At 37.9% G+C, this 60,948-nt stretch overlaps 1 protein-coding gene and 2 long non-coding RNA genes across 7 annotated transcripts; 1 reads left to right on the forward strand and 2 right to left on the reverse strand.

The window, feature by feature from the left end:
* Positions 1-31,838: 31,838 nt before the first annotated feature.
* LOC127453016 (POU domain, class 2, transcription factor 2-like) lies at positions 31,839-48,744 on the forward strand. Of its 4 annotated transcripts, XM_051718999.1 has the most exons (17): positions 31,839-31,976; positions 36,005-36,070; positions 36,189-36,223; positions 36,318-36,377; positions 39,082-39,192; positions 39,557-39,787; positions 41,316-41,421; positions 42,168-42,259; positions 42,366-42,503; positions 42,587-42,728; positions 43,024-43,172; positions 43,590-43,781; positions 44,377-44,425; positions 44,560-44,698; positions 44,847-44,909; positions 45,382-45,455; positions 46,709-48,744. In XM_051718999.1, exons 1-17 carry the CDS (start codon positions 31,922-31,924, stop codon positions 47,014-47,016), a joined length of 2,010 nt encoding a protein of 669 aa, XP_051574959.1. In that variant the 5' UTR covers positions 31,839-31,921; the 3' UTR covers positions 47,017-48,744. The 4 variants fall into 4 exon arrangements, with proteins under 4 accessions (XP_051574959.1, XP_051574961.1, XP_051574962.1 ...); XM_051719001.1 differs by lacking the exon at positions 39,557-39,787; XM_051719002.1 differs by lacking the exon at positions 45,382-45,455 and having other exon boundaries at positions 46,709-46,846.
* On the reverse strand, positions 42,315-46,836 carry LOC127453018 (uncharacterized). Its single transcript, XR_007899353.1, has 4 exons — positions 46,691-46,836; positions 44,359-44,474; positions 43,604-43,669; positions 42,315-42,466 (listed from the first exon to the last, which is right to left on the reverse strand). It is a non-coding gene; the product is annotated as an uncharacterized LOC127453018 (long non-coding RNA).
* LOC127453019 (uncharacterized) lies at positions 47,230-55,417 on the reverse strand. Of its 2 annotated transcripts, none has more exons than XR_007899355.1 (2): positions 55,128-55,417; positions 47,230-53,940 (listed from the first exon to the last, which is right to left on the reverse strand). It is a non-coding gene; the product is annotated as an uncharacterized LOC127453019 (long non-coding RNA). The 2 variants fall into 2 exon arrangements; XR_007899354.1 differs by lacking the exon at positions 55,128-55,417 and adding an exon at positions 54,415-54,720.
* Positions 55,418-60,948: the final 5,531 nt, after the last annotated feature.

Genomic DNA, 60,948 nt, shown 5'->3' on the forward strand with positions numbered 1-60,948 from the left:
TTGCCAACTCCTGGGCAGGGAGGAGAATTTATAGTAATAAATGACTAAAATATTGTTCTGTTTCTCACCCACACCTATCATATCGCTTCTGATGACATGGATTAAACCACTAGAGTTAAATGGATTACTTTAATGCTGCCTTTATGTGATTTTTGGAGCTTCACAGTTCTGACCACCATTCACCTGCATTGAGTGGATCGACAGAGCTAGGATTTTCTTCTAAAAATCTTCGTTTGTGTTCAACAGAAGAATGGCATGAGGGTGAGAAAATGATGAGAGAATTTTAATTTTTTCCTTTAAAGGAATTTCAGATGTGTACACAAACGAGCACTGATTGACTTCCTAGTGAGAGAGCACCTCTCTTTTTGTCATATATATGAAAACCAGGATGTGCTTTGTATTAGTCTCCTGCGGTTTACCGTAACGAGAAGGGAGAGAGAGAAAGAGAAAGGGGGAGAGAGAGAGAGAGAGAGGAGGGGGTAATGTGAGGGTTGTAGCGGCTCCGCTCGTGCTTCAATGTTGCGGGCAGCGCGGAATCAGAGCGCGCGAGCGTATGGGAGGAGAGCGTGCACGAATGAGCTATTGGGGTTCCCAAATAACGGGAACAGGCAGACAGACCTAAACACGCAGGCGGATGGACGAAAAGATAGGCAAGTGATCTTAAAACCAGCGACGTAATGACCTCTTTTCTCCCTGATGTTTTCGTGCTTTATTTATGTGTTTTCCTTATTTAGTTGTGTATCGATTGATTGCGTTTTAATTACTGGCGTGTGACAAGGTGCGTGGGAGGAGGGGCGAATCCGGCGAACCCGTTGAGTTGCCTTATTTTTGTATAGATTTTTCATTTAAATACCAAATCAATGCCATTTAATGCAGCCGATTTTAACAACGTTTAGTGACTTTGTGTGAATGAACGTGTAGCCTGTAGCTGCTAGAACAAGGAAGAGAGCTAAACCAAATAAATCCACCAAAAATGCACCACATATCCAAGTAAAAACACAATATCCGCTGTCTTTTATACGTTATACAGTCAGGGTGTGAAATATTTTCTCTTTATAAGAACAAATGCAGAAGCGCCAGTTGATTTCACAAGAGATAACCAGAGTTAAAGCGACCGCGACCAAGGGGTGAAGCAGGCCAGCTGAAGATATCGTCAGTCTCGATAGGATCAGAAAACTACAGTTCACATCGGAAACAGTAAATCTATGCCTTTGAGTGTCAGACACAGATATGCTCTGCAAACAGAACGTACAATAATTCCAAGTACTGCAGCTTAATACCAAAACAGTTAGGCAAATGTAAAAAGTAATTGTGAAATGAAATAACGCACGTTTGTCTTGTTTCAGTCCGTCTATCCGCCTGTGTGTGTGTGTGCGCGCACCGGGTAAATACAGTCAGGTTAAGCGCGACTGGGTAGCTATCTATGCATGTCGACTAAAAGTAAAACTAAAATGTTAAATGTAACTGTAAAGCATATATAAACGACATAGCGCGTAACTCTTATGACTAAGTAAGTTTTATGCCAGAATTCCACCAAAGCTTTACCTGGAACACAACGGAACCAAGTAAATTAAGTGTGAAAAAGCCTCTCTTGCCACTTCTGCAAAGAAAAAACAACATCAAAAAGAACATCTGATAAGAACCAGACCAGAAGGATCATGTTTGTGCCTCTGCCGGTGCCGTTTGTCTTGCCGAGAACTGCTGACCTGCACGCCTGGCGCCTCAAGTCCCCGCTGGCTCTCCGCTCTCACTCCGGTAAGGCTCTTCCATAACAACCATCCCTTCTTCCTTTCCCATAAAACCGAATCTGTGAGCTCGGTTAACTCTCCACACTTCATCCCAACCGGTGGCCTAATCCTCATATCCACCGTGTGAATGAAACATCCTCCGTTTCTTTTCGCGCCTTTTAATGTTTTTCTGTCGCGCGCTTACCGCCTTTTCCAGCAACAAAATGCAGTAAAATAAAAAATAAAAAGTCACAACAGTCTTCATCAAAACAACACGGTCGCGCCTCAAAATGCAGCTCAGGTAGGTTTTGTTTCGTTAAGGTTTTTCTCGTTTTTCTGGGCTTAGCTTTTCCAAGCCTCCGTATCCGTCCGTCTCCTCTGCCTCTGCCTCCGTCTCCCCCGAACTAAACTCGCGGTGAGCTGGGAATATTCATGCCAACTTATTGATCCTGCGGAGATCGATTCCGGGGCCGGCGGATCGAGGGGAGAGAGGAGAGAATCAGAGCAGCTAAAACAACAGAGAAGGTCTCCTGAACAGAGAAAGCAGCATTTAAAGCCTACTTTGTTCACTTGTTTTCAGCTAGCAAATCTGAATGTACAGTGTGATGGCCTGGTAGACAGTAGTACACGTGTGATCAACTAACTGCGTTTTTGCTTTCAAGATCACACATAGTGTGATTGTGCCTGTCCGTTGCAACTGGAGACGAACAAACGGACCTCACCTTCAGTTATTTCATTGCGGGAAACTACCGGTTGTACGGGATCGTCCCGTATTTAAAGATAAAATGATACGGGACGCAATTTGTCCCGTATTTAAGATGGTCAGATGGCGTCACGGTGAAATCGTCCCAGATTGCCAATTTAACATTGATATAAATTGGAAAATTATATCAATGTAAGGGACCGTCTGAAAAGTCCACACATTGTCCTAAAACGTGCTAATACTGTGGAGGGTGTGGTAAGGGACCGTCTAAAAAGTCCACAAATGGTGGTAAATCTGTGGAGTTTTTTCTATATAAATGTTCAATAAGATCAAACAATGTATGAATACAATCCTAAAGACAAGTACAGGTGAAGGGAAAAAATAAACAAATAAAATAAATAAAAATTATACAAAAATTAAAAAATATGTATAAACCATCCAAAATGTATACATAAATAAGATAAAGAAGAAAATAATCGAAAAAATAAAAATAAAAATATTTTTAACATACAAATTATGTATTTTTATTTTTATAAGTCATGGGTCAGGAAAGTTCTCATTTTAGCATATAAGAAAGGATATACAATTTTTATTAATAACGCATATTAACTCAATGCATTTATTGCTAAAACTGTGGAGGATGTGGTTAGGGGCCGTGATTTACCCCCCATTTAAGTGTCCCTTATTTTAAAACTTCAAAAGTGGCAACCCTATATGGTGGCCAGAAAGAGAGATGAAAATATAGAAGGAATAACGGGGAAGGTGGAGGGAGGGGGTGGTGGAGGAGGAGAAGGTGGGTGTAGTCTGGATTTCGCATTCGTTGAAGAACAACTGCATAAGCAAGCTGCTCTTAAATGTTTACTGTTGATGCAACACTCTGAGCAGGGGCATAGCAATCATTTCTAAAGTGAGGGGGACAGAATGTTTAGTGCAAGACGAAAATAAATATATAAGATATATATTTTTTAGGGCTGTCAATTGATTAAACTGGGGGGGGGGGGTTAATGTTGAGACATTACTTTCTTCATTTTAATACATTTAGGTTATATGCAATGGATAAAGTATTTTCAAAGTCATGCCTCATTTTTATTCAGGCTTTCTTTTCAACCTTTCCATGGTTAATTGAATTACACTATTCTATGTATGATTTCTCCATCTTGATTTGCATACCTCAGGGTCTTGCAGGTTTTAATAGGCTTTAGTTGGGACAGAAGAATGATACAAGATGGTTAAGGGGAAGAACTAATGAGCCTCTTCCCCTCAGAGATTAACAGTGACAAAGGAGAGGAGGAAGAGTCTCATGCCCCTCTCACTGAAAAATAGCGAGTGTCAAAAGAAGATAAAAAATAGTGGGTAGAAAAAAGAAAAAGTGGTGGACTACTAAAGTAAAGTAGGCGCAGATGACAGTGAAAAATGAGAACAAGTATGGAAAACCGAGTTTGAGCGGGAAAGGTGATCTTGAGCTCTAGATTCAGCGTGTATGGATGCAGTTGTCTTCCTCATTAGTGATGATGGGTGATAATTAAGGCTGTAAATTGTGTATTTTTTATTGTTAAAGTCAGGGGCGGACTGGCCATGGGGAGCTCCGGGTGTTTTCCCAGTGGGCCGCTGGGTAATTTGGGCCGGCCCACTGCTGCACAAGTACCGGCCCGTCTTACAGGCGATATAGGCAGCTGCCCTGGGCTCCAACATGCCCATGCGGACCTCATAAGGAAGCGAAAATTTTGTAAACTCTACAAGTAAACTCTACAAGCCAATACAATGGTTTTATTTTGAAATAATGTAATGGTTGCATTTTATTTTGAAATCACTTACACATAGGAGCGCACATACGTATGTATGAACAGTGTTGCCAACTAGTTTCAATGGAAAGTAGCTAAAGCCTGCTCGAAAAGTCACTAAATTCGCTAGATGACATCATATGTTAATTAGCATATTCGTGACGTCATCACATCTCATTTTAATTTTGCATTATTTTGAATTACATGTGTTTGCTTCTCTGTGCTTACCGTACATACTGTAATACCCTATTAATTCCCTATATCTATCAAACACTCAGAGAGAAAGTTAGAAGCGACAGAAACTTATCTTTTCTCTCACACAGCGCTCAGCCATAACAAACCACTATGTGCATATTTACAAAAAAAAAAACTATGTGCATGTTTATAAAAAAAATACAGATTCGTGATTTGTCCTTGACAATCGCCTGCTCACCTCTCTCTGTCAGTCTCACTGAACAGAGTAGATGCAGAGAGAGGTGCGCCTCCGAGTCCGGGGAGAAAAGCAAGACCACGCGCTCACGGGGCAGTACTGGCGACTTTCTTCTACGGAAGGTAGCTAAGTTTTGTCCAAAAAGTCACTAGATTTGTCGCTAGGCGTTTTTTTGAATAAATGTCACTAAAGAGGTCTGAGAAGTCATTAAATTTACAGACAAAGTCGCTAAGTTGGCAACACTGTATGAATCAACCCCGTATGGACCTCATTATTTGACATACAAATCACAGTAATGGAGACAACCAAAAACAACATATTAAGTATAAGATGAGCTCTGAATAATCACTAAATGATAAATAACCGCAAGTTACAACAAATACAATAACAGTAGCGTAAATAAAATTGGAAAACAGTAAAGCTATGAGCAGTACATAGTCATTTACATAATTTATTCATACCGCAAAGCATTTCTGGGAGCTGAAGCGCGGCTTGCTGAACAATGCTCACCCCATAAACATGCAGAAAATAAGCCATAAAAAATATTACTTTGTGGCTGTTTGAGACTTTGAGGCTTACTTTGTTTAAAGGACAGCAGAAACAACGCTTGTCAAAGCATTGGGCTTTTCATTTTTTTAAAGAATAATCTGGGGAAGGAATTAAAACGCTGCAGGTGTAAAGATGCAACAGATTCACATAGAGTGAAAATATAAGCAATTAATCTGCAAAATATCTGCAAAGATCTATACTTAAAGAGGTATGTTTATTTTATTTTTATACATATATTTATATTTGTTTATATATTCTGGCCAAATGTGTTCATTTATTTATTTATTTTTTACTAAAAATTTACACATAGTTATGTGGGTAACTGACATGAAATTTTAAGCATTGTTATCAGTGTCCTGCTGTGTGACACTTACTTCAACTATTTTAAACCACATTTTATGATCTTGTATAACTATAAATACATATATAATATATTATTATAATACTTGCTGTTTCCAGAACCTCATATTAACTAAGACAATAGTTTATTTGCACTTCTAGAAAAAAGTTGAAAGGTGATTAAGATCTTTAAACAATTTGAAGAAACGCTGACTTGTCACAGCACCTAAAATACATACTTTCCCTTGTACGTTCATGTACATTTTAACCTAACATTTGTATGTTGGTAAAAAAGTTTTCGGACATGTTATTTGTCTGATCTATAAAGTACTTATTTTTAGTCCTTTCTCTAAAAAAATCCACTCATCACATTTACAGTGGTTTTATATGTTAAAAAAATTATGAAAATTTTTGCACTGGTGGGGCCCATAGTCATGACTAGCAGTCAATAGACATGTCTTTTTTTCAACACAAAAATTTGAAATTGAGCCAGAAAATGAAATCAATGAGCCTTGTGTTATGGTGTGGTGTGTTGCAGGTTTGGTGGGCCGCTCTGGGCCAGAAGGTCCAGGGCCACTTTTTAGTCCCAGTCTGCCCCTGGTTTAAGTCATACATACCTTACATACTTATTTCATGTAGAACCGAGTGACTACGGAAAAGGAAAGGGACTTGCGTGGAATAAATATTAATAAATAAATACTATTTTTAATAAATAAATAGTTCCGGCTCAACTGGGCCTTTCTGTCCCCTTGTTCACTTGGGTTTCCTCTGGGTGCAATGGTTTCCCCCACAGTCCAAAAAGACATGCAGGTTAAGTTAACTGGAGACCCTAAATTGCCCATAGGTGTGAGTGAGAGTGTGAATGTGTATGTCGATGTCAGCTGCCCTGTGATGGACTGGCCACCTGTTTAGGGCGTTTCCCTGCCTTTGGCCCGAGACAGCTGGGATAGGCTCCAGCACTATCCATGACCCTGCATAGGACAAGCGGATATAGATGGATGGAAGAAATGTAAATATTCCACAAAAAATTTAACAGTTCTGCTGTGTTTTTGCATTAGACAAACGTTTGCTCAATCAAAGACACTCTATGGGTAATATGTGGATTCTCCTTCACAGTCTACTAAACATCAGAAAAGTCTGAGACACAAGTTCATCCCAGAGGGAGGTCTTAAAGACTGATCTGAGACCAGCAGACCTTGTTTCCTTCATTTCATGCTGTCATATTGTTTTAACCAAGAGAAATACTGTATGCAAGCCATCAATGGTTCTAAATTATCATTCAAATCAGAGAGTGAAAAACTGATTATAACCTGATCATTATAAAGATACTAGTGTATACAACTGTTACACCCTTTCCCATTAGATTGCGAATATAGACATGGACAGAGGCAAAGACAGAGAGATGAAATAATTAAGAGTAGCCTATTATTGTAATAGGCTGTTGTGTTGGGAATTAATGCCATTAAAGGAAAATTCCAGGTTCAATACAAGTTAAGCTCAAACGACAGCATTTGTGGCATAATGTTGATTACCACAAAAAAATTATTTAAACTCGTCCCTCCCTTTCTTTAAAAAAAAGCAATGAGGCAGTGAGGCACTGCAACCCAGTTTTTGTTTTTTTTATAAAGGAAAAAAACAAGTCAATTTCTTTTGTGGTCAAGTCAAGTCATATTTATTTGAACAGTGCTTTTCACAACACACATTGTTTCAAAGCAGCCCTACAGAACATTATGCTGTAAAAAAAATAAATAAAAATCATGTTATTAAAGTCCTCATTGTGTGATTAATGAATAACAGTAATAAAAATCATGCCTTAAAAATGAATCAATATTATGCCAAAAATGCTGTCAACTGAGCTTAACTTGTACTGAACTTGTATTCCTTTAACAGCTCCTTTAAAGTTTTATGTGTGTTACAGTAATAGACAGGTCCTGCAGAATCAGAGGATATTGACATAAAGAGAAATCAGGAAAGAGCACTAATGTACGGTTCTGATTAGTGGTTGATCAATATATCGGCAAGGCTGATAAATCTGCCGATATTTGGACTTTTTTTAAATTATCGGCATTGGCTGATAAATTTTCCTGTTTGGCCGATATTTTTCTTGAGGGTGCCGAAAATTGCCTATTACATGTGAAGCGACTGAGACATGTAAACAACCAGTCACGGTTCGTATTGTTTTTTAATGTGTCATTGTGTTACTACAATAAATAAAAGCGCAGTGTAGTTCTAGCGGGAAGACTAGCAGCTGTACATCATCACACCATTAGCTAGGTAACTCCTTTATAAGTCTGCTCACAATCTATCACATCGCTGTTTCAGTGTGCTAACACGGCAACCTCCACCACCCCACCACCACCAGTTGAGTCCCGTCCTGCATGTGGGTAGGCTCCTTCTTCAGACTGCCAGACGGGGCTTACGCCAAAGAGAGACATTACATTTCTGTTTTATATTCATCAAATAAATGTCATCTTAAATTTCACTCAAGTCTGCAAGTCTTTGTGATAAAATAGACTGGTGTGCAACAGTGTCATTTAAACTGTCCACATATCATAGCCACGGCAGACGCGTTTGAGCTCATAATATTAATGTGCTCGCCTGTTTAATTCTCCCTCTCTCTCCTCAACAGTTCCCTGTAACTTTTAACCATCTTGTCTAATGATAAAAAGGCAAATATCAATAAAACGAATATTATATACTGTCTGCAAATATGCGCATATCACACTTAAACAGATGTAATAAACCAACCTCACACAACTTCAGCAGATCCAGCGTCCTGTGGAGTGCTCATATATCTTCCTCTGAAGCACATATTCTAACAGTCTGTCCTCAACAGTTCCGTGTAACTTTTTTAATGATAAAAGGCAAATATCAATAAAACTTCTATTATATACCATCTGCAAATTTGCAGATATCTAATTAAAAAAGATGTAATTCACAAACCTTGCGAAAATCCAGCATTTTCTTCCTGTGGAGCTTTCATCTAATATCTTTCTCTGAAGCCAGAATCAAAACTTCAGGATCAGGATCAAAAGTTCCTCTGATTCACAAATCATGACGACAATCCAAGGGAGGCTATTTCCAGTCATAACAGTGCAGCTCCTATCTACTTGAATGAAGAAAGACCGAAATCTCCAAAACGGTTGGTCAAGATTACGATCAAAGCACATATTTCAAATCAGCAGTAAAATCTGACAACACTGGTATCAAAAATGATGCTTCTTTACCTCAGATTACGTTAATTTTCTCATCTTTTATAGCTAATGCACATGCATGTTCTCAAATTGATTGACAGGCGATGTCTGTATCTAAAAGGTGATTGGCTCTTTTACCTGTAAGGTGGGACTTCCTATCTACATCCCTTGACCGTTGGGAGCTAGAGCCTCTTGGAACATGTCTTAACTGTTCTTACTGATTTTTGTAAAGATAGAACAGAAAAGTGCTGAAAATTAATTGTCTCATTGTCATAATGATTAAACACCAACAAATGACTGGTGACAGTTGCCAGAATTTAAATTAATATTGTGTTTGTTTATATGCACCGATCAGTCACTAGATTAAAACCACCTGTCTAATATTGTGTAGGCCCCCCTCGTGCTGCCAAAACAGCACCAACCCGCATCTCAGAATAGCATTCTGAGATGCTATTCTTCTCACCACAATTGTACAGAGCGGTTCTCTGAGTTACCGTAGATTTTGTCAGTTCGAACCAGATTGGCCATTCTCTGTTGACCTCTCTCATCAACAAGGCATTTCCATCCACAGAACTGCCACTCACTTGATGTTTTTTGTTTTTAGCACCATTCGGAATAAATTCTAGAGACTGTTGTGTGTGAAAATCCCAGGAGATCAGCAGTTACAGAAATACTCAAACCAACCCATCTGGCACCGACAATCATCCATGTGATTATCTAATCAGCCAATTGTGTGGCAGCAGTGCAGTGCATAAAATCTTGCAGATACGGGTCAGGAGCTTCAGTTAATGTTCACATCAACCATCAGAATGGGGAAAAAAATGTGATCTCAGTGATTTTGACCGTGGCATGATTGTTGGTGCCGGGCAGGCTGGTTTGAGTATTTCTGTAACTGCTGATCTCCTGGGATTTTCACAATTTCACAAGTCTCCACAATTTGCTCTGAATGGTACCAAAAACAAAAATCATCCAGTGAGTGGCAGTTCTGTGGATGGAAATGCCTTGTTGATGAGAGAGGTAAACAGAGAATGGCCAGACTGGTTTGAACTGACAACTCTATTGTAACTCAGATAACTGATCTGTACAATTGTGGTGAGAAGAGTAGCATCGCAGGTGGCACGAGGGGGACCTACACAACATATGGTTTTAATTGGCTGATCGGTGTGTATATATGTATATATACTGTTTATATATTATATATATATATATATATATATATATATATATATATATATATATATATACACACACACACACACACACACACACACACACACACTGTACATAGCAGAAACAAATCAAATGCTTTTATTTAAGATATACATCCTCTTAAGGATCTCTGTTTTGGTTGCTAAACCATGCGTTTGTGTGAGTGACAGTGAAAGTGTGTGTGAGAGAGTTTGTGTGTTTAAAGATCGGGGGAATCCCGGTGTTAAGATGATTGCCAATGACAAAATGTCAGTTTGGGTTTGTTAGTAACATAATGGGGAATCAATAGATATAAGGAATGTCAGTACAGAATCTTCTACTGCATTTTGCTAGATTTCTGTTTCCAACACCCTGGCTTGTTCTGATTGATTTGCTATGTCATCATAATGTTTATTTAGTGACAGTACTCCCACAGGTCTTTTAGCTGTACTGTCAGTTTCAGCAGAGAAGAAATGTGTTTGCATTTGTGTGGGTTGACCTTTTATAGTATATTAACACTGCCGATACTCTTCCGCTCATTAGCACTGCTGGGCGAAGGCGCTTTTCACTCAGATAGGAATTCCCAAGTTAACCTTCTCACCCCTCGGTGACCATAACAAGCACACACAGACTTGTATAATTGTATGTCTGTATACTGTAGTGTGTATATACAACCAGAGAGACATCAAACATCTTGTGTTTGGTCTAAAAACTGCTGATCTTTAGACTTTAGACCAGACTCTGTCATATTTAAAGTTTAATTGTATTCAGGTCTTATTTGTGTTATTAATCACTCTTTCTGCCTTGTTTTTTCTCTCTGTCTCATACAAAAACACACTTTGGAGGTGTTGGTGGCTACATAATGGCGAAAGAGTAGGAGAAGTGTTCAGGCAGGCCCTTAATCAACACATCTTTGAGAGAGCACCTGGTCAATACACCCCCTACCAGCACATCAGCACTCTAAAACTGCTCACTCGGATTCTGTACTGCTGTATTAATTTAGTGTGATTATGTGGGTACACGTTTATTTGTGTGTGCATGTGCACGTCTCGGAGAGGGAGAAAGAGATTGTTATATTCCCCTCAGACAGAAAGGACTTTTGCTTGTAGATGGATGGATGAATGGTGAAAATGTAGAGGTTGGACTGAAAGATAATGATAATTAAACAAGAATAAATGGATTCATATTTGAAATGGCAAGTACATAGAGACTTTACTGGCTGAGGTTTACCAAACTGATCTGCTGAGAAACATTCAGACTGCCAGGAAAGACATTTGCAATAAACATATGTATAGACTGATGCACTAATATAAACTCTTTAGATTAAGCCCGCCCTCTGAAGCTGTAAGCTGAAAATGGGCATGAACCAGTGTCATTTGTCCTTTCGGCAGCTGCTTTGTGTGTGTGTACACATCTAGATGAAAGAGAAAGTATAATAAAAGCTTGCTCTTTGATTATGTCCTTCACTCCTTACTAAGATACAGAGACCTAAATCTGTTCTCCTTCTCCACTTCATTTAAGATTTATGATGGTCAAGGCCTCCCGGCTCCCATTCATATGTAGGGCTTATTGACTGTCTTTCAGGGCATATGTGATATTAGTTTCACACCTCTGATTTTCCTTTCTTTTCATGGTCATTTTTCATGGGCGGTATGGTGTCATGGGTTTATTCTTATTTTTTAATGCCTATTCCCTAAAGTTTCTAACCTAATGCAAATCGTAATGAGATGATCTGATAGAGATTACTTAAATTAGGTGATCTGATCTGAAGTTGATTTGAAGTACATTACTGGCCCAGATGTTACAGTGGAAACTGATGTCTAAAAATATACAGTGCATATGTACTGTGGATATTTCTGATATTTCTGACTGGATGCTTTAAAAAGTCAGCTTTCTTATAGTTGAAAAGAAACATCAGTGAAAGAGCTGTTAAGAGTGCGAGAGGTGACTAGACGACCTATTCCGTCTTTCTTCTTCTTCTTCTTCTTTTTTAACATTTTGTAGCATTTACTGTATATCTGTTCTATTCTCCTTTCAGGCCCTTTTTTTAATTATATTTTTGCTCAGAACAGACACAATTTTTCAGTACCCTACTTCTTCAGGTTCCCCTGAGTACATTTAGTTAAAATTTTTATGCTTGTGAAAGAGCATGGGTTTTAGTAAAAATTAGGAAAGTTTCACCCCCCCAAAAAAGGAGCGCTTACAAATACATGGAATTTTTAACTGACACAAGCTGAAAGCTCCAGCCACCTACCCATTCAAATCTTGTAATTGGCCACATGCTGCCTTGAGTGACAAGTATGATCATCAATCAAATTAAGAGGAGAGAGGGGAGGGACAGACTCTGACTCCCCAGACAGGGATGCTGTTAACAGGGTTTCCTTCAATCCGGGCTTATCGATCAATATGTGGCTTGCCAATTTGTACTCTGCACCTGAGTACATAAAATGCCCATTGCATCAATTATTCTATCCATTATGCAGTATTTTCACTTTTATGTAAAGAGCAAATTGTTTCCATTCAATTTTTAAAGTATTAAAACAGAACCAGAACCAAAATAAACAGTATAGCCCTACATTTCTTTCAATTTGGCAGCCTTACACTGAAAACCCTATTGCACTCATTTGATTGAGTGAACTTGTTCCCTCATTTCCATTGAATGATGGGGTTTCCCAAAACTTTAGTATTTAGGTTAAATTAACTTGGTGTTCATAAAGAATGAACTTAACTATATAAGTTGAGTTAACTAAATGCAAGTAGACTTAACTCAGATTTGTTATTTAAATATTGTTTTTCCAACTGTTGTTAATAATTTTAATTGACTCGATAAAATTTTATATCAATCAATAGCACAGCTCAAATAAAGATAATAACTAATTCTAGATCAGTTATTAAATAATTCTCCACAGAAATGCATATACTGTATACCTGTACTTCAGTTGCACTTTCAGAACAGTGATAATGTTAACAGGGTCCAACTTGACCAAACTGGACATTGATCAACCTTATGGTGACATCACACGAAAACAACTATTTGTAACAAAACAATATAAATAATACAAACAAAGAGTGAAATTTAGATGAATTCTAAACAACACCCATTTAAATGCCCCATAAGTTCCCTTTGACCAAGGAAACATAATTAATTCACGTGCAAGAGAATATGGGTATTCCCCATAGCCTCAATTTTGTACTTAAAATCTTAAGTCTATGGATTTTTAAGATAAATTATTTCAATGAATTTAAAGTTCATTGAGTTATGAGCCCAAAAACTTGACATTTCAAGTGATACTTAATTAAGACAACATGATATTTCAAGTAATGACAACTTTAGGGTTTACAGTGCACTATTCCAAGAGACTTTACTCCATGACAGAGCAATTTGTCCTTTGTATTACTTCTACTATTACTTTGTACTTATTCTATCTTGAGTTTACATTACCAGTGCATATAAGCTCTGCTGATGTCCAGCATCTGATGATGTAGTTGGACATTAAAACAGGAATGCCTGAAGGATCACAGCTAATAACTGCATTTTCATCTTCTTCGGAACGTGTAGACAACTTCTGAGGAAGTGTAGGCAACATGGCAGAAATTATTATAGTCGTAAAAATACACTGAATTGTGGATTTTATGAGGAGTTATATGTTCATGTCAAACAATAATTTGATTTCTAAATCATTTCCCTCACAAATGAAAGTGTTCCCATGTATCCACTTAAGTCTGACCTGTTTGTCTAGGATTTTTTATTGGTATGGTGTGTCGTGGTATGGGATGTTTAATGGGGTTTCTTATGAAAGTTTATTAAGGCTTATCCTGTACCCTTTCATGTCCCCTAATCTCGTTCCCTGTCCTCCTGTCCTAGTGTGGCATGATGGAGGGATTTTTAAGGAGATTTTTTTCTGTGTTCATTGGCTGTTGATGAGCTCCTCTGTCTGTCGCTGCTGGCCTGTCATAGCCTCAACACTGCTTATAGCAAAATCAATCGGTCTCAGTCACGGAGGGTGAAAGAGAGGAGAGCGTCAGCCACTCACACATGCACACACAAACTTTAAAGCCAACAAACACACACTTGGTTTAACTCTTGCTTTCCCTCACATCTTGGAGAAGAGAAGATGAGATGAAGGGATGTAGGGAAAACGGATGAGAAGAACGGAAGAGAGGGAAGTAGAGCGAGGGACAGATAGTAGCATTAAAATTCATGGCTTTTTTTACTCTCTGTGCTGAAAAATCAATAGTGTTTACTATGAATGAGAAGAGCGCTGGACAGCAGAGCTGGGGGCAGACAGAAAGAGAGGGGAGGAGGGAGAGGGAATGGGGATGGGGGGGTTGACTTCATTATTGGAGGCAGAGGCACGAAAGGTCAAGGTTAAAGACTCAACCTAGCAGGGTAGAAGATGGGGGTAGTCTACCATTTACTCCCAATGTTGCAATAGTATTGTGGAGTCAGATATAACACTCCTATCTGTATGAATGAGAACATACCCGTTCAAGATCTCTGCTTTCTCTATCTCATGCACCCACCACATACACTCACACCCGTGTGGATAAGCATCTGTAAATTCACATTTGGATGGTTCTGGAACTAGTTGGCTGTTTTTTACCCAGCTGTGTTGCAGCTGATAGCAGAATATGTCATTTTGAGTAAGTTTTAATGAACCTTAAATCCTCATCCATTGTGAAATGCTACAAATGTTAGGGGAAGAAGGAATTCTACAATTAAAGCCACACATACTGTACCCTCTATTAAACAGTCCTGAAAATGTTAGTTCTTCATCGGCCTTTGTTTGGATGTTAATCTATTTAAGTTAGACTGATTTTTTCGATGTTGAAATTCTCTCTTATCCAACCCAATCTCATGTCAATTTGTAATAATAGTAAGAGAGGGTGAAATCATAAGAAACTGTACGAGTTGGCTCGTACTAAAACTTTTACTCCAAAAGAGAAAAATAAACAAACCAACGAACAATGTTGTGAAGATTTTTGGTAACACTTTACAATAAGGTTCCATTTGTTAACATTAGTTAATGCATTAGGTGTCATGAACAAACAATGAACAATATATTTTTACAGCATTTATTAATCTTTGTTAATGTTAGTTAATAAAAATACAGTTGTTCACTGTTAGTTCATGTTAGTTCATAGTGCATTAACCAATATGAACTAATACAACTTTTGATTTAAAAAAATGCATTACTGTATGTTGAAATGAACATTAACTAAGATTAATAAAATATGTAAAAGTAATATTCATTGTTAGTTCATGTTAACTAATGTTTTTAACGAATGGTAACAAATTGAACCTTATTGTATAGTGTTACCAGATTTATTTATTATTATTTTTATTTTTTTGCAAAGTTAACCCCTAACTCAAACTTAAACCTTAAAGTCTGACCATTTACCCAAACCCTAAAAATATGATTTTAATAGGGAAATCACTGTTGTGTATCACAGAAGAAAGAAGACAGAGAAACATGGGGGTATGAAACAAGACGAGGGAAGCATGTTAGGTTTTTGACAATACATCAGTCATTTGTATTGCATAAATAAGGATGGAATGAGTAACCAATTTTGTTCACTTAAATTTTCTTTTCTTTTCTTTCTTTTTTTTTTTTAAACAAAATGTTGGATAGAAGCCTAGGTAAAATTTGATGCCTATATTGTATAGATTTGAAATTCTGCTTGTTGATTGGTTGGTCTCTATGGGAATAAAAGCTGTACGATATCTTGCAATGTCTCCATCTCGTATGAATTATAATGAGTTGTCATGAGACTATGTTGCTCATATTCCTGCTTAATATACACAGACAATTATAAGTAAGCCATGCATTTATAGGTTGATTTTACCTAAAATTGCAAAACTGTGGCTCTGTTTGTGCAACCAGTGGAAGACTGTGGGAGTTTTCTGGATTATTTTGAAAAAATTCAGTTTGTTTGATGACGATAGTGGCGCAGAAATGACTCACTTCAGCTTTAAACCTCTGATTTGGGATGAAGACCTACTAGCCCAAGTTAAGTTTCACTTTATGTTGGATTATTTGCTGGATTGGAGGTGAGATGGCTACTTTGGTCAGCTCTTAATGGCCTCTAAAGTTTCTCTCTGCCCCCATATTTATCTCTTTTGGTGGACTTCTCAGCATGGTGATGTAAACAGTGCTCGAGCAGTTTGATATTCAAGGAGGCTCATGAATGATGTAACAGGAGATGCTTGTCTCAGGCCCAGGTGGATGTGGCTGCAGGAGTGTATGGAATACAAATGGAAATGTGAACTTTTACATCAGCATAAATTTACATTAAAGCCATATGATTGGAGGGCATAATTTCCTATCTGATGGCTGGCAAATGAAATATTTTTTTGGATTTGAGATATTAATCAGCTTTCATATTAGTTAGATAGTGGTCTAGTCTTACAGATATTGATATTAATACAAAATATATAACAAAGACCCCAGACTCATTTCTTTCATTCTTTTGTATTAGTAAGTAGGAAGGTGGAAGATGGATGTGTTCCATTTCTCTGTGAAGAATAGGTGAATAGGCACACAGACATAAACACAGCTCTCTGCAGGCCTTGACTAGTGCCACTGCTGCCTTCTTAAGTAATGTAATAATATCATATTTAGAAGGTTTCAATGAGATGTCAAAATGTCTTATTTAGTTATAATATCTTGTCATGACACACTAAATTTGCTATGCTTTTTAATCAGACTTACACATTGCTGTTCATAATGTCAATACGGTACAATATTGTTTTCTGGTCTCATCCCCTCTTACTCTCTCTTTTGGTACTTACCTCCTTTCTCCCCTTTCCTTTGCTCAGCAGCACAGGATGCTTTCTTATTCTCTTTTATTTCTTTCTGTCTTTTTCACCTTCCCTCTCTTTCTCTCTATCCCTCTCTCTCATTCTTTCTTAGTCGTCTGTTCCCTTAGCGACAGTTTCCAAGGCACCCACTCCCAAGGGCTGGGGGAGGGGAACTGTGATGTCATGCATGCATAACTGTACACCTGAATTCTCTTGTCCTTTTCAAATCTTTCTGCAGACCTCTATTCATTATTAAGTCTTTCTCTGTTTCCCACAAAGCTTTAGTATTTTAGGAACATATGGCTCTTGATAGTCATACTTAAGCATTCTGTAATTGCACAAGGGAGCACAGGTCAATTCTGTGTTATTTAAACTGAGTACTATTTATGCAGATGTGAAATGCCATTTATATTACCTGTGTATGATAATGTTGCTTATTGGACTGTGTATGTACAGTATGTATGTAGTACAGTATAGGCCTATGTAATGAAGTAGCTATTTACACTGGTACATTGCAACGCATGCAGACTCCGTGTCCTTGCCGTATCCGTTGAGATCTGATTCATATTAAACAGGCTTTTTATCAGTAAACCTTTGTGTGTGTGTGTGTGTGTGAGTGTGTTATTTGCTCCCTTGCTTAACCTTGCCTCACCTTAAGCTGTAAGGTTTGTCCCCATGATGCAATCTGATGTAGTAATTTTTCGACTGAAGACATCTAAGGAACTTTTACAAATATTTAGAAATTACTTCTATTAATTACTATAAACTAATTTAGTTATATCATGAATATATGAACACCCCTGTGACAATTCCTCTAAAATCTCTCCATCCACAATCTCACCCTCTACCTTTATTTTCTATTATTTCTATTTCTATTTTTTATTAACTTATATTAACTCATATTAATGTGTTAAATCCAGAGGGGGGAATCATAGAGCTCAAGTTGTGTAGTGCTTCAGTCCCTCCATTTTGGACAGCAGACCAAAGTTGTTTACAAGTATTATATGAACTGGTGAAACTAGGATAGTGTGTGTTAATGTGTCACATTCTGACATATTCATATAATCAGTGGTAAAATGTTTCCTGCATGTTGCTTGATCCACAAAAATATATATTAAACTGAAAAAAATTAAATTACCGTAACTGATTTGATTCAAGTCAAAAATATGATTTAACATTAACATTAGGTAAACAGAACTTATTTTAAGGGTTAGATCAGGCAGAAATAGCTCCTTAAAGTGTGTTTATATTTTTTCAATGGCTTTAACTGAAAAAGCTCACATTGCTTAAAACTTTTTTTTTTAATCTCCAACTAAAGTCCACTAATACATGCTTCTTATACATTGTTACATTACTAAGCAACAACAGAATCAGAGGGTTTAATTAATGTTTTGTTGTTACTGGTGTTAGCTAATGAGGGTGATGGTTACTAAGCAATGGGCAGTGTAGTCTGTAGATATGCATTCGGCTCCTAAGGGGAGCGGAAAAGGGGAGTGTGTGTGTGTTGGGGGGTCAAGTTTGTCTGAAAGGGGATTAATATTTTGAGAATGGGTCTGTCTACACTGCTTGTGTCTACACAGTTCACTTGTTGTTACACCTCTTTGAAGCTTTTGTTGTGGTGTTTTATGCGTTTCCAAGGAATAGAGGTGGTGTCTGCCCCATGAAGTTCCCAACATATATTCAGAAACAACTGCCTCACACTCACACAGAGACACTTTCAGTATTTAAACAGAACTGACTGCACGCATAGTTAACCCCCCCCACCACCGCCAAAAAAAAAACTCTCTCCATTATATTGTTCAGAAACTGGTATGACTTTCTTTCTTCCGTGAAACACAAAAGGAAATGCTGGACAGAATGTTAGCCTCAGTCACCATTCTCTTTCATTGCATCTTTTTTCCACACCATAAAAGAGAATGGTGTCTGAGGCTGCCAGTCCCTGACATTCTACCTAACATCTCTTTTTGTGTTCCACAGAAGAAAGTCATATGATATGAGGGCAGTAAATGATGACAGAATTTGTGTTTTTTGTTTAATTTGTGGATGACCTGACTCTTTAATAATAATTATGATATCATTATCTGGATTTGTAAACACGATTGTACATATTTCTGATTAGTGAAAGCGTCAGTCGGCAGCCAGCTAAGAACTTCTTATTTCATGCACTCTCATTTTTATAATTTCCTCTCACTTGTTTTCTTTTTCACACTTGATTTCTGTCCCTATCTTGTTCCCACCCTATTGACCTTCTTTCCCCAAACAATTCTCTCTCTCTCTCTTTCTTTCTCTATTGATCGACACATTGTGAGCTCTGTTCTTCACTGTTCTGCCTCACTTTAATCAATACAGATAATTGTCTGCTCTCTCTCCCTCTTTGCCAAATACTCTCTCTCTCTCCCTCTCTGTCAATGAACCCCTTAACCACCCTAAGTCTGGGATTCCCCCTGTCTTAATCACCAAAGGTAACTGGTTCTCTCTGTCATTCTCCCTCTCTCCCATCGATTGGCGTGGGAGCGATTGATTCACACGTGTAAACATGGTGCACAATTGTGCTGCGTTGAAGTCTCTTCAACTATTCCCATGTGGCTGGTATAAAGAGTGAATTCTTCAGCATTTCGAAACTGTCAGGTTTAAAAACTCTTAATCAGATTCATATTAACATATTGCCAGGTCACACCAGTTTCAGAAGTTGTTTCAGGAGCTTTTGTTTGACCTTTATGGGGGCATTTTTAGGGCTTATTTCTTTCTAACCATAATTAATATGACGTCACTGTTTAATCTTCAGTTTAATCCATCCGTTAAAATGCTCAATATGAATAAAGATAAGCTGCTACCTATAAATTTAAATGAACATCAAACAATTTACTGTGATAATTTGTATACTAGGCCTAGAATAGAATATTAAGAAATATATCCAATGTTACAAATAAGAATTCATTAGGGGGGGCATTTTTTGCCCCCACATTTTCAAATTGCTGGGTCTTTCAGTTGCATTTTTGCAGTGAGCCCTTGTTAATTTCTGACCCTGGATCATAAATACTCTATGACTAGAAAGGCCAGCCCTATTCTGATTTTACAGACAAATATTAATACATACTGAGTTTCAAATTTGAACGTCAAACTTGAGCAGATAATGCCACTGTAGAATTTTTTTTATAATATATATATATATATATATATATACACATATATACTGATATATATATATATATATATATATATATATATATATTATTTTTATTTTTTATTTTATTTTTTTTATGGGGGGGGGCTTTATGCCACTTTGTATTCATAGTGAAGAAGGCACAGAAAATGATTCGGGAGATTAAAAATAGGAATGGGATCGAGACATGTTGCAGGCTAGATTCGAATCTGCATTTCCCACATGAGCACCAAGGCTCAATTTGTCTGCCCTATAAAAAATGTTACCCTAATAATGTACTTCATGTAGTGATATCTAAGTTAACTGGTTATGATTCAAGCCAATAATATTATTTATCATCTCTGAATCAACCTGAATACATTAAGTTACAACAACAAAATACATTTTAAGGGTTGGATCAAGTAGAAATACAGGTGCATCTCAATAAATTAGAATGTCGTGGAAAAGTTCATTTATTTCAGTAATTCAACTCAAATTGTGAAACTCGTGTATTAAATAAATTCAATGCACACCACTGAAGTAGTTTAAGTGTTTGGTTCTTTTAATTGTGATGATTTTGGCTCACATTTAACAAAAACCCACCAATTCACTATCTCAAAAAATTAGAATACATCATAAAACCAATAAAAAAATGTTTTAGTGAATTGTTGGCCTTCTGGAAATTATGTTCATTTACTGTATATGTACTCAATACTTCGTAGGGGCTCCTTTTTGCTTTAATTACTGCCTCAATTCGGCGTGGCATGGAGGTGATCAGTTTGTGGCACTGCTGAGGTGGTATGGAAGCCCAGGTTTCTTTGACAGTGGCCTTCAGCTCATCTGCATTTTTTGGTCTCTTGTTTCTCATTTTCCTCTTGACAATGCCCCATAGATTCTCTATGGGGTTCAGGTCTGGTGAGTTTGCTGGCCAGTCAAGCACACCAACACCATGGTCATTTAACCAACTTTTGGTGCTTTTGGCAGTGTGGGCAGGTGCCAAATCCTGCTGGAAAATGAAATCAGCATCTTTAAAAAGCTGGTCAGCAGAAGGAAGCATGAAGTGCTCCAAAATTTCTTGGTAAACGGGTGCAGTGACTTTGGTTTTCAAAAAACACAATGGACCAACACCAGCAGATGACATTGCACCCCAAATCATCACAGACTGTGGAAACTTAACACTGGACTTCAAGCAACTTGGGCTATGAGCTTCTCCACCCTTCCTCCAGACTCTAGGACCTTGGTTTCCAAATGAAATACAAAACTTGCTCTTATCTGAAAAGAGGACTTTGGACCACTGGGCAACAGTCTAGTTCTTCTTCTCCTTAGCCCAGGTAAGACGCCTCTGACGTTGTCTGTGGTTCAGGAGTGGCTTAACAAGAGGAATACGACAACTGTAGCCAAATTCCTTGACATGTCTGTGTGTGGTGGCTCTTGATGCCTTGACCCCAGCCTCAGTCCATTCCTTGTGAAGTTCACCCAAATTCTTGAATCGATTTTGCTTGACAATTCTCATAATGCTGTGGTTCTCTCGGTTGGTTGTGCATCTTTTTCTTCCACACTTTTTCCTTCCACAATGAATGTTTGTGGCTTACCCTCCTTGTGAAGGGTGTCAATGATTGTCTTCTGGACAACTGTCAGATCAGCAGTCTTCCCCATGATTGTGTAGCCTAGTGAACCAAACTGAGAGACCATTTTGAAGGCTCAGGAAACCTTTGCAGGTGTTTTGAGTTGATTAGCTGAAACCATATTCTAATTTTTTGAGATAGTGAATTGGTGGGTTTTTGTTAAATGTGAGCCAAAATCATCACAATTAAAAGAACCAAAGACTTAAACTACTTCAGTCTATGTGCACTGAATTTATTTAATACACGAGTTTCACAATTTGAGTTGAATTACTGAAATAAATGAACTTTTCCATGACATTCTAATTTATTGAGATGCACCTGTAGCTCCTTAACAATTGCAATTTATCAGTTTTTACAGTGTGGATTGGTTCCAATGGTTCAGACCATTGTAACTTTGAACACATGGGTGCAGAGGAGGTGTGCAAGGTCAAAGTTCATTCTCTGCAGGACAGGCCTTTTCAGCAATATAATAGAGAATTCATATATTTATAGCATACTATGTTTGACTTTCACATAGTCTGATGTCAGGGAGGCACCAAAAAGTGGTTTCTTGAAGATGACAGTGTGGTTCTGTTTGATAGAGGTGTGAAAGAGCAGGCAAGAAGGATTGAATGGTAAATTGAGGCTCTTGTCTTGCCAAACTTTGATTTAAATCAGGAATTCTGTGAAGAGGGAGATTATAGGTGATAGGACTCATTCCAGAGTGTGACAAAGCAAAAGTATCCCACTGGGGTTTGAACACAGATCCACAGGTGCTATGGCATCAGTTTGCTGTTACACACAATTCACAAGAACAGTGTTCATTTCACACTATTTGTATGTGCATCTTTGTTTTCACATGTATTTGAATTTCAGAAGAACAGACAGACTGTGCATTTGTTAATATATAGCCACATAATATACAATTCGCACATTACATTTTCTCTACCAAAAAAAAAAAAAAAAAAAAAAGGGTAATAATGGTCCAAAAGTGAGTTGAAAGAATAAGAGAAATGCAGCACTTCGTATTCTTTTCGTAGGCTATTGAAATAATGATATATGTTTTTTTATTTGCTTTTTGTCTCTGTTGGCTGTTTTATTTATTTATTTTTTTATTTTTTTATCAGATTATATCTCCTTTCTCTTTTTCTCCCTCTTTCTCAGTCAAGCCTCAAGGATAGAAACCTTGAATTTTAATTTCAGAGGCAAAGAAAGAGAGAGAGAGGGGGTAGGGTGGGGTTGTGCTCTTAGGGAGCGATTGTTGAGAAAGTGCCTCTAATGGGCGTCTGTACACTCCCTCCCTGCCTAGGGCCCCGATCGATACCGACTTAGAGCAATAAAGCTTTCCCCTGTCATCTCCACAGAATACAAAGCAGTGGGGACAGAGAGAGAGAAAAAGGGAGAAAGAGTGAGAGAGATAGGTGAAAAGCTGCCCCCCCCACCATCAAACAGCAGAAGAGCCCCTACCCCCTCTATCCCTCTCTCCTTCCCTCTCTTCATCTCATAGTCCTCCTCTCCTTTACCCAAATGTAGTATGGGTCCCCTGTGCTGGCTCCGAGTAGGTTTTGATATCTCCCTGTGCTCAGGAGGAGTGAAAGAAATAATGGCAAAAGAAACTCTTATTTTAGTTATTATCACAAACAGCGAGACAAGGACGGATAGAAAGAGACGGCCAAGTGGGGCATAAAAGGAAAGGAAATTAAACAATAAAGGAGTGAACAGGCAGAGGGAAATGGATGGGTAGACAAAGAGAGAAAGAGAGAGTGAGAGAGAGAGAGAGAGAGAGATGTAGTTTAGGCAGCAAAATGGGAGGAGAAGTGAAGAAGGAGGGAATGGAAAGAGAAGGAGAGGGGGAGACTGGGATTATGGAAGAGAGAAAGATGGATGTTGTGATAAAGATGGAGGGTGAGTGAGAATATTGATAAGTGAGAATGACAGACAGGAGGCAGCGTGAAGGAGAAAACAGAGGGCACACTGGACAGACAGAGGAGGTTAAGGGTGACAGGAAGGTTAAAGGTCAAATTATTCCTAAAACTGTAAACCAATCCCTTTTAATCTAGACTGGACTTCTACTGACCCCCACAACACTGATACTAGCAGAAAAGATTGAAACAGATATCAATTTTATTTCAATTCAATTAAATTTTTTGTACAGCGCTCTTCACAATATAGGTTGCTTCAAAACAGTAAGGTGCTATCGAACGTTTTTTATTAAAGTCAACGTGAAATGTTATTTACAACCATTTTACTTCTTTAATGTGACATATTTGCAAATGAAACAGGATATTCAATGCACAAAATGTAGGGCGGGACTTTATTTTATCCATTGGGAATTGATTGGATTGTGAGAAGTGGCCTTTACAAACCAGAACAGAGCCATACCTGAATGCAAGTTTGCTAAATCATTCTAAATCTGCCTGAATATCTAAAAATATTTGACTATTGGTTACAATTATCCAATAGCTCCACATGAAATGAGCCGAAAAGTTAAGTCATTTCAGAAGAAGTACAAGTTATTTAATTTTGATTTAAGACTTTTTCTTTGGAATAACATGTCCAAATGAATCAATCACAATAAGCTCAGGAACATACATTAAAGAAATGTGTCGGGTTCAATACAAGTTAAGCTTAGGCACTAGTAAATCCCTGATTTTGTTGAATAATGTTTATGTCTTGTGGCTATACTTGTGAAAGAGTGTATATTTTATGTAATGTTTATGTTTTTTGTTTTTTTTTAATTTTTAATAAACAAGGGACAAGTCTAAATATTTTTTTATTTTTTTTTTGTGGTAATCATCATTATGAAACAAATTCTCTCCAGTGAGCTTAAAGGAATACCCAAACAAATTTCACCCAAAAAAAGAAAATTCTCTCATCATTTACTCAGCCCCACGCCATTCCAGATGTGTATGACTTTCTTTCTTCTACTGAACACATGAAGAATTTTCAGAAGAATATTTCAGCTCTGTAGATCCATACAATGCAAGTGAATGGGTACCAAAATTTTGAAGCTCCAAAAAGCACATAAAGGCAGCGTTAAAGTAATCTATTCCACTACAGTGGCTAAATCCATGTCTTCAGAAGTGATATGATAGATGCGGGTGAGAAACAGATCAATATTTAAGTCCTTTTTTTACTATTAATCTCCACTTTCACATTCTCCTTTTGTTTTTGGTGATTCACATTCTTCGTGCATATCACAACCTACTGGACAGGGAGGAGAATTTATAGTAAAAATGTACTTAAATATTTATCTGTTTCTCACCTATCATATCGCTTCTGAAGATATGGATTAAACCACTGGGGTCTTATGGATTACACTGACTATGCTGACTTTATGTGCTTTTTGGAGCTTCAAAATTTTGTTACCCATTCATTTGGATAGTCAGGACCTACAGAGCTAAAATATTATGAATAATAATACTTCTAAAAATCTTCATTTGTGTTAAGCAGAGGAAAGTCATACACATCTAGGATGCAAGAGGTTGAGTAAATAATGATTTTTTCATTTTTGGGTGAACTATCCTGTTAACTTGTATTTAACCTGGAACATTCCTTTAAGAATTTAAAAAGGGTCCATTTGATTTCACGTTACTTTGACAGCGTAAGTGTGAACGTGTTTGCGTTTCTCCTCCACTGTACACTTCTTGTCTGTGTGACAGCTCAAGAGTCACTCTGTCATTATGCTGCTGTCAACCTAACAACATCTCTTCCTCATCCTTCTAAAACAACACTTTCTGTGTGTATGTGTGTGTCTCTCTTATCTCCTTTGTTGTACCCTCTCAAGGGGCGGGTTTCCGATTTCTGAGGCCCCAAGCAACCGACCAACCCGGGGCCTCATTTAGAAAATGTTTGCTTAAAAAAATTACATAAAATGTATTTTAAATCATAATTTAAATTCATCCAATCAACCGTTGTAGCCAAGTATATTAAAAAAAATTTATGAAATAAAAATCTAGTTAAAGATAATTAATGCATGTTTTCCAGTTTTTCCACAAAACAGTGATAAAAAAGCAATATTCACCTACATATATTTAAAAAAAAAAAAACACACACTTTTTTGTGTGTGTGTGTGTGTGTGTGTGTGTGTGTGTGTGAACAGGGTGTGCAAAACCTACTACACCCAGTAACATTTTGGAATTCAGTTGTTATTTATTATTATTATAACCCATCAATTATTTATCAATATCCAAATTGTCATTATAACATGATACAGTATTATTTTTAGGATTTGTTGTATACAATAGTAATAGTATTCCTGTCTTATTTACTTTACTTTCACCTGGAGCTTATATTCTGATGCTAAGGCTGTATTTTATGTTAGCATCGTAGGCAACATTCGTAACAGAATTATAACAGTCAACATACAAGATACGGTGGCCCCTCAGCACACTAGAAGAAAGAAAAAAAAAACATTGCCGTTTATCAAGCGCTGAAACTTTGCTTGTTGCAGAAAAATAATGTTAAACATTGTAACAGTCTCCACTTTGCAACCTGAACTTGTTCAGAACATTCAATCTTTTTGACACCTGCGCTTAAAACAATCTAGACACAGCGCAACGAATGAAGCAGAATGCAGGTGTCTTGACATGCATTTTTGAAACCTAAAGCTCTTATTAACTTGACATAGTGTCTAAAAATGTGCCGGTCCTTCGTGAGACACTGAAGAAACAGCGAGACATGGTGCAGCAGTCAAGGACGTTCGTTCAGTGCGTTTTTACACAGGAAAACAATGGAAAAATAGAGCAGACGCACACAAGAACACATTCGATGTGAACAGCCCCTAACTCATCCATTCGCGCGTATCTGTGAGTGAGAGTGCATGGGCGTAACAAGTTCAGACGGCCTATATATTTTTTCATAAATAACAAGCCCGAACCCAACTTGAAAAACTGACCAGTCCCGACACGGCGGCTTCTAACGTGAACCGCGTGCGTGTACCCAGAACAACATGTCACCCCTCAAGCAGTTTTTGCAGAGCTTTCCTACCATGGCAGGGGCCCCCCCGATGTCCGGGGCCCCACGCAATTGCGTGGTGATTAAAACCGCTACTGACCCTCTCCCCCTACCATCCTCCCCAATTCAATCCCTCATTTCTACTTTTATTGGAACATGATGGGATGAATCCTTAATTTTCTCTTTTTTAATGCTCTTCCTTTATTATACTGCAGCAGCGTGTTCTTGATGACCCCCATTCATCCAAAACATCTGAAGGTTGTATACTACAGTATTATACAAAGAAATACTTCAATTCAGTTTGGCCGGCCATTAGCAGTGACACAGAGAGCCGGCTTGGTCACACTCTTTAACACCCTGCAACTTTCTAGTCTTATCTTCCAAATTTTTCATTTATTTCACCATCTCTTTTCATCTCTTCCTGTCCTTTTCTTTCCTCGTGGGATTTTACTATTAATTCTCCCACTGTGCGCTACTTTTTCAAGGAACTCTCTCCTGCAATCCGCGTTATCTTTCGTTTTGCCGTATGAATTCCTCTCAGCTCCCCTTATTTCCCCCTCTACCTCTGCACAGTAATAATGCTACTGATAGAAAGTGGCCCGGGTGTGTGCGTGTGCGCGCGATTATTGTCATGTCGGGAGTCAGAAGAATCGATCGATGGAGAAATATGAGGGTCTATGTCAAAAACAATAACCACCTATTCCCCAGACACTCACATACACCCTCTTCCTCTCTCTCTCTCTCTTTCTTTCTCACACACACATGCATTTAAACACACACGTTTATTCACACAGACAGAAATATAAGAATAAATATTAAATAGGCACACATTCATGCAAGTGAAAAATAATACACAACCCTCACATTAACACAAAAATTTCACCCTTTCAGATAGCAAAACTTATCAGTGGAAGAGCCTTTCTCCGTTCACCATTTCACTGTCTGTCACAGGGGTAAAAACACACACATAAGCACAGACAAACACACATGCACACAGACACACACACAAGAGACCTTTCACTGCTGTTGCCTGGCAACGTGGACCAATGACCAATCACAGTGCAGAACAGTGTCCAGTGATGTCACAGTGTTGGCTGACCAACAGCAAGGAACGAGAGAAAGAAGAAAAGAAAGAGCAAACGTCTAAAAGCAGTTTAAAGACAGTATTTTGATCATTACATTAATGGATGTGCTGATAGTTTAACAGCTGGAGGAGCAAATTGAAAGTGAAGAGAATGGACATTTGTGATTCGTTCATAAGAGGAGTAGAAGGCCAGCCTAAATAGTTTGAAGAAAGTAGAAGATCAAGAAAATATCTACATACAAACTTTATCAGTATGAAAGACTAAGAAGGAATTGTGTTCGAGTAAACATGATTGTGTCTGTGGGGCAAAGAGTGTTTGCTGTGTGAAACAGTTAGAATCCAATCACTCACATACACACACAAGCACGTGCAGCTCTGAGCTGTGACAGCTATAAGATTGATGGTTCTCGTGAGGCCTGTGGCTCACTCTCTTAAACAGACAGCTGATCAGATAAACATGGAGAGAGGGAGAGAGAGAGAGCGGTACAGAGATGAAAACATACTAGATCATTAAGACTATGGAGGCATATTTGTTGGTGGATCATGAGATGTTCCTGTTTACAGTAATTCACACACTATTTGGGCACACACAAACTAGAATTAATGTCATGATTGTAGTTAAACGGATAGTTCACACAAACATGAAAATTCTGTCATAATTTACTTAACCTCATGTGGTTCCAAACCTGTATGGCTTTCTTTCTTCTGTGGAAGATGTTAGGCAGAATGTATAACTCAAACACAACTGACTTTTTCCTGTATGGATGGATATAAGATCCAATGAACGTGAATCTTGAGTGAGGTTAACATTGTGCCTATAACGGCTCTCTATGAAAGTCATATGGGTTTGGAACAACATGACAGAAAGTTAATAATTGCAGAATTTTAATTTTGGGTGAACCATCCCTTTAATACTCACCTCTCATTTGCAGTTGTTACAAGGATTCCCTTAGCAGTGCCGTTTCCATGGAATCCATGTTATATGGTGACGGGGCAGCCAAATAGCCTGAGACCCCTGTGACACTCATCTTTGCTGTCTGACCTCTGGGGTCATGAACTTTAACCCCGCCAGACGCACAACACACACACATATATATATATACGTGCAGCAATGACAGCTTTGCAGATCCTTGGCATTCTAGCTGTCAGTTTGTCCAGATACTCAGGTGACATTTCACCCCACACTTCCTGTAGCACTTGCCATAGATATGGCTGTCTTGTCGGGCACTTCTCACGCACCTTACAGTCTAGCTGATCCCACAAAAGCTCAATGGGGTTAAGATCCATAACACTCTTTTCCAATTATCTGTTGTCCAATGTCTGTGTTTCTTTGCCCACTCTAACCTTTTCTTTTTGTTTTTCTGTTTCAAAAGTGGCTTTTTCTTTCCAATTCTTCCCATAAGGCCTGCACCCCTGAGTCTTCTCTTTACTGTTGTACATGAAACTGGTGTTAAGCGGGTAGAATTCAATGAAGCTGTCAGCTGAGAACATGTGAGACGTCTATTTCTCAAACTAGAGACTCTGATGTACTTATCCTCTTATTTAGTTGTACATCTGGCCTTCCACATCTCTTTCTGTCCTTGTTAGAGCCAGTTGTCCTTTGTCTTTGAAGACTGTAGTGTACACCTTTGTATGAAATCTTCAGTTTTTTGGCAATTTCAAGCATTGTATAGACTTCAGTCCTCAAAACAATGATTGACTGATGAGTTTCTAGAGAAAGCTGTTTCTTTTTTGCCATTTTTGACCTAATATTGACCTTAAGACATGCCAGTCTATTGCATACTGTGGCAACTCAATGTTAAGCTTCATTTAATGAACCAAATAGCTTTCAGCTGTGTTTGATATAATGGCAAGTGATTTTCTAGTACCAAATTAGCAAATTAGCATGATTACTCAAGAATAAGGTGTTGGAGTGATGGCTGCTGGAAATGGGGCCTGTCTAGATTTGAATAAAAATGATTTTTTTTTTCAAATAGTGATGGTGCTGTTTTTTACATCAGCAATGTCCTGACTTTGTAATCAGTTGAATGTCACTTTGGTGAATTAAAGTACCAATTCCCTTCTGAAACAGCAAAATCTGTACATTATTCCAAACTTTTGGCCGCCAGTATATATATATATATATATATATATATATATATATATATATATATATATATATATATAGGAACCTAAATAAGCAATCAGTGACCTCTCTTGGTAGTTTGGTAGTGTGTGTGCACCTGTATATTACAGTATTATGAATGTAAACATTACTTCCAACATAAACATTAATTTTTCACATTATTTTTGTCTGATAAATGACCAGTGAAGTTAAAATGGAGTGTTCCAAAACTGAAGTGCAATGTGGAGACTTATAAAGTCTTCACAGTGGTGAATGGGGCAATGCTGCCTCCTTGTGTTAAGCATGCAGTATTGCAAGATCTCACCTATAGATCTTGGACTTGGACTTAACCTTGACAATAAATCACTTTAGCAGACTGTTTCTAAAATCTACATAAGTAACTGGCCATTACATATTGTTATTTCTGTCCATTTGACATGTTTAGTACATCGTCAGTATTAAACCTTTTTTCTATTTTGTGACATTAGTAAAATATGTTGTTCTCTACTCTCTACAATATAGAATACTGTCTCTTCACTTTTAATTCCCTGACCAACTTTGAAACTTTGTCTTAAAAAACTTTTAATATTGATGAGTTTCATCTTCTGCCAAAACTAATACATTTTAATGTTTAATGTAATCACTATTAACATCTATTACCATCAAATTCTTTGCCTCTCTTTTTTTCTAGCTGTTATGACAGTTCATAACCATTATTATTGGTCAAACACTCCAAAACTAAAGATGCTAATCCTGTCCTGAACATGTATATCACAATCTTTATGTTAGAAAGCATTTTTGTTATACAGTATATCATAATAAGAAACAAAGCTATTTTTTGTCATTTATATTATATCTTATTTAAAGTATTATTATAACCACATTTTCTTATTTAAATGTAAACTAATACTGGCAAAACCTACATTACAGTGAACTTGTACAGTAAGTAACAGTCAAAAGTGTGTGTGTGTGTGTATATATATATATACACACACACACACACACACACACACACACACAGTATATTTTTAATAGTTAAGTTGGGCCAAATAGTGAGGAAAAGCAGCCAGATGCCCAGCATACATGGGAACTCATTCAACACTGTTTAAAAAGCATCCTAGGTGCCTACCTCATGCCGCTGGTTAAGAGAATGCCAAGAGTGTGCAAAGCTTTAATACTGTAGTTACAGGTGGCTACTTGGAAGAAGCTTAAATATGAGATATTTCCGATTTAACTTTTTTGGTCACTTTTACTTAACCCCATACTTCCTTTTGTGTTATTTCATAGTTTTGATGCCTTTACTATTATTATTCCAACATGAGAAAAATCCTAATAATAAAGAATGTGCAGGTGTGTCCAAACTTTTTCTGGTACTGTTTGGGCATTTCTATTTTCAGATAATAAAGAGTATGAAAAAGCCTCTAACCCACCCCTTCTTCCTGTTTCAGACATATTACATTTTAAAATCACAACATGTACAGGTTATTTTGTTTTCTTTGCCTTGTTTTGGGTTCCTACAGGGTGATTCATGCCCCAATGTGGACGTGTGAGGTTGGAAAAAAGCCGTGTGAGCAAGTGTCCTCATTCTGTATTTTCTGATGGAGGTTTGTGTTGTGATGTGTTGATATACAGTAGAGATATGGAGTGAAAATGGCCGTGCGAGAGAGAGAGAGAGAGTGCATGTCACAGGGCTCGTGAGCGACTCTTTCCAGCAACCCCAGCACTTTCCAGTGGCACAACTCTACCCCCTCTTTTCACCTCTATCGCACGATCTGTTTATGCTTTCATCTCTCACTCCTCATCGCTGTCTTCCCACTCTAAACCTCTCTCATCCTCTCTCCCTTCTTGTGAAGTGTCTTCCCCACTCTTCAGCCCACCATTCTGCGATGCTTTACTTCCTCCTTCACTTACTCAAGGTCCCAAACATTTTATTGCCCTTTGTCTCTGCCTTTGCTCTTTTACAACTGTTTTCTCTTTCACAAACGCCCATATCACGTACCGTCTGATATCTGGCTGATTAAACAACCTGTAACACACTTGTGTGTTCTTCTAAAAGTGGGGTGTTTACTCTGACCTGCTCCTTGCTTGCTCTCTCAGGGTCAGGAAGTGGGCTTGGAGGTGGTGGAAGTGTGGGTGGGTACAGCATAGAGAGGAGGTGACGGAGGAAGGAGGAGTGGAGAGTCCCCCCCCCCACTTGTTATCAGTTTGTTCTTCCTCCTCGGCCACACACTGACAGAGTGAAAGAGAGAAAGAGTGTGTGTATGTGTGAGAAGACACACAGAGGACTTCATTGAACAAGTGCACACATATTAATCAAAATGACAAAGACCGGTCCTGTTGCATCTATGGACTATTCCCATATGTGGTTGCCAGGTATGTTTCTAGAGCATCTATGTGGTTGCCAGGTTAGTCTTTTCTTAATTTATTAGATGGATTCATTAGAAATGCAGGGAATTGTTTCAGGTGCATTTTAAGGTCATCAAACCAAGAAGTTCAGCATAGAGAAAACGAAAGAAAGAAATGTGCAGGAAATGTTTGCAAGATTTTCAAAAGTTTAGCAAAAGGTACAATAATGAATTTCTAAGTCTATTTCTCTGTTATAGCTAGAAAGGAGTTTATGAGACAGAGAAGTGTTAATCCTTTCAATCACATATTGTAATGAAATGTGGTTCCCTGTGATATTTTTATTTCAAAGCACTAAAATTCAAAAATGTTTTCATATTGTAATTTAATACAATTTTGCTCTCACCTTTATATTTTTTTGCCAATCAGAGTTTGAGATCATTGTCCTGCTAAAAGACAAACTTCCTTCCAAGCTGTAATTATGTTGGAGGCTGAAACAGATTCTCTTTGAACCATATATTTTCCTTCTTTAATAAGTTACCCAGTCTGTGCTGATGAAAAACTATTGATACTGATTATACTATTACCACCATTCTTCACTTTGGGTATGGTGTTTTTTTTTTTAATTGTGGGCAGTGTTAAATGTTCAAATGTTCTTTAACACAGTTCTTTTGGCTTCTCTGCATATGCACTTTTATTAAATTCTCAGCTACTGAAATCTGTGGCTTCTCTCACAGCTTTCCCTCTTATTCCCACAGAGAGATTTGATCTTTTCTAGGCAATCTCTGGGTGGTGTTATTTTTAAAATAAAAATACCGCAGGACTGCATTTAATGGAGATTTTGTAATATAGTTAAATATGAGAATTAATAATACAATCTAATAATCTTTTGCAAAGCATTTTTTATTATTGCTGGTCTTCTGACTTATATTTTAAAGTCTTCAAAATTATATTCAATTAATTCTGCATTACGTTTAACACTATCGTCAATTAGAAAATTTTAATAGGAAACACATCAAACCTAAATTTTTTCTTCCTAAATACAGAGAGTTCAGTTTCTCTTGCTTTTTAGTGCAACAACTTCAATATGTGGTATCACATACATAAAAGTTTCAGGTTATGACACTGTGGCCTCTAGGTTGTATCATTATGTATATTTATTTATGTGCCGGTTGCTCGAGCCAAACAAATAAGCACCATTCAGTACTGAAGAAGTGATGAAATATTGTAAAGTTACATGACTGGAAGTGTAAGGGAACCTCAGGGAAACCCAATGTGAAGTTCTTCATGGGGTTTCCCCCAGCTCCCAACTGCACACTCAAAAGACAGTTCTTAGGACAACTATTTTTTGCTTGTCAGAGTGAAGAACTGGGCTACCGGTATACTCTGGGTGATTGAGAGTATAATAGATTGACTTCGTAAAGTATGTGCTTGCTAAAATGAGTCTGATGGATGAGTTAATGGAGAATTCTTTTTTCCTTGAGGAGTGTTGGCATGCGTTCATTTGCTATTTCCTCAATTTGATATTTACTGTAGAATTGATTACGTGGCCTTTTAAACATTGTAAATTGTGAGAGAGATCAGCAATCAGAATACTTACTAGTCAAGAGTCAGAAGACTTAAAGACACATTTTTATCATTAATATGAAGCTAAATGTGAACAAGTTTTGCTGAGCAAAATGATGGAAGAAAGGAAAGACAGAGAGGCTCATTCATTCAGAGATGGAAATTTGAGATTGCCCTAATTCTTGTCAGAAGAAACATCTTTGTGTGGCAATCTTAGCTTTAAGAACTGAAGAATCCTGTAAAATCTAAAGTGGCGGTAAAAATAAGACAATGAGCCTTTAATGTCCCTCCTTAGGGTAACAGACACAAGGCATGTAGAAAACATGCATTTGTGTCTCTGTCCTACTGCAGAATTAAGATATTATTCTCAATTTATGGTGCATGACAGTAATTTAGTTTGGCAATCATTTCCAGTATGTGCGGGCAGTGTGCAAGCATAATTATTTTAGTTTTATAATAAGAACAGATTTCTGGGTTTACCATATCCCTTTTAATACAGAAGTTATGAAAAAGAGAAGTTCAGGCATTGTTATATTTGAGTAAGAAATATGCATGTGTAAGCTAATGTATAAAGGCTGTATAAAATATAGCAGCACTTTTGACATTCAATCATGTGTGTCTGTAAGTGAATATTAATAGACGGCCCGACAGTAAAGGTTTGGTTTAACACATTGTGTTTGCCCCAGCCTTAGGGGAAACAAAGAGAGAAGTGAGACATTCACACCAAACCATTAGATGTCCTTTCATATTAACTTCAAATAAATAATGAACTGCACATTCACTCCATATCAAGCAACACTGAACATCAAATTAATTTTCATAGTCCACAAGGTGTCAGATCAGTTTGTGGTACCCCATCAAAAGTAAGCCATAAAAAAACATGCTTTGACCTCTTTGCTTCAAAGATACCTGTTAAGTTCATGCCTTTTTGAAGACCACAGCTTTAACCCTAAAAAGGGCAAAATAAAAGACAAATAAAATAATGAATTGGATTTGTTGTGTTTTCACATAATTAAGATTGATTATGCTACCCAACTTAATTCACAAAAAAGTCAGAAATTGGGTATGACACAATCTAAAAATATTCTCAAATTTTCAGCCTAAACACTTAGGGCACCATATTCCCAACAGGCAGTTCTGTGAAACATAGAGCTCATTCATACAACATGCTCCAAGGTGGGATTCGAGAGGGGCTTTCCTTTTTCTTTTACTTCCTTACATCAGCCACTGTGGTTGAACCCTGGATTTGATTGTTAGAGGAAGTGGGCAATTCTTCAGCTTTTTAGCGGCTTTTACACCAGTTACCCAATTGACATGAGTAAAAATCTGGTTTCTTGTCTAACTTTCTCTGGGATTTTAATGATTATTGCAGACAATCAAGTTACAAGCATTTTTACACATCATGAAAGTTTGTGGGCAAAAATATTGTACTGCCCTCTAGCGGAGTATGACAGTAAATATCAGGCCTAATTGTTTAATGTAATATGCAGGAATTAAATATTGATGAAAGGAATAGTGAAAGAGTGAGAAATGGATGAAGTGTGAATGTTGAGGGGGAAACAGACAGAGATGAGCAGGAGAGATAGCGGAATATGCAGGTGGGTGATATTATTAGTCAGTCGTTGGGCTTATTTGCATTTTTGCACAAAAGGGAAGAGAGTGTTTCTCTGTGTGTGTATGTCTATGCATGTCTATTTGAGAGTTTCTTTGTGCTGCAGAGCTTATACCCTTAATTTCTTATCAGAAACATACACGTGTGTGTACAGATGTGCTTCTGACTTAGTATATAAATATGTTGTTTTAATTTTATTCTGTTGTAGTTTAATGTGGACCAGAACATTGTAATATTGTAAAAACTCATTCTGAGTATGTTTATTAGGATTCGTATAAGATATAAAATGAGCATATTCATTTACTTTTTGCACTCTCTTTCAGCTAAGAGACACTACTGGGACAGTCCCATGGGCCCATTTACAGTTAAATATGACACATCTATAATGATGTTATAACTAGTAGTTTTTTGTTTGTTTAATCATGCCAGACTCCACTTGTTTGGGATCGAAATCAACTACTTATGACTCAACACTTTTATCATCAAAATGTGTGCAATTGTTTATCATTTTTATTCCAAGTATTACATATTTGTGTTAGAATTTGTATTTGTGTACACTATCAAAACCAATAGTAAATACAATTTTACATCTTGTTCTTTGAATTTAAAAAGGGGTATTCTCTGGGATAAGGGTGCATGGGTCTGGATTAAATTTAAGGGATGGAAAAATAAGGTCAAGTTTTAAAGTATGATGACTAATTTATATGACTATTCCTGCAGTTTTTGATCAATGTCAAAGACTCTTTCCTCACTACAAATCCTCCCTGGTCATCATCTTTCAACACCATTTCATTTAATATGTGGTGCTTTATAAAGTGTGTCAAAAGAAATGCATCGGCCTGTAGCAACAGACAATGACTCCATCTCTCTCTTTTTACAGATATCAGAATGTCAAAGCCAATAGAGGTTGAGAATCCAGCGGCAGACTCTCCGATGGAGAGCACAGGTGTAGCTTTGTTATATTTTTGAGTCTGTAATTAAGTTTTCTCACATGTCTCAATGTGCCTTAAGCAATACTTGTCTTCACATTAACCTCTCTCTTTGTTCCTCTATCTGTCTCTCAGACTCAGAGAGAAATGGCTCAGATTCTAATAATCAGGTAAGTGACATCAGGTGACAGGCAACAATGTTTTTAATCTGGACACAGCATGATTAAAAATAAGTCATGTGGTCAATGTGCTTTCCTTCTGCAGGTTCAGCCAATGAAAATCAACCCTTTCTCCCTTTCTTCCACACTGAGCAGTAGCACCAAGGTGAGTGAATTTGTGTAAATGGAAGTGCATACATATGCAGGCAGGTATTGTTAGCTTCTCTTCTACGTTCTCAGTGATTTACATAGAGATCAGCAAATTCCTAGTTCGTGATTGGTGCCCATTAAAATCCTCGGGCTTTGAAAACAGTTGGCCCATGTGAATCTTAAAATGATCTCACACTGATGCCACTTAAAAAGAGTGAAACACCTTCTAACTGAGTTTAATAGTTTATACCCTTTTTATAACAAGGGCTGTTATAAAGTTTGCCATGCAAAATATTAAAGGTGCACTCAGTAAGTTTTTTTCATGTAGTCTTGGACTTACCCCTAGTGGAGTGGATGCAGCATCATTCAACATCATTATTTTGAAGTTAAAGATGCCCATACAGAATTCAATATTCAAATTTAGTCATGACTAATTTAATCCTGTGAAAGTGTTCAACAAGGCGGTTGCTGAAATAATGCGAGTGGTCATGTGATCTGAACACATGAGAGGCGGACCCTCTCCATGGAGAATAAAACAGCTTTTATAAGGTTACCAATATGACTGGTGTCTACATCTTATGTGAGTGTTCATGATTTTATACATATGTTTTTAAATCACAATTCATTTCATGAGGAGTTAAACTTTTTTAATGATGAAAAAAATTACTGAGTGCACCTTTAACATCCGCTAGCAATTTATTGCCTCCCCTGCTGAAACAAACTACTTAGACCAGCATGAATTTCCAGGCTGGTTTATGCTGGTTTTCTGCTGGTCTAGCTGGTGGAACAGCATAGCCATGCTGTGTGCCAGCAAAAAATCAACCAGCATAGTTTTTATTATGAAAGTGGTTGAGTAAGGTGGTCTTGCAGGCTAAGATAGTTAAAGGAATAATTCACCCAAAAATGAAAATTCTCTCATCGTTTACTCACCCTCATGCCATCCCAGATGTGTATGATTTTCTTTCTTGTGCTGAACACAAACAAAATTTTGTAGAAGAATATTTCAGCTCTGTAGGTCCATACAATGCAAGTGAATCATGACCAAACTTTGAAGCTCCATACAGCACATAAAGGCAGCGTTAAAGAAAGCCATAAGACTCCAGTGGTTTAATCAATGTCTTCTGAAGCGATATAATCAGTTTTGGGTGAGAACAGACCAAAATATAACTCCTTTATCACTGTACATTTTGCCTTTTCAGTCTTTATGCACCATTATGATTTCAAGGTCGATTACACTTCCTAGTGCTTGTCAAGGAGACTGCTGATGTCAAAGTAAAAATGACCCTGTGTCTCAATCAGCTCCCTAGCTCCCTATGTCATGAATCAGTATATCATGAACACGAATTCGAGCACTGGTAAGGGTACTGATACACTGAACATTGGGACACTTATGACTCAATCACCTGCGACACGTTAACGAGCTCGCGCATTCAAGCGCAGCTGTTATTAATCAACAACATCGCTGTATAAATTACACTATTGTTAATTTAGTTGAAGATATTCAAATGGACAGTGTTATTATAACAGATAAATGGCATAAATAAAAATATATTGGAGTGTATTTTAAACCTTCTTTTAACAACTCAAATATTTAAAAGATTGTTTCACGTTCATGGTAATTATGAATGAAAGACTTTACAAACATCTCTTTTAAAGAGAAAATAAGGCTTGGACTTCATAGTTTTACACTTGTGCTTGTCATCTAACGACTTGAGAGACTTCAGAATACATGACGACATTTCCGGTAAGGGAACATAGTGAGCAACAAAGCTCCCTGGTTTTAACTGTGCATTGTGGGACTTTTTTAGGGAGTGAACGTTTCAGTGCACTGGAACGATTTTGCAAATTAGACAGCCCTAAAAAGGCCAACTCACTGCCCTGACTACTGAACTAGGGAACTGATTGAGACGCATCCTGTGTTATATTTTGGTCTGTTCTCATCCAAAATCGATTGAATAGTTTCAGATTCATCGTTTCAGTATGGATTACATTTATGCTGCCTTTATGTGCTTTTTGGAGCTTCAAAGATTTTGTCACCATTCTTTTGCATTGAATGGACCTACAGAGCTGCTATTTTCTTCTAAAAAAAATTGTGGTGTTTTGCAGGAGAAAGAGAGTCAAACACATATGAAATGGCATGAGGGTGAGTAAGGAATTTTTGGATGAACTATTCCTTTAAGAATCCAACATTAATACTGGGAAACAGAATGCAAAACTTAACATACATGCTGGTGACCAGTGATGTAGGTCTTTTCAACAGTCACTTTATGATTCTAATTTTAAAGCTTATGTGTGTAATTTCTGCGCCACTAGCGTCATAAAATGAAATTGCAAAAATAATCATTGTTTTTTAATAGATTTTTTAACAGACCTGAAAACTCCCCATCTTCCATTGAATGTACAAACAGATAGTCCCGCCCCAAACTCAGACCATTGGTCGAACCAATGTTGCTGTGTCAGGCTGGAAGGGCACCTCAAACATCCAGAGCAATATTTTGATAGTGCCACAGAGCCATAGGGTTCCACTTTTAGGTGGAAATCAACCTAAAATTGGCTTAGATTCAGTTGGCTCTGCATGTTAATCTGGGATATGAGAAAGAATGTTAACACAGAAAAAATTACATTTTAAAAATATAAATACCCTCAATTAATGTTCCTTGTCCTCCCTTTCAATATCTCATGAATTCATCATTAACCTGTCTTTGTCTCTTTATTTTTAGACTAAGGTGGAGGATTGTGGTGAAATGTCTCCTGCTCCTGTACAAACTACAACCGCTCAGACACCCCTTTCCCACACACAGCTCATGCTAACAGGTGGCCAGCTGGCAGGGGTGAGACTCTCACTATTCTCTGAGTTTTTCTTTATGTGTGCTTATGATTGTCTACTATGGCCCCTACATGAGCTTGCTTGCTTTCAATGTGCTTCATTTCAACCACTTTATTTTAAAGGGACAGTTCACCCAAAAATGAAAATTCTGTCATCATTTACTCACTCTCATGTTATCCAAATCCTATGACTTTCTTTCTTCCATGGTACACAACAGTTGATGTTATGCACAATGTCACAATTTGCTTTCATTGTATGGAACAAATAAAAGATGCAATGAAAGTGAATGGTGACTGAGGCAGACAACCCTCTAACTTTTATTTTTTCTACACTTTCCTCTCTCTATTTTTCCCTCTCTCTCTTTCTAGTTGACTGCACTCTTGCCTGCACAGCAACAACTGCTCTTACAGCAGGCGCAGCTCCTCGCTGCAGCTGTGCAGCAGTCGCATGCAGCCCACGCAGCCAATCAGCAGCAAGCACAGCTGCAGGCAGCTCAGCCACAGAGCCAATCGCAGAGCACACAAGAACAAACCGCCACCCCTCTCCCGCATTCTCCTCACCAGCTCCCTCTTTCTCAGCCAATCCAGCTCACTGCCCAGGTACAGCCAATCAAATCGCTGGGCAGCACACCTGTGTGAGGCAGCTATAAGAGGGCAATAATAAGGGACACTTTGTCACATTTCTGGGTTTGGAACACAGAAGTAAACAATAGTGGGGTCAAATTTTAAAGCAGTGAATGGGAGACCATAGCAAATATTATTTTTGTTTTCCGATTTGCTCCAACAGCAAAAGACACAGTCCACAATTAACTTTCCAAAAGAGAAAAAAATAGAGTGGTAGATTACAGCTTCCAGAAGAAAGATTTCAAATTTACTGTCACTGCCGTGCAGTATTAGAAACACCATCGCAGTAGTGGTGACTATTAGGGATGGGACGATATATATTCGATATATCACAAAAAAAAAATAAAAAAATGACAAACCATATCGAGGCAAAACTCAGTATTTCGAAATTTGCAACAAACTGTAGTTTTCTGTCCATGAGATCATAAATGAAATGTCCCGTCAAACATCATAATCCCTCTATTGCTTGATTTTACCTTTACTGAGCTTTTTTCGACGCAGAATTTGCGGTCCTTTAAGTGTTTAAAATGCTCTTTTAAAATGCTCATTTAAAAATGATTGAAAAATGCTTAAAACTGACCATTTCATCTGTGTAAATGTGTCCATCAACGTTGAGATCCAAGCACTCCACTTTCATTGAATAATGTGTCTTTTAATATCCTTTCTGTTCTTTACAGTCAGATAAAATCACATTTTAATCACATAAAGCATGAATGCACTCTCTTGTTAATGAACCGGAACACTGTGCCAGTCTGTGAGAAGCTCATTGAACTCTTAAAGTGGCAGTACCATTTTTGACATATGATTCATATCATATGATTATTATATATACAATTTAAATTCAATTCAATTTCCATTAATCGAATGTTGAATTTTTACATTTTAAAAGTTTAAATCTGATTATAATAATGACAAATTATTAAAAAATAAATATACGCTTTCACATACTTTTTCAGGACAGGTTAGTTTCAGTTCTATTGCTTGTTCTGCACACAATCAGCCTGAATGTAGCCCACTGTTTTTGAAAGCTTATTTGTTTGTTATTCTTTCTTATACAGAAAGATATATGAAAAACTCATTACTTAAACTTTGAACATTTACATTGTGTATTAAAGACCTTTATTTTGATGAGAACGTATGTGCATTTTGCTCAAACATTTTTCAAAAAATAAACACAATTTTCTGTAATACTCATCCTATCCCTTGTGACTATTTTATTTTTTTTATTATTATTAATGCCAGGGTAATATAACACAAAGAGTAATGTTATAAATTACTGTACAATGAAATAGAAAAAAAAAATAATAATAATAAAAATATAAAAATTTTGATAGATTTACACAGCTATAAAAAGGTGGAAAAATGTCATCACAGTCTGTAAAAGGGTCCATGAAACTGATATGATACATCCACAGTTCATAGTGTTACAGAAATATTGCTTTTACACTTATAGTGAAACCATCATGTCCTTTCAGCCTCTCTCTCTCTCTTTTCTCTCTTTCAGGACATTCAGCAGTTGTTGCAGCTGCAGCAGTTAGTCCTTGTTCAAGGACACACTCTGCCTTCACCCACACAGTTTCTTTTACCACAAACACAGCAAGGGCAGCAAGGTGACTTTTACTGACACATGACTGACTGAGACTCTTTAGTATTTTTAGCATTTACTATTCGTATTGTTACATTGTCTCCTAACTGACATGTTTAGAGTGTCAAGTAATTATTCTATCTGCACAGAGAGTAACAAAATTACAGCTAATCAGAACACACAATATAGATGTTTATATAACAGTTAGTTACTGTTCCGTTAATCTGATTGGACAAGTGGTGTTCTGAGAGTGCTGATATTTATAACTGTTTGTTCATAGTTTGTACAAGTCCACTTGTGTTTGTCAGTCTGTTGCTTCGCAACATGCAATGGTTGATCCTGCTTTGGATTCGTTTTGAACTTTTTTCATTAGTAGAGCAAAAATACACAAAACATCTGGCGTAAAATGTAAGTTACTCGATAGTAGTAATGAAATCCCCAAAATCGTACACCGCTGTATATTAACTAAGCAATATCACACTCATATTTGTGCTGATATTCAGTATAATAGCACTCATGCTCGTGTGATAGTGCTTAATTATTATACAGCTTCTGTATTTGAAGCGGAATTTTGGAGATTTCACTGTCAAAGGAACTACCCAGTTTGACAAGCGACTGATAAAATGTGTTGTCGCAAACGTATTGCTTTATCTTGATGTAATCTTCCAAGAAATAGTGATTAGAAAAAAATAACAGATTTTCATAGATAATCTAATAATTAGACTTGATTTAATGGTGATAATTATAATCTTATGGTTATGTATGTTTCAGGGCTGCTATCGACACCAAATTTAATTCCACTACCTCAGCAAAACCAAGGAAGCCTGCTGGCCGCTCCACCCAGACTTGGTCTTCAAGCACAGGTAAAATCCCAAATATTTGGGAGTCTGTCTTTTATCTAGCACACTCAAAACATGTTACAAATTGGGCACTCATGCTTGAGTCTTGTATTTGTCTGGTATATGGCAGAGAGACAAGGTTGCGGAAAGCAGTGTGCACACGGTGACTCCGGTGCCCTCTCACCCTGAGGAGCCCAGTGACCTGGAGGAACTGGAGCAGTTTGCTCGCACCTTCAAACAGAGAAGAATCAAGTTGGGCTTTACACAGGTACACACATACATACACACACACAGACTCAAGAGATGTTTTTCCCTGTATAATAACATGTTTTTGATTAATTTTCACTATAGGGTGATGTGGGATTGGCCATGGGGAAGCTCTATGGGAATGACTTCAGTCAGACCACCATTTCTCGATTTGAGGCGCTCAATCTCAGCTTCAAGAACATGTGCAAACTCAAACCTTTGTTGGAGAAGTGGCTCACTGATGCAGGTAGCATCAGATTTTACAGCCTTCGATCAAACATAGAGTATTCCTCTCACACTCATAATCTGTGCATATTAATATAATAATAAACAGTAATTGTGAATTTCCTGAATACCATAGGTTAAGTTTCTTTACAACAAACAACTATAAAACATTAAAAACATGGAGAATTTTTTTTTTATGGTAACTGGCTGTAGATTAAGTTTCAGTGCATAGGAATTTCACTGTCAAAATGTCATGGACTTGATAGAGACGGTCAATCTAAGGTGGTAACTAAGGAGTTTGTTACTGGTTTGCACAGAGACAATGTCGATGGACAGCATATTGCCAAGTCCCAGTGCTCTCTCCTCTCCCTCACTGGGGTTCGATGGCTTGCCTGGTCGCCGCAGGAAGAAACGTACTAGCATTGAGACAAACGTCCGTGTTGCTCTGGAACGCAGCTTTATCACGGTCAGAAAGCATGACTCAATTTTTACCTAACCACTGCACAATATATAACCAAAGAAACATTCATATACATATGCTTGCTTCTATCAAAGTTTCTGTGGATGTCCTGAATGTCCTCAAGGCTGAAGTGTTATTTTTGATGTTAAAAGTCTTTCTTGTATCCCAGCTTAATTTGCAGACACAACTATCTAGCACTAAAACATTGCTTCTTTGTTTGGAGCATCACGACCAGCCTGACATGGCAACATTAGCTCAACCAATTGTGTTAATTTGGGGTGGGACTATCTATTTGTCCAATCAATGCCAGATGAGGCGAGTGTTCGGGAAACCTGTTTGAAAAGTCAATTTTTGATGAAGCTTCAGTTTTAATCAGTCCTATCCTAAATATGTGATGAAGTTTGTTGTGTTTTCTCCATTCAGAACCAGAAGCCTACCTCAGAGGAGATCTTGCTCATTGCCGAGAAGCTCAACATGGAGAAGGAGGTGATCCGCGTCTGGTTCTGCAACCGTCGACAGAAAGAGAAACGTATTAACCCCTCCAGTGCCACCCCTCCCTTGCCCAGCCAACCCCAGCCCACCTCGCACAAACCCCCCTGCTACAGCCCGCACATGGTATGACCAGGCTTGCTCCCTTGGCCCATATTCCCATCTCGATCAACCCTGTGCCGAGACACTACTGGTTTATCATGCATGAGCAGATTTTATAGACATTCTCATAATGATGCATTTCCCACTCACTCCTGAATGTGGTTCCACCCATCTTGCATTGCTTTGCATTTTCAAGAGGAATAATCTTAATGGCAAATTTCTCCCAAAATTACAATTCTGTCATTGTTTACTCAACATGATGATGAGTAAAAGATTACAGAATTTTTTATTTTTGGGTGAACTGTCCCTTTAAATCTTACCTCCTTAGCCAATTCATGGAACTAGGACATAATACTATTGGGGGATTCAACCTGTCACTTGTTTCTTGAATGTATGTATTCACTAACTAATGAAGTGAGTATTTTTCTCTGTAATCAAAGTTTTGCATAATTGAGCAACTTTGACTAGTTATACATGGACAACAGAGCACATCCCTTCCAGTGTCTGATTCCTGCCTCTCTCCTTGTCCTCTTTTTCCCCCTCACCCTACATTATTCTATCCATCAATCTTCTAATTTGACCTGTCACATTCCAAACTTACCCTGCATCCTCCTTACAGTTGTCCAGTCAGGGGCTGTCCCAGACAGTGACAAGTCTCAGTACAACAGGTAGGGTGCACACATGGACACTTGCTCACCACAGATAGATTGCTAAATTCTGAAAAAGATGGAAAGATTTTTTAGCTAGTTACACATTATAATTGATGGATGCTCTGTCTTTTCTTCTTCGTGACTTCTGTCAGTGACCACCATGTCATCAGTTGGCCGTGTGACTCCAAGTGTGCTCTCCTTAAGCTCCGCCCCTTCTCCTGTAACTCCACCACCCCGTAATGACAACAGTCCTGCTCCACCAAGTCACAGCACACTAAGTTTAAACACAGGGTGAGTTTTTCAACATTCAAAAACACTCAGTACTTAGTCAATAAAGAAAAACTCTCCTTTTACGCTTTGTGGCTCAGCAACTGTAGCTAAACTTTGTGTGTGCGCCCGCAAATGTATTTTTGTGTGTGTGTGGTTTTGTCATCTGCAGTTCATGGCATAAAAAGAACGGTGATATTTCAAACTACATCACCGATTTTGCTGCAAGTTTGAGGTGAATACAACTGGCAGAGTCTTTGTGCTTACACACTAATATACACTTACACACACAAACATATTAAAAAAGTAGCCTGAATTTACCTGAATTCATCTTAAATGATTAAACTGATATCCCCAGTCCGACACAGGATACACAGAGTGCACATGTTCAGAGGCATAAAAGATTTTGCCAAGGCCCACTACATCTTAGTAGTTTAATAAAGTTGAGACAGAAAAAGAGCGACTGATGTGTCTTTGAGTTCTGCACACTTTAATGTATTGAAAAGCATATTCTAAAAGCTTATTTACACTTATAAAATATTTATTCTCAAAGGATTTGTTCTTTAAGCACTGCTTATCCATCCCGTAACTAAAATTCTAAATGCTAAACGCTTTTTCTTTTTCCCCCTTCTATTCCCTGTTTTCCTTTCTCTTTTCCCTTGATGTCTGTGTGTTTTTGGGGGTGGTTATTTGTTGGTGTGACTCAGGAATACAGTGAGGGGAGTTAACACAGGAATAAACCAAGCTCTTCATGGCAACAACCCACTTGCTACTATCCAAGGTTTGTGAGAAAGGGAAGGAAAGAGAGATTAATTATTCTAAAGATTAGCATAGCTACTTCACCTTAAAAAATGTGTTTTGCCACCTCACATCAGTCATGTGTTACTCTGTCAGTTCTATTTGGGTGTTTTTTGATGTTGTCCTCGCTTTGGCTACCACTCCTGTTCTCCTTTTTCTTGCATCTGTTCATCATTTCACTCATATTAAACCTGGTGCATACTGTACGATTTTGCCGTCTGAAACAAATTTTGGGAGTAAATGTGGCATGCTTCAGACAGCCAATTTACTGTATTGCATTTACGATGGAAGCCTACAACGAAGTTCTGACAGTGTCTTATCCTACACCAGCTGTCTAAAGGCAAATTTATACTCACTGGGCGAACAGGCTTCTTTTAGTTCGCTTTAAAATTACGCTTTTGTTCTGCTAAGGTGTTTATTTGGTGATATTTCTCCTGTCCACACACATCCCTAAAATTCTTGACCTAGGAGAACACGGCTTGTTGAAGAGCATTGATGACTGATGACCTTCTATAGTGTCACCTTCAATTAATTAATTTTAAAACGACGTGCGCAGTATAAACGCAGGCTTGGTTCGCCGAGGGTGCTTTAGTTCTTTTGGGAGAAAAAGTTTGGCTTCTTCTATTGTATTAATTAGACTTAGTGAAGAACCAATAACAGCAAAGAAATTGATGACGTACCGGTATGTGAAGGAGAAATTGCGGGAGAGATATTTAGGTAAAATGTTTATACTCAGTTGTCTTTGTGATATACAACATAAATATCTTGTTATTTAGTGTTCCCTTCATGTTATGATCGTATTATGAAAATTACTTGAGTGCACTCTGAAGAATGAGCAATTCCCTTTTTCTCTCAGCCGCAGCAGACTAAAGACACTCTTTTATTTTATCTTTTCTGGGCAAAACATTGGCAACATTTGCATCAGGGCTTGCGTGGCTTTGCGTGGTACCATTTAAATTTTGCACTCAATGAAGATGTCAAAATGTGACTTGATCAATCGCTCCATCAACGCAACATACAGTCACTCATAAAAGACCGTTGAGGTCGCACAGTCTGCCTCGGCATTTACACAAGTCACCATCATACAATGTGACAAGCTACAATTGTAAAGGATAGAAAAAGATTGCAGACTGTGCACCCAGCTTTAGATTCATTGATATCAATTTGTATATTCATAAATATCTGTGAATAATACAATGAATGTTATAGTATACTCACCTAATCTGTCTTCCACAGCACTAGCAGCCAGTGGTGGCCAGCTGCCCATTTCCAGTCTTGAGGGCAGCAGCAAGGTGTTCATCGGTGGTTCTGGGGGCCAAGGAGTAGGTCTCCCCTCTTCCCTCTTCCCTCACCACTCCACTTTGTTGCCCATGGCAACAGGCACTGGCATGGGATTAGGTGGTTTGGCTGTTGCCCATGCTGCTAAAACATCATTCTCTGTCACAGTCGGCATGAGTCCCTCCCCTTGCTCAAGCCCCGCCTTGTCCTGCTCTTCCAGCGAATTGGTACACAGTCCACACTCAATGGGAGGGGCAAACATTTAGTGACATTGCCCATAAGCCAACCACAGGAATGGGAGGAGGAAGTGAAACCTCACCTGTCAACCAAAGCATCTCTTGATCCCCTCCTTCCTTCATTTCTTCTTTCACACTTTCTCCCTCTCTCTCGCTCTACTGATGCCAAAAATACACAGAGTAGAAGAGGGGAGAGATGGAGAGACAGAGTGGAAGGAGGAAGGAAGAGGAGGAGGGAATGTGAAACCAAAAAAAAAAAAAACGCCACAAGGCTTAGCAGGATGCAGATAAATACATTCATAAAAGGAGAACGAAGAACTATTTGAACAAAAAGTACAGTTAGAAGAGGACAAAATGAGATCCTTGAATCTGTGTGCACCAAATCAACAAAAGAAAGGACTTTACTGTGCATTGTAGAACAATGGCAAAGGTGTGGGATTTCCACTCTTTGAAGCAAACATGTGAAGTACTGAATACCAAAAAGTATAATGGAACTTTAAAAGACTCACTATGACAAAAGCATACCAAAATCTCAAATACCAAAATCTCAAATACCAAAAACAAACGCCAAAAATACGGATGGAAAAGCTTTATCCAAAGGACCTGTAAATAGCTGACTGTCCAGGACCAGATCCAGTGACACAATCCAGCCATCACCATCTGCCATGCAATCATACTGTCTTTCTGTCATTCCTGCTTTCCATTATGTTTTTATGATTTAATTATTGAGTGAGCCTGGCTCAAACGCTTTCTGTGGTTCTTCCTTGTTGTTGCTTAATAGTTTTACAGAAAGTAGCAGGTTTTCCATCAACAGTTATTCAAGTCTCTATTGAATGTTTCAGTGCATTTGGTCATCATCATCATCATTTCATGCCTTGTTGAGCATATAGAGAGGGTTTGGTCTTTGCTGTTCATCATATTAGCGCTGCAAGAGTTTGCATGCAGCATCTACTTGTACTGTATGTCCCAAGACATGAATGTCGTATAGTTTAATTCAGATCCTGTAAAAAAAAAAAAGAGACCAAAGCCTCTATTCATGCCTCTAGTTTAAGTGAGTGCAAATATTCTCATTTCTCTCTTAATAATGCAGTTGCATCCTTCCTCATTCATTGATCACCTGTCTCCCTGACTCCCTTTTGAATACCAAAGCAATTCATTCATACACATTATCAGATCATTATTCATGTGATGCAGAAAGAGATCAGGAGCCCAAACCTTGACAACCCCACTCAAAAACACATATGGGAAATATCTGGGATCTGCCATAAAGGGGCTCCCGTCCTCTCTGCTTTTTCTACAAGCCAAAAAAATTATATGAAACTTCACAGCCAGCCAAACTCCCACTAACCCAGAAAGGAAAACCAAAAACAAAACAAACCAAATATGGACAGAGAGGAACAGAGGAGAAAATGAGTTGCTGTACAGACAAACATCATTCCCTTCAGACATATCTGGACCGAGGTCACCCAGAACCTTGTAGCAAGGGATCAATGTATGGCACGATGGTTCCACCTGCCTCTGCCTCCTGTCATTCAAATGCTTCCTGGTCCTGGGGGGTGGGATCTTTGATGACCTCACTGAACTCATCTGAAAAAGATATTTGGGGGTTGGGAGGGTCATTGTTTTTGGTCTTTTGTTCCATCTGTCTGTTATGTGGGGGTTTTCTCTGCGTGTGTGTAGATGCTGTACTTCTTCATTTGTGTGCTATCATTTGGTAAAAAGGTATTTACGTATTGCATAAATCTAATTTTTTACGTTCTTTACTCGTTCCTATAGTTGTGTTAGAGACTCTAATCAGGTGGTTGAAACAATACTGTGAAAATTCAGTACAACAGATGATAAACCAGGATACACAAACACACTTACACACACACACACACGCTCAAGTACATCCAAAGAACCAAAGTCAAATATAAAATGAGCTTTAAAACTTTTAAAAGAACCAAATATCATATACTCTACAATTTACATACTCTCACCCACCCAAAGGTCACCACCTAACAGTTGTATTTATAGCGTGTTGGAATCTGTAGTTGGTGAGCACTGCAGGTTCAATGAGGGATGAAATACATAAGCTCAGTTCTCTGTTATCGTATAGTTAGAGTGGGTCAGTTAGTGCTTCTATAGATTTTGTAGTAAATAATCTCTGTTATATTTGCTTACTTATTACTAATGTATGGATGAAAAATGTTGTGAAAAGATAAAAAAAAAGTTGACATTTCCCTAGACCAAAAATTCACACTCTCTCTCTTTTGGGTTTTTGTGTCTTTTTCCTCCCCAATTGAAACAAATGTATTACTTTATTTATTCTCCTCTGGCTTGTTTGCAAATTTTCTAAATTCTTTTTTTAATTTATTTAATATATTCCAAATGCTGTTTTGTAGTGGGTGTGTTTGAGGCACCAGATTGTATTAAAATGTAAACTTCCTTTGCCAAGGCAACCTTTCAAACTAAATCCATCGACAAATGCAACCGTTGGTCCTAATCGGCCAACCACGGCAGCATGGGGTGGACACTTGTATTCCCAACCCCTTAGCTGTTCCTTACTGGACAAAGCCTGTAGAGGGGTAACCTATCAGGGGAAAAAGCAGCACTGTGTTTCATCTGCTAAAATGTTTTGGTAGCTTTAACTCACAACGTCGAAGTAACCTTCCAGAGTAAAAGCATGCACTGCCATGGTTTTGATAGAAAAGTGAGAAAGGGGTGAGATTACAATCTAGACAAGATCAATTGTAGATCTCTTAACGGTTCACCTGCATTGTATCTCTACGTACCTGTCTCACCAAAGCTGATGTAAGCGATTGTGTTGCTATGGTTACTGTTGTGATAGCTACCATACGTGTGTGACAATGTTGAGGGCAGTGCTGCCATGAGCCTTGAACTGAAAGCTTTAAACAGCTACAAAACCAAATATTTTAGGAGAAGATAGATGGAGGGATTTGGATGGAAGATGCATAAGGGGTTCCATAAGTGAGGGGAGAGAATACAGCAAAATGTATGTAATTGTGCGATAACGGAAATGTATCAGTGCCATCTCCATCTTCCTCTCTGTTGCTCTCTGCCTCATTTTTCCTCTTTGTCCTATTTCTATTCCTTCTTTGTTTTTATTATTATTATTTCGGTGTGCCTGTTTTGTCTCCTGGGTAAGGGGTGTAAAAAGAGATAGTTCCTCATATACCCCACTCTCTTTAATGACAAACCAAATAGATGAATGCTTTAAACAGAGAAGCTGGTTGCATCTGCCGGTAGGGGACAGACAGAAGCTCTGAAGTTCTAATTGGCCAGGGCTGAGTGATCGTAAAGGGGAATGTTTAAACTGTAAGGTTTAGATGAAAGATCAAGGAAGATGAAAGCACTCACTGTTGTGATGCCATTTTAAGTGGGGGAAAAAAAAACTTATTTTTGTTTAGTCTGTAAGATGCCGACCTATTTGGTTTAAGCTTTGGCCTGTTCACTTCCTCTGTCCTGCACCAGCCCCTGTGACCACTTTTCCAGTCACCAAACACAGTATATACAGTACTGTGCAAAGTTTTATGCACTTGTGAAAAATGTTGCATAGTGAGGATGTCTTCAAAAATAATGAAATACACTGAACAAAAATATAAACGCAACATGTAAAGTGTTGGTCCCATGTTTCATGAGCTGAAATAAAAGATCCCAGAAATTTTCCATACGCATTGATTAGATTAGATTAGGGCCTAATGAATTTATTTCAATTGACTGATTTCCTTAAATGCAACTCAGAAAAATCTTTGAAATTGTTGCATGTTGCATCTATATTTTTGTTCAGTATAAATAGTTTTCATTTATCACTTAATGTCATACAAAGTCCAGTAAACATAAAAAAACTAAATCAATATTCAATGTGGCCACCTTTGCCTTTAAAACAGCAGCAATTCTACTAGGTACACCTGGACACAGTTTTTCTTGGTTGTTGGCAGATAGGATGTTCCAAGCTTCTTGGAGAATTCGGCACAGTTCTTCTATTTAGGCATTCTCAATTGCTTCTGTCTCTATATGTAATTTCAGACAGACACGATGTTCAGTGAGGGGCCTTGTGGGGGCCAGGACATCTGTTGCAGGGCTCCCTGTTCTTCTGTTCAAATCTTTTCTATTTGCAAAAGTAATGTTTGTGAGTCTAAGATTTATATTTCCTATTGACACACTAAAGCTGAAGATATAAATAACCATCTTAAGACAAATGTTTTGTGAAACATCTTATGTGCCTAAGACTTTTGCACAGTACAGTACTACACACACACACACACACACACACACTTGCAGCCAAAAGTTTGAAAGAAATTGGTACTTTTATTCACCAAAGTGGCATTCAACTGATCACAATGTATAGTCAGTTAATAACATGAAAAATTACTATTACAATTTGAAAAAATGTTCAGAACTTCTTAAACTACTTAAGAGAGTTCTCATAAAAAAATTCTCCATGTGCAGCAACGACAGCTTTGCAGATCCTTGGCATTCTAGCTGTCAGTTTGTCCAGATACTCAGGTGACATTTCACCCCACGCTTCCTGTAGCACTTGCCATAGATGTGGCTGTCTTGTCGGGCACTTCTCACACACCTTACAGTCTAGCTGATCCCACAAAAGCTCAATGGGGTTAAGATCCATAACACTCTTTTCCAATTATCTGTTGTCCAATGTCTGTGTTTCTTTGCCCACTCTAACCTTTTCTTTTTGTTTTTCTGTTTCAAAAGTGGCTTTTTATTTGCAATTCTTCCCATAAGGCCTGCACCCCTGAGTCTTCTCTTTACTGTTGTACATGAAACTGGTGTTGAGTGGGTAGAATTCAATGAAGCTGTCAGCTGAGAACATGTGAGGCGTCTATTTCTCAAACTAGAGACTCTGATGTACTTATCCTCTTGTTTAGTTTTACATCTGGCCTTCCACATCTCTTTCTATCCTTGTTAGAGCCAGTTGTCCTTTCTCTTTGAAGACTGTAGTGTACACCTTTGTATGAAATCTTCAGTTTTTTGGCAATTTCAAGCATTGTATAGCCTTCATTCCTCAAAACAACAATTGACTGATGAGTTTCTAGAGAAAGCTGTTTCTTTTTGCCATTTTTGTTTAACCTAATATTGACCTTAAGACATGCCAGTCTATTGCATACTGTGGCAACTCAAAAACAAACACAAAAACAATGTTAAGCTTCATTTAACAAACCAAATAGCTTTCAGCTGTGTTTGATATAATGGCAAGTGATTTTCTAGTACCACATTAGAATTTCACTGAATATGTGCAAATGTATAATGTGTGACCAAAATAAAGGCTTCTTCTTAATTAGCAATTTAGCATGCTTACTCAAGGATAAGGTGTTGGAGTGATGGCTGCTGGAAATGGGGCCTGTCTAGATTTGACCAAAAATGACTTGGCCTGGGTAGCTCAGCAAGTTTTGACGCTGACTACCACCCCTGGAGTCACAAATTCCTTTCCAGGGTGTTCTGAGTGACTCCAGCCAGGTCTCCCAAGCAACCAAATTGGCCCGGTTGCTAGGGAGGGTAGGGTCACATGGGGTAACCTCCTCGTGGTCACGATTAGTGGTTCTCACTCTCAATGGGGCACATGGTAAGTTGTGCATGGATCGCTGAGAATAGCATGAGCCTCCACATGCTGTGAGTCTCCACAGTGTCACGCACAATGAGCCACGTGATAAGATGCGCGGATTGATTGTCTCAGAAGCGGAGGCAACTGAGACTTGTCCTCCGCCACCCGGATTGAGGTGAGTAACCGCGCCACCACGAGGACCTACTAAGTAGTGGGAATTGGGCATTCCAAATTGAGAGAAAAGGGGATAAAAAAAATAAAAAATAAAAAAGACTTTTCAAATAGTGATGGTGCTGTTTTCTTACATCAGTAATGTCCTGACTATACTTTGTGATCAGTCGAATGCCATTTTGGTGAATTAAAGTACCAATTTCCTTCTGAAACAGCAAAATCTGTACATTATTCCAAACTTTTGGCCGCCAGTGTATATACATATTGTGTGTGTATATATATAGGAAACCTTGAGATTCGCTAAAATTGCACAGAATCTTGTTATTCAGTCAGTTCTGACTTCAATAACAGTCTGATCTGGTGTTTAAGAAAAATTCCCAAAAAGAATAACATATCGTTTGACACTGCCTGACCAAGAGAACTGGAAGTTAGATACACCTTTTCTTTCTCGTTTGACTCTGATTCCCCCCTCTCCCCCTCTCCCCCTCTCTCTCTCGCTCTCTTTGTATTTTACATTTTAAAAAGAACAAAAAAAGAACAGCTTCAGTCCAAAGGTGTTTAAAAAGATTTTAAAAAATAAAATAAAAATAAAAATGGCAAAGAACTTCAACACTTCTAGTTAAACCAAAGAACTATACTTAACACTGTTGTTTTTTTTTTTGTTTGTTTTTTTATGTCTCGCTCCCTGGTCACCTAACAACCCAGTTTATGAAGGTATAACCTCAACCATCCAAAGTGACATACAATGAGTTAATGATGATAAAATGTATTTTTGTAATTACTCATTATTTGGGTTATACATCTTCATGATGATGATGATCTTAAAGACAAGACTTGGTATGTCTGTGATGATCTTCCTTTTTTGGTTTGTGAATCTTCTCCCTGATTTCGTGTTCACTGCTCGCTCAGTGTGTAAATGAGAATGTATGGGTGTGTCGTTGTCTGTGTGTACATATGTTCATGTGTGCTTGAATGCATGTTGCACACTCAAAAATTTGACTCGTAGTTGACAAATGCGGTTATTTTAGCAGTGTGGTTATGTGTGCATCTTATTTGCCCCTTTGATGTTTGTTGTCATGTTTTAACCCTTTCCTATGTTTCTTTACCTTCCTCCGGGTTTTTTTCGCCCTGAGTTGAGCAGTCTCTTATTCCTTCTCTTCTGTCCTCTGTCTCTCTTTTCCTCCCTATGGTGGCAGGTTAACCTTTTGATGTAATTATCTCTGAAACCAAAAAATAGTTGACAAATAACTCGCTTGTTCATTGTACAGTGTTGTTCATTTAAAGTCATATTTGTAACTGAAAGTGTTTCACTCATCTGAATAAAAACAGTTGAGAAAAAGAACAGAAAATGAACATGTTGTCTTTTCATTTTAAGCTAAATGATTAACAATGTCTGTAAATGATTCAATTCTGCAGTGGTTTTCAACTGGCTTTGCTTCACCCAAATTTTACATTGGAAATTAAGTGGCAACACCTATTGTTTATTATAGTACAAAAATAAAACAAATTCTTAAAGTCAATCATGAACAATTAACATGACATAGGCTGAACGGGAATATTGACCATTTCTGTTTTTATTTTTTTCATGCTATCTAGCTATTCTAACTAATAATTCACTGCACAAAACAAACCTTGTTCATTCTCACAACAAGTGAAGCCATATTTAACGTAGTTTGGTCGTATTTTTTTCTTACCCTTTACATGTTCATGGAGGACGAGGGCATGTCACCTGTCAGTGTTGGTATACACCTAATTTGGCTACTGGCTAGCTTCTACCAAGAGACAGATTCGCGCCAAAATATAGTAGCAACATTCGGCCTCTGGCATCGACAAAAGATAGATATGATAAGCGTTTTCTCCTCAGTATTAAAAGTTGATGGACTGCTTATTTTGCTGTCCTAATAATGCACGGCTATATATTTAGTTACATTTTATTATTCGCATTTAGCATTGTTTCCCCAAACCCTCCTTTCCGCGTCTGTGTCAGTAAATACTGCGACCCATTTTGGGTCTGTATAATGGAGTTGTTTTCGCTTTTGACCACTGGATGGCAGCGTCAGCTAAATTCTGTTCTCATTCACATAGGGTTGTTTTGCCTATGTATTTAGGAGCGTATTTAGCAGAGACGGGTCACTTCTATTTACATGAATGGGAGAAATTGGAACCCCCATTCAAGAAGCTCTAGCGCCCAACGGATGTAGAGTCCCGCCTTACAAGTAAAAGAGCCAATCACCTTTAGATACAGACATAGTCTGTCAATCAACTCGCTAACGGGCATGCGCTATACAAGCCAGGGAAAATACGTGTTTAGCGTATTATGAGGTAAACAAGCACAATTCATGATTCCAGTATTATCACATTTTATTTCTGATTTGAAATATATTCTTTAATCGTAAACTTGACCAACCGTTTTTGAGATTTCGTTCTTTCTCCATTCAAGTAGATAGGAGCTGCACTGTCATGACTGGAAATGGCCTCCCGAGAGCGTTCCAAAGATGGCCGACAGTGGACTGACTTGCTTGGAAGACTGTGGCGCTACGTAACACGGCCTTCAAGCGATCTTTTGTGGCCAGAGTTTCGTCATCAGACATTTCTCAGCAGCTTATCAAATCTGTATTCACTGAGAGGTGTCAATTTTCATGAGGATTTATGCTAGATTTCTATATTGCTGAATCACATTAGAGAGGAATATCAAATGCAAGAGGATGTTACAAATAAATAAATAAATAAATAAAAACAAATAATATCAGAGCATGGCTGATGTTATGAGAGCGGCGGTCGGTCTGCGCGCGCGTTCATACAGTATATGTGCGCAGACGCGCGCTGGCAATTTCACTAAACATGGCGTAAATCTGTCCAGTCTCTTGAATAGCTCATCAGAGATATGTACTCGTCATGACAACATTATTTACAGGAAAAATAACAGTTTTTCCTGCAGTGACGGCGTCTAGACTCCTTCACGCAAATGCTTTTAGTGATCTACTTCGGCGCAAAACGCTAAGGGGGGTGAACAAATCTTTATGACTTGTCACTAAGGACTTTTGGTGCTATTTTTCGGATATATCGCTCTTGTTTATGAACACATCTCTGGTGTATGTGATGTTGAACACTCATTGTGTTTGTTAGTTGACAATCACAGTGACAACAGAACTGACAAATCAAATCAAATCAAATCACTTTATTGTCACACAGCCATATACACAAGTGCAATGGTGTGTGAAATTCTTGGGTGCAGTTCCGATCAACATAGCAGTCGTGACAGTGATGAGACAGTACCAATTTACAACAACATCAAATTAACACAGCACAGTTGAAACATCTGATATACAAATAATTACACTCAACAATATACAAATAATAACATATACTGTACAGTATACAATATGCACTATATAGATACACATTATTCAATAAAAAATAAAAATATATAAAAAAAAGTATATATATATAGAATGTACAGTATTGTACTGTATTGACATTCAGGCTGTCGGTTGATAGTCAGACAAGCCTGAATGTCAATACAATACTGAATGTCAATACTTTAGAAGTGATATGATAGGTGTGGGTGACACCCCTTATGTTTAAAATAATTAGTAAAAGGGATAGTTCATCCAAAAATAAAAATACTCCAATTATTTACTTACCTTCATTCCATCCCAGATGTCTATGATTTTCTTTTTTTGCAGAACACAAATTAAGCTTTTTAGCAGAAAATCTCAGCTCTGTTGGTTCATACAATGCAAGTGAATGGTGACCACAACTTCGAAGCTCCAAAAAGCACATAAAGGCAGCAAAAAAAGTAATCCATATGACTCCAGTGGTTAAATCTATGTCTTTAGAAGTGATATGATAGGTGTGGGTGAGAAGCAGATCAATATTTAAATCCTTTTTTATAAATCTCCACTCTAACTTTCACATCTATAGTCACATGTGGCCACGTTTTAGTTTCACTTTCACATCTGAAAGTGAAAGTGGAGATTTATAGTAAAAAAGCCAATAACTTAAATATTGATTTGTCTCTCATCCACAGAGCTGAGATATTTTTTTCAAAATAATCATAATTTGTCTTCAGCAGAAGAAAGAAAGTTATACACCTGGGACGGCATGAAGGTGAGTAAATGATGAGAGCATTTTTCATTTTTAGGTGAACATTCCAACATTCTTAATATAAAAATGTTACATTTATATATACATTGAGTGTGTGTGTGTGTGTGTATATATATATATATATATATATATATATATATATATATATATATATATATATATATATATATATATACTGTATATATTTATATATAATTATAAAAATTAAGAGTGTGGCCCTTGAGGGTACAGGGATCCAGCTTTGCGGCCATTGACCTTTCCGAAGTTGAGTAGTCCAAATTGATGGTGCATCAATTTAGTCACCTTCTCTCCCCCTTCTTTCACTCTTTCTCTCTCTAATTCCAAATCTATCAGTTTCTCTCTTTTCTCCCTCTTTTCCACTTTTCACAGCTCTTGTTTGCTCATCTGACTCATAGGACATCTGGTCTTCACCAGACAGCATGTCCTTTACTCATGTTCTATTCCTCTCCACTATGGACTATTAAATTCTTTCGAAGATAAGATTTGTATGTCTTGACATCAGCTACAGATTAACTGTATAGGTCTGGGACCCATAGTTCCGCAGTAGTAATGTAGGGTGAGTTAAAAACAAAAACACAATACAGAGTTAACTTCATCGAAAAAACTAAAGTTAAAAAGCTAAAATTCAGTTAAATGTTTCATTGTCCCTCCCACTTTAAAATGTATTTAAAGTCAAATGAAATGTACAAGTATATATCTGTGCAATGTGCATCAGTAATGATTATTTATGGCTTTGCTATGTAAACATGTAAATACATTAATATGAGACTATACACATGTTATTATAGACCTGGCTAAAACGCAACACTCAATTTTATACAATATGTAACTTAGAGTCCCTGCTCCATCTCTATCCACCAAGGGGTTCTTTGTCTGAAAAACATTGAAGACCAGGAGTATAGACTTTTATATCGACTGTTTTCACTTGCCCACTCTACCTATTCCTTTGTCCACTAGCGGATGCACAAGTTGGAAGAAACTGTGCATCACTGAATACTAGGTGGCAATCAACAAGTAAACATCACAGAAACTTTTCAGTAAATTTGTTCTGAGCTGAGTGGGTTGGATGTCTTTGCAGCATGATCACATGAGATGTTGGCATATTGTTTCAGAGAGTGCTGGTACCCTAGGATCTGCCACAGTATGCAGACTCACCGACGAGCAGCATCTCCTATCAGACATTTTGTATCGGCTGCTACATGTTAACCTTCCCTTGTGGCATGACCAAAAGCATGTTGACAGTCTAGTCATGCAGCTACAAAGTTGAGGGTAGGCCAAAAGTAAATATGCAGGCATCATGGACAAAGGAGCTGTCAAAGAGGTTTTTATTAGCTTAATTCAAGACACTAATCTTCCTGTCCTGATTATGTTCATCCAGCACAGTAAATAAATGTGACCCGTAATTTCAGTTCTAGAAGTAGTTAGATGTTTACAGATTGGTCACAGGATGCGTCAGTCATTTCTTCTCCCACTCACAATCTGCCACAGTCAGACTTCACCAGCCCACTCACAAAGACAGGTGGTCAATCTGTCACTTCAGTGGCACAGGTGTGTGTTTGTGTGAGAAGCGGCTCAAGATGGAACAGATGACGTTGGCATTTCAGGTGTGTAACAGGAGCACAGTCAATTCCACAAACATGGGGCTAGAGCATATGTTCTTTTGTTTATGTTAGATTATCAAACATGACACTGTATCTTTGTCATGAAATACTGTGAAAATGATTCAAACTGAAAGGAAATAAAACTGTCAGTGTAGACCTGTAGAAATAAAGCATTCCCATTACTTTAATTCGATAAGGATTTTAAAAATCGTTTAATAAAGAATGCAGTCACAAATATCAATTTCTAGATGATTAAATATTTTAGACCTGAGCATAACTAATAAAATTCATATTCGCTAGATAAATGTCCATACATTTTTTTCATGATATTGTATTCATTTCCATGAGTTTTCCACACCTGGAAATCACAATATGAACATTTTCAGATTTTTCCATGACTGTGGGAACCCTGTACTAGTTTTGGTGGATATTCTCACACAAACAATGAGATTCCCTTCTATTACCTGTCTGTTTTCACACCCTGCACTGAGCTGCCGCACCTGCACTGAGCAAACACAGGCTCGAAAAGTATTTAACACGTGACAAAACTCTTAAGCATCTATTGTCATTCACAGTCTAAACACACAAATGGGAGCGATCAACATCATTTGTCATACCTGTGACCTGTGCGTGGAATGTGTGCTCAATAGTGATGTAGACATTTCACATAGCAGAGGATTTAACACTTCCCAAATGACTTGGATGTTTTATTTAGCAGACACTTTGATCTATGTACGAAACCTAAGGCAGTCAGTGTTTTCACAGGCAGAGTTTTGTGTATGAAGACACCTTGTAAGGAAACTGGTTTCAGACTGACTTTCAAAAGGTACTGTAACACCATGTCTGATGATCTAGAACAAACTCAAGTGAGCTTTAAAAAATAACCAAGCAACTATTTAGTGATTACAATGCATATTTCTCTGTAGAAATCATAAAGAAATTACATTTATAAATATACTCCTTTCGATTGCTCCATCAGACACTATTTTATTATTTCGACCAAACGTCATATCAAATGCACAAAATTGTGGGAAATCATAGTGAAGGATACATCTGTGCTGCCTTCTAAAACCGGCCAGATAAAGGCATCTTAGTAGACAGCATGTTACACAAACATTGGATTGAGATGTGCCTTGTTACTTTCCTGTACTCCATATACTGCTTTCAAACACAGCCATAATACTTACTGCTAAGTACAGTATACTTAGCATTTACTACTGAGACAGTCCCCCTGTGGAAACCTGTGGTTAAGTGCATTATGGTGATAACCCTCCAGTTAATGGACCATCCCTTCCACAGTTTGAACTCAAGGGTTTTAGGTTATCTTTAACCACAACTCACCACCTCATATTCTCAGTTAATGGTAATATAGATCTTACAAGCATAAAACACACATACTTTTGTTTTTTTGTTTTTTTGTTTTTTAATTAACATTTTTTTTTTATTAAATCTTATAATAACAAGAAACACACACACACATATACATATATACACATCATTTAAACCCCCCAACCCCGCCTCCCCAAAAAAACAATCCTGTGGTCACACATAAGTAAATATGTACATACACACACACACATATATATATATATATATATATATATATATATATATATATATATATATATATATATATATATATATACATACATACATACATACACATACATATAAAAACTAGTTAAAAACTACACTACAATACTCTCACCCGAGAGCTCCCCAAAAATTCCAAATACCTGCCCCATTTCCGGACAAACAAATCTAAATCACCCCGTCTTCCCGATGACACCTCCTCATAAGCCGCTACCCTCCCCATCTCCGTGCACCACTCCGGATATGGGGGCGCACCAGCTGACCTCCAACCCCTCAAAATAACCTGCCTGGCGATCATCACACAGGTCAGAACCAAGTTCTCAATATGGCCATCCCACACATCGATGACCGCCCCATCGCCCCGAACACAAAGTCTGGGGCAAAACGAAACCCGAGTGCCCACCACGTCGCACACAAAATTCGGAACCTTCGACCAGAATTTCTGGATCTCGATACACCACCAAAAAACATGGGCCATGTCTCCATCCTCCGACTGACATCTCCAGCAGGCGGGTGTGTCTTTAAGACCAAGCCTATACAGTCTAGAGGGGATCCAATAAAATCTATGCAAAATTTTGAATTGTATAAGACGCACCCTTGCATCACTAGATGCAGACTTAACGTTTTTAAGAATCTTAGCCCACACTCCTTCCTCCAATGCCAAGTTAAAATCTTTCTCCCATACTCTCTTGAGAGAAGTTAAGGCTCCATCCCCCAGACTCTGAATTAACAGGGAGTAGTACACTGATGCCTCATGACCTTTTCCAAAAGCTGAAATCACCTCTCCCAAAGCATCTGCCTCCTTAGGGGGGTGTGTGCTACTCCCAAAAATAGTACAAAGCAGGTGGCGCAGTTGTAAATACCTATAAAACTGAGGTCTAGGGATCCCACGTTTTTTTGTTTGTT

The sequence above is a fragment of the Myxocyprinus asiaticus genome, chromosome 15 (genome assembly GCF_019703515.2).
Source record: "Myxocyprinus asiaticus isolate MX2 ecotype Aquarium Trade chromosome 15, UBuf_Myxa_2, whole genome shotgun sequence".
In the NCBI taxonomy this organism is placed as follows: domain Eukaryota; kingdom Metazoa; phylum Chordata; class Actinopteri; order Cypriniformes; family Catostomidae; genus Myxocyprinus; species Myxocyprinus asiaticus.

Coding starts and splice junctions, on each gene's coding strand:
- LOC127453016 (XM_051718999.1), top strand. CDS start 31,922: ATGACAAAGACCGGTCCTGTTGCATCTATGGACTATTCCCATATGTGG. Junction 36,071..36,188: donor CTCTCCGATGGAGAGCACAG/GTGTAGCTTTGT, acceptor TCTGTCTCTCAG/ACTCAGAGAGAAATGGCTCA. Junction 43,173..43,589: donor TGGAACGCAGCTTTATCACG/GTCAGAAAGCAT, acceptor TTCTCCATTCAG/AACCAGAAGCCTACCTCAGA.